The sequence below is a fragment of the Python bivittatus genome, unplaced genomic scaffold (genome assembly GCF_059951505.1).
Source record: "Python bivittatus isolate LINGU-HERP-01145 unplaced genomic scaffold, Pbiv_v1 ctg000610_np1212, whole genome shotgun sequence".
NCBI lineage: Eukaryota > Metazoa > Chordata > Lepidosauria > Squamata > Pythonidae > Python > Python bivittatus.
In genome coordinates this window covers 8,015,275-8,087,363 of record NW_028277088.1, presented here as the reverse complement: position 1 = coordinate 8,087,363, position 72,089 = coordinate 8,015,275, and the positions used below count along the sequence as shown (strand labels likewise).

The window sequence follows — 72,089 nt, the reverse complement described above, 5'->3', positions numbered from 1 at the left end:
ATTAAATTCTTTGAGTCATAAAACAAAACCAGGAACAATTATCAATGTGTATATATCAAAAGTGAGAGGTTTATACTTGACCCAAGATAATAGGACAAGAAAGCAAATGTTTGCCTGTCTTTAAGAATAGTCGTGTCATTTTGTGGATGTACTTTTTTTTTTTTAAAGTATGACTAATAGAAACAATACAACCGATATTTAGTAATATATCAGGGCGGGATCTGTGTTCACAGACTTCAAGTGAATTTTCAGATAAGAGCTGATAGTGCTGTAAAGCCTCCATAAATACCCTGCTCAGAATTCTGGGATTTTCAGTTATTTTAAGAATACACCACTGTTTGTTTTTCTGGGTTGGTACTAGAAATCAGATGAAGGAAGCCCATTTTAATCTGCTTCAGTTTTTAGTTCTCTGTGTTATATTCATATTCTACTTCTCCAGCGTTCTCAAGGGTAAATATGAGTTTCTCAAATCCTCTCTTCCTTAGGTACAATTCAAAGAATGCTTAGCTTTCAAAGCATTGCTTCATGATTAGTCTTCAGATCATACTACTTCCCTGTTCATCAAGAGAATATGTGGAATTGTGTGTTGCTGTTTTTTCAGAGTTCTCTATAATGCTTAGATAGTTTGAGCAAACATGTAGGGACTTTTTGTGAGCAGTTGCCCTGGGCCCTACATATAGAAGGGAGCAGGGTCTTCTGTAGGGGGATCAAAAAAGTCAAGATGGCAACCATAACTGCACATTTGAAGCCATACCCCTCTTTAGGTGTTGTAAAGTGGATCAATAAGAATATAATCTGAAAAGAGTTATTTTAGTACAGTGGTACCTCGGGTCACGAACGCTTCTGTTCATGACCAATTCGGGTCACGAACAGCACCATTCGCAGAATTTTGCTTCCATCCGTGAACTCCGCATCGGGTGACGAACAGGATCCGCGGCCATTTTCCCTGCCATGACACATGGTCGTGGCTTCCTGTAGGGAGGGGGACTCTCCCTCCAAGCAATAACCACCTCCCCACCCGCCTTCCTGTCCTCCATGGCAGAAGTCGCCTCGAGGAAGGTTAGCGTTCTCTCTCTTCGTACTGCACTGTACTGTATTTTGTTTCATATTTTTGTGGTTTTAAAAAAAAATACATATGGTTCAGAACGGATTAACCGTAATTACATTGAACCTTATGGGAAAATTTGATTCGGGACGCGACCAAAATGGGTCGGCGACCACATTCGTAGGGGTCAGAATGGATTAACCGTATTTACATTGAACCTTATGGGAAAATTTGATTCGGGTCGCGACCAATTCGGGACGCGACCAGAGTTGCGGAACGAATTAAGTTCGTGACCCGAGGTACCACTGTATTTTAGGTTTCTGCACCTATTCCTTATTATTGGACCATTGGTTTCAATGGACAAGCAATGGGAAAAAACATCCCATGAACCTAAGTTGGAGTAGCAAGAAAGTTGGCTGCTCAAATGTGAGAATTTTCAAAAGGTGCTGAGAACAGCCAGTGTCAAGGTGTTAGCTAGGAGCAGGAAGACCTGGATTTCAATCCACCCTCAGCCAAAGAAGCTCACTTGGTGATTTAGAGCCAATTCATTCAGCCCAACCCACTTCACAAGGTTCTTATGGTGGGGGAAAAATAGGTGGAGGGAATGCTAAATACAAAGATCTGAGCTCCTGAATGAAAGATGAGATATTGTAATAGGAAGAAGGAATAACCTTGAGGAACAGGAGGAAGAGCTGCAACCAAGACAATGGTCAGATTAAAAAAACCTGAGTCCAGGGCAGAAATGTAATTTGAGAAAACATCTCAGTCATGACTCTCCCTAGTTCTCATGAAGATAAAGGCAGGGAAGGATTCAGACTTGCAAGATTCTGGTACTCTAACCTTATAATAGAAGTAGTATTAGCATTCATAACTCTGGTTTTCCTAATCTGGTATATCTTGAAGGGCTGATATAAATCTAATAACAAACAAGGCATATCAATGGACAAGGTAAACACTTGGTGAATGTCCACAGGGTTTAAACCATTCTTCTTTCAAGACTTAATCAGAATTGCTAATGATCAGGCATTGAGGGAATGGGATGTCCAAGGTTGCCCATCCTTGAACTAAAAGACTTCCCATAATCTTAAAACTCAAAACTAGTATCTCTCAACATGCTACACCCCGCAATCAGATTCATTTATTACTGAAATCCCCCCCCCCAAAATAAGACTTGGAATGGGTTCCGGATGCTTCATTTTACAAACTTAAAATTTTACAAGAAATATGTAGACTTTTCACTTCCATATTTCATTAGACCTTCAAACCATCCTCTCTCTTTAGAGCAATAAATAATATATAACTTGTAAGATGGATAAAGCTGCTTGGTTCTTCTTTGCAAATGTGCCTTGCATATTAAGCATTTCTATGGGCAGAAGCAGCTGAGTGACCCTTTTTTTTTAAACAACTTACTATTTATAGGGTTTGGGGACAGGATATCTGTTCTGCAGGCCCTTACCTAAACCAAACTAAGAAGACATTTGTACTATTGAACAAGCTACTTAGAATGATCAGTTTCTATAGTCAGTTACAGTTTATGATTCTGTCTGATTGCTGAGCCGTTAGAAGATCACAACCTGCTCTAATTCTTGGTTTCCAGTGAATTTTACGCCCCCTTCCTTCTGTGCCACATTTCTAATAGAAGGCTGAAATAGGAGCAAAAATACATTACTGGAAATTATGCTGTTTTATAGGAACAGTATTTTTAAACTACATTATATACACTGCATACAGCCCCAGACACATATCTCAGGTTAAATCTGCTATAATTTGAGAATGTTTTAATGGAGATAATGCAAATTTAGTTTGGTTAAAAGAGAAGAGCATTTGGTCTTGTATCTTTTTTTAAGGACACTTGAGCATAGCTCTTACCTATTCCAGTAACAGAAAGCTGCTCTCATTTGGCATTGCACATTGCAGTCTTCCTTCCTAATTTTAAAACAGGCACTTTTCTGTGGTTGAGTTTCCCAGCAGAAAATGGCTAGCAGAGACAATGTAGTATCATCTGCCAAACCAAGAGCTGAATTGCTAGGCAATTCAAACTACCCACAAATAAAGTAAAGTAAAGTAAAATAATAAAATAAAACGCAAGGTAAAGTAAAGTAATAAGAAAAAGAAAGAAAAGAAAGAAAAGAAAATGTACAATTGCTCAGAAGGGTATTCTGTTTTGCTTTTTAAAGAAGCTTGGTATCTCTCACTTTATTTTGGCTTTCTCCAATCTAGTGCCAGCTGCAGGTTTGGGGATGACATAGTTAATGGCTGGGGATTCTGGGACGTTTAGGGTCAATATATCTGGAGGGCACCAGGTTGGGATAGACTGTCTTATTTTGACAACTCTTTACAACATACATTTCTATGCCTCTGTTCATTCAAAACACTAAACAATTGCTTTTAAATTATGGTTTATTAAATAACCCACAACAATGGTGCTTGCCTAACATGTAAAGAGAAATCCAAACCAACCATATATTGGCATAAGTGGGTGAGCCTCACTTATGGATAACTATGCCTTAATCTGGTTTGTTATCAAAGGCTGCGGGGATAAGCATAGGATGATCATCAGCTTTAAATGCACATCAAAACATAAGACAAGCCTAGATGGCTTGGTGCTGAGTTACCTTCAGAACTGCCTCCTTCAACCAGAATTGACTTTCAGATACAAACAATTTGGGGGGAAAAATTGGGGTGATTCTCTACTCCATGAAATCAGAGAGAGCAAGACGTTTCTCCATTTGGGCCCATTTTGTGAAGAAGACTTCTGTTAGAGGTCACATTTACTTTGACCCTGTTGGCTTTCCAGAAACAGGCTAAAATGGAGCTCTTCCAGGGGGGCTTTTTAATTAGGAAGGATAGCCATGAGAACTGTTTCTAATTCTAATGGTTAATAGTGAGTTAGGGGGGGAATGAAAAGAAGGGGAAAATGCACTAGTGAATGCTTTTTACGATGTTTTTTTATTATACTATATCTTCTTGCACGTCTAGTTTTGATTTCTTACTTTTGCACAATGCTTATACAATAACAAAACTAATCAAATGCTTAAAAAAAACAAATCAAGATCTGTCTATTTCTGGTTTGTTAATCTACTTATAGAAGGAGCAAATGAGTTGCCTTTGTAATAAGCCAGGGCAGGCTTACTCTTTACTAAAAATGTTTAGGGTGGCTGTTATAAACAACAATCTCATGCTTACAGTTCTGGAAGTTAGTCCCAAGGCACATCATGCTTCTAGCTTTGTAGAGCAATGTCTTCAGCTGACTTTTGGCATGTTTTCCTCAAGCCTACAGAACAGCAGCAAATACAAAGCTGTGCCTTTAATCGTGAATTTCCTGATCTTTCACCTATTTGTATGGGCTCCTTCATGCTGAGGTCATAGTAGAATTCACTGGGTGTAACACTTGCTTTACTTAAACTTATCTACCGTAAAGTGTCTGGCAATGATCTACTACCTGAAGCCTATTTATTGTTGGACATTATCCAATCTTTTCCCCACCCCCTTTCTAACTAGAAGAAAAATAGCTGTCATTTCAGTATTTCGTGCAGAGGATCTGGAGTTGAGCTCAAGAACCAAACCTAGTTTTTGCCACAATTAGCAGCTTCCAGGGTCAAAACGAAAGCTTGCTAGCGGTATGACCAAACAATGCCTCTTCATTCAGGCTGTTAATTGGTCAAGGTTAAAGAACCACCAGTGTCCCTAGGGGTGCTTCAGGAAAGATGTTAATCATGCAATCAACTTCGCCTTTTTACAACATTTCACAGGAATGAATGGATATGTCCACTTAGACAGCGGCTTTCACTTGCAACCCTCTCCTATTTTTTATTTATTTATTTTTTATATTTTTATATTGTATTTTAATTGATTTTATCTCCTCTGTAAACCACCCAAAGTCACTTTTCAATGAGATGGGCGGTGACAAATTTGATATATTAAATAAATAAATAAATAAATAAATAAATATTTGTGTTTTTTTTAATGCAATTTCTATAGCCATCTTATTTTCCCAGCACCTGGTTTGGGTTTTGTTTGTTTGTTTGTTTTATTTTCTGTAAAAAAATCCACTGTGGAGGGAAATAATAGGATAGCTATGCAAAGTCTTCAGATTGGGTATACTAAAAGCCTTGCGTATCTGATCTCAAACACAGTACAAATGTGTAGCCGGTTCTGGGTGGATTTATTTCATTATTTTTTAATTCCAGGAAAGCAAAAGAAAAGGAAGGAAGGGAGGAAGGAAGGAAGGAAGTTAGTTTTATTATATACATGCACAAATAACAAGCAAACACGACTGTAATAACATAACAAAGAGGTATTAATGTGTGTTTGTGCACATAATCCAGGCAACGTCTGATGATAAGTTGCAGGCTTCAGTATAGGAAAACCTGCATACTTCAGTTTAACCATGACAATTGGCTGGGCTCATATCTGCTAACCATTTTCTGTAAATTCCATTCCACAATTGCCACACAGGGTCAATTCAACTTGCTGTCAATGTTTTATTACACAGGCACTTTAAGCAGTTCACATGTGTGTGTATGGGTGCAGGGGGCATCTTATAGGGCTGGTAGTGAATATACCTCACCTGGGGCAGGGGGGCATCTTATACCTCCATACAGGCTTGCCCAATCAGAACCCCTCCAGAAATGGCTCTGCTGGCTTGGAATTTTGGGAATTCTAGACCCAATGCATGCAGATGGCATCTGGTTGGGAAATACGTTTTTAGACAGGCTACCGTATTTGGGCTGCAAAAAATCTACCCACCATTAGATGGTATCAAAGATTTAAGAGTTTTCTGTTTCTTATCACTGCCATCTGGGGAAATCCAGATGTTTGGAGTCCTGATCTTGTAGTCCTTGTTTAAGAACATATGAACATCCATAAGTGTCAGTGAAATTTTAAGAACAAACACATCTGTATGATAGCATTAGGCAAGAAAGAGAACTACCAAAGAAATGATATTATTATAATCTATGCTGTGGCAGAAGTGATAGATTTAAAGAAGGATTCCAAGCCTTCTTCTTGAACTTCATGCAGTCAAATGCTATGCATGAACATTGGTAAAATCTCTTCAGGTCAAGCTTGACACCTAAGGACTATATGAGGCATCTCTGCTGTTTTCTAGGCAACAATGTGGAAGTGCCATGTTTACTACTAAATCCCACTGACATCAGCGGGGGTTATGACTGAGTAAATGTTTGTGACATTTCAGCCCTAATCAGCTCTGGATAGTGTCTGACAGCAAATGGATCTTTGTTTTCCAAGGTGCCTTTGTATATTTGAGTCTCCTTCTCCATTCCTGTCTATAATGGAAGAGACTGACCATATCTTTTTACCTGCATCAAAATCCCATTCCTTTGAAAGTGTGTTGATTACAAATCCATTAAGAGTATCTCTTTTGTCAGAATTCCAAGTGTTTTATATTGTGGTTTTGCTCTGAGATAAAAATCAATTTTGCCTTGTTTTTCATCTTGCTGGATGGTACTCTTCTACATACAATACAATTATTTCTTAATCTTTTTGTTTTTGATACCGCAAGGAGCTGTTTAAATGCCACAGGACTATGAGCTTTGCAAGCACACCTCCTATTTTTGGAGAACCATTTGAATCTGACAAGACAGCAGCAGGCTCTATTTCTGTCCAGTTATACCCAGATAAGTAAGAGTTGGGAGACCCAGGGGATCAAATAATGGTACCTTGATACCTGAGCAGGGCCAGCCCTATCATTACATAGGGTAAGACAGCAGCTCAGGAGGCAGATATGGGTGCATAGCAGCCATCTCTTGATTGCCTCTCCGGGGCAACTTAGGTATCCTATGATGATAGAAGGTGTTGCCCCACTGCTAACATTCAACTGAGAATTAACTGCCTGCTCAAGCCCTAGTAATAAAAGTCAAGGACACAGTGAAAAAAATGGGACTAAAATTAACTATAAAGAAGACCAAACTAATGACAAGTAGAACATCCAGCCTTAGAATTGACAATGAAGATATCAAAGTGATAGATAGTTTCTGCCTTTTAGGATCCACCAAAAGGAGCAAGCAGTCAACAAACATGCTGCAGACTAGTACATGGTAGAGCAGCCATGAAGGCCTTGGAAAAGATATTCGAAGTGTCTATACGTATAAAGATCAGAATCGTGCAAGCCAAGGTATTCCCTGTGACACTCTATGGAAGTGAAAGTTGGACCTTGAAGAAGCAAGATAGGAAGTGTTTTGACACCTTTGAACTTTGGTGTTGGAAAAGACTCCTTGAGAATATTTTGGGCTAAGATCAACCAAAAGCAAAGAGCTGGTAGCATTCATGTGTAATCCTTGCCACTGGCAAGAAGCACTATGGGAAACTCTTATCTGAAAATTGAGAGATACGAGCCTGTCTTGGGAGCAGAAAGCGTCCTCTCTTGTTAATTACATACTGCAGCAGAAGAAGGTAGAAGGAAAGTCTTGGAAAAAGATAACAGAGAAATCTAGAATGTTCTTCCATCTTCAGAACTTTCTTCTTCACTGGCCCACTTCCAATCTTAGCTGCTTTGTAGAACTACAGAGAAAGCACAGTCGCGGTTATGGGTGCCATAAATAGCTTCCTGCAACCTTAATGTTCATGATGTAGCTATCTGATATCTTTATTTAAATAAGATACAAACTGCAATGGGTTGATGCTTGGCCCTTCCCAGAAAACACAGTGTTCTCTTGCACAGCCTTATCACTGGTGAGTCTCATTTTCATAATTATAAAACTTCAATTCCCCAGGAGGTTTAGTAATGACAAAAGAAAATATTCTATCCCATCATCCACAGCTCCGGGGATTACTATAACAAGACGCATCGGTGGCAACTAGTTTTGAGAGCTATACAGGCAATATTGGTCCCTGACTGGAATCAGGTTTTCATTGTATTTCATTACTTGCCATCAAGTTTTCTTTAAAAAAAACCATATTATATTATATTATATTATATTATATTATATTATATTATATTATATTATATTATATTATATTATATTATATTATATTAATTGTCCAAGGGCAGAAGTAGGGATGCATTACCATTTGCAGGTTAAAAACTACATATGAAAGAACCCAACAGTGACTTCTATAACAGGATCAGAAATTATCTTTCTACTGAAAGGGTAGACTATGGAAAGAAGGGAACTGTGTTGTAACCTTAGAGACAGGGTAAAATATAAATGTACTTTACTGTTAAGACCAGAAGCCACTTCTTTATAATTTTTCCTTTCCTTTCCTTTCCTTTCCTTTCCTTTCCTTTCCTTTCCTTTCCTTTCCTTTCCTTTCCTTTCCTATTTTTTTCTTGCAATTTTTTTCACTTACTTATTACTTTTCTTTACTTTTTTCTTCCAAAATTTGTATTGTTTTATTCTTTTAAAAATTTATTTACTAAAAATTGCACATGTGTGTGTATACACACAGACACACACACATACCTATGTATATTACATATACATATGCATTATATATATATATAATCTTTCTACCCACTACAGTGATGGCCCTTTAATTAAATATTCATCTGAACTCTTTTTAACATAATCTAAGAGTTTGCTCTCTAGCTCCCTCTGGTGAATAGCCACAACACTCTGCTAATTACAGCCACAGGATAATTATAAATAACTAGCAACAAAATTCTAAACCAGTGTTTCTTAACCTTAGCACCTTTAAGATGTGTGGACTTCAACTCCCAGACTATAGTGGAACACCCACCCAGAATTCTGGGAGTTGAAGTCCACACATCTTAAAGTTGCCAAGGTTGAGAAACACTATTCTAAGCCATCCAGAGTGGTCATGATGGAGAATTAGAATTTCAAGAATTTGAGATTTAATACCAAGTAGCTAGTCCTTATGGTAGTACTTCAAAATATGAAAACAGACTGAAATAAAGGTTTCAGAATAAACTGAATAAGTTTATATTCCGATATTCTGAATATTCCAATCATTGTACTGTTATCCAGATGTACTGTTATCCAGACTCATGGATGTCAATTTCTTAACCCCAATCCACCAAATTAGTTACTTTTAAATCAGGTTTTTGTTCAGTTATTAAATTCCAACCTGATGATTAGAGGTTTTCTCAACTATAAAATTTGACTACCAGGTGCTCCAATAATAACCAGTAATATTTTCGTTTATGATTAAAACCTCAAAGCAAAGGTGTTCCTATTTTTTTATGGGGAGTTTGAGGGATCAGTCTCAGAAATGTGTTGCAATGAATCAGGTGGGGAGCTGACGTTCAAGTTCATGAAGTTCACACAGCCACTTAGCTTCGGGCAAGTCAGTTATCGCTCAACCTAACAAGATTGGAAGGATAAAAACCGTATTAAAAATGTGCCGCTCTTAGCAATTTGGAAGAAAATATGATAATTTTAATTAATTTAAAGGTGCCAGGATGGAAGCGATTGGAAAAGTTTGAAAAACCATTGCAAAGCTTCTCACTTAAAAAAAAAAAAAAAAAAGTCAAGAATATGTTTACTTTTTTTAGGCAGGCAGGCAAGAATTGAATGGAAAAATAAAAGAAAAAGAACCTCCATAATTCAACTCAAGATTGTGAAGACTTAAAATTCCATTACTCCAACTAGGAATGCTGGAGAAACTCTGACTGTCTTTCTTAAAGGGCCCTTTTATATAGCAGTACATCTTGGAAGGGGAAACAGTTGGAAAAAAGTCCATTATCTGACATGAGGGCCATTTTAGACAGGCCCATAAGCTGCCTTCCCACAGCCTGGCTGATCAGCCAGGCAGGCCTGTATCCAGAAGACACAGAAGCCTAAGGGAGCAAGAATTCATTGAAGAGAAGCCAGAAAATAAACAGAAAATAAACTTAATAGGCTTTGCGTTATTTAACTGAATCGTGTCTTTGTGAGCAATTGGTCCAAATGCAACCCACTGCTTTTGCCTTGCATCTAAAGAGGATCGAGTTTGGTTTTGTTTTTCAATGAAATTCAGAGCCCCCAAACATCTGGCTACCCTTCTCTTAGAATTAGACAACCTTGCTAGAGAATGGCTCCTTTCAATAATTCTTCATTTGTCCTTGCTGGATTCAGACCTTCCAGCTTATGAATGTGATTTTGCCAAGCTGATTCTGTTGAGAAATCAGAGATTTCATCAGTCTGCTTATCAAGCCCATCAAAAAGGAATAAAAAGACTTCTGAAGGCCTCCATTTGTTCTGCTGCATTCACAGGAGAGCGAGAGAGGGTGCACACATATTTCTGGCTTTGTATTTGTACTGTTTTCTTAAGAAGGAAGTAAGGGGAGGGGGAAAGGTCTCAAAATTATACTTTTTCCTATTGGCCTGGAAGGTATTTGGAACATTAATCAGCAGGAGAGCACGGAACACCTAGAAAGTTATTGTTTAACCCAGATAGTCAACAAGACCAGCACAATCATGCCTGGACATATCAGACTCCTTAACTTTTGGATATAGCCTCACCAAAGAATAGCCTGTCAGTCATAAGCCTTGTAAAGGTGGAGGAGAAGCCATTTTCTGGGAACCAAACCAGGGTCATTCCTAACAGATCGAGTAGCACGGCTAGAAGAGAGATGGGGCTGACCATGAGCTAAGGCCATCCGGTTTTCCAGCTACCTCTTTTCTGCTGCATCCCCCAAGATCACTCTGTTGAAATGCGATGGCAAATCAATCAAAAATCAATCATGCAACTCATGCCAATTTCTTGGGACAAACTAAAAAGAATGCCCCCCCAAAGGAGTAGACCACCTCCAGAGGTAGTGCCCACAAGGTCACTCCCTTTATTTTATCTATGTGTTTATTAATTTATTAGCATGTTTACATCCTGCTTATTGTTTTATACATGGCATGTTTCCTGTGTGTTCCTATTTCCTGTGTTCAGGTATGCAAGCATTGCTCATGGAATCCAAGTACCTCCATTCATGCATAATTGCGATAGAATCAAGGCAATGCAAACATTTGCAGGAACACCTTTAAGGGAAAAACTGCATAGAAGACACACACACACACACACAAACACACACACAAAAGCTGGCTGTGGGTTAGGTAGTTTGGTGAGCAGGGAAGTTGTGTGGACTCTCATAGAGGAGGAGGAAATAGCTGGCTGGCTGGTACAGTGAACAGGAACACTGTCTTGCATCAGTGCAAGGCTCCATCAGTCTGTTGGACGACTCATCTTTGTAGTGGTCTAATCTTGGAATCATGATGCAACATCAGTCATGACACATCAGTGGCTAAGCCTGAATAAATCAGTGCAACTTACTGAAAGTAAACCGGAATACTGAATACAGAGCGGCTTATTTTTGAGTCAGGATTTGTAAGAACAGACTTTTAAAAAGACATTTTGAACAGGCAGGTTTTCATTTCAGTTTCATCTCAGGTTGACCTCATTGGGTATGCTCAGTCCAAAGTTTATTGGAGAAATTTTACATTTCTATTTTCACTACAGAGATAATAACATCAACTTACATTGCAAGCCTGCGGCTTTTGAGATGGATTTTGAAACTTGAAAAAGTTCTTTCTCCAGAGGGTCTATGGGATATAGGGATCAACTAAAAATCCACTTTCTTTAATAGTGCTGCGTTTGGGGGTTTTTTTGGGGGGGGGAATGCTGTTTTCCAGTCTGCTATTTTTTTCCTATGACTTTTTATTTAAAAAAAAATTAGCTGAACTAGACCATTTGGGGAATTGTGTTACAGTTACATTATCCTCTGTATGAACACACCAGCGGGTCTTCTTTTTTTCCACTTTCACTTGTAAAATACTGCAAGATGATCTCTCTTGTGGTGCTTCCTGGCAGGACCATGGGATCACACTAACCAACGTTAAAGGACAGAAAGCCTTCTTGGTCATCTTGTGTTATAGATCAGTGTTTCTCAACCTTGGCAATGTTACGATGTGTGGACTTTAACTCCCAGAATTCCCCAGACAGCATGCTGGCTGGGGAATTTTGGGAGTTGAAGTCCATACATGCTGACTGGGAGATTCTGGGGTTGAAGTCCACACATGTTGGCTGGGGGATTCTGGGGATCAAAGTCCACACATCTTAATGTTGCCAAGGTTGAGAAACACTGATCTATAGATAACGTAAGTTGAATTCCCCTGCACTCTCACAGAAACTTATTGTGGCTAGCATTCATACCACCATGGGTCTGCTGGGCCAAATTCCCTACTACCAAGATCCATAATGCAATTCCTTTCAAACCTACCCAGCACACCATGAATCCTTCTTCTAATTTCAACTTTCTACAAAACAACTGTCTCCCTCCCAAGCAGGGGTGCCCACAAGGCATGGTCAAAAAAGTCAAAATGACAGCTGTGATGCACATAAAAACAGACAGATCTTCCATCACACCATTGTGGCCACTGCCTTGATTTTTGACCCCTCCCGCTCCCAAACAACAGAATGCCTGGAAAGTCTTTGACTCAAAAGATCCTCTGCCAAGGCACCACGTTACGAGGCCTCCTTCTGCTGGTGCTTCTTCCTTAGTTTTTCAGAACAGACTCCTCTTGTGCATCACGGCATGAACCCTGCCTTATAAACTCCAGCAGCTAAAAGATTTTGAAAAAGCTGGATCTATCTGGGCAAACAGCTGTAAATGAACTTTATCAAAGGCTCAAGCCTTCAGGTAAATAGGAGGCTTTGCCAAGTGGAAATCCCAGCCCTTTGTATATTTAGTAATGAGTGAAGATAAGATTTCATTTTTTGACAGCATGACGGATACAGTCATAAAAGCAGGCCCACTGTTACAGCATCCATAGACACAAAGGGAGAATGTGAAGGTTATAGCTTTGTGCCTGAAACATGGCTTACCTTTCATTTAAGCACATGAAAGCCATTTCTTTCTGGCATGTGGATTTTTTAGAGATTACAAGGTCTTTTTTTTTTTTTTAAGAAGAAAAGTTATGCATCGAAGACAGGCCTGACACCAGATGCAAAAAAGGGATGCCCATGTAGCAGTCATGAAAGAAGATGTTATTCTTAGAGTCTCTGGGAGTCAGACAGCATATAACATTAATAAATAATTCTTCTCCTTCTGCAGATTCTAGCACTCAGGTGCCAATGAACTGCTGGTTCTTGGAAGGTTAAAATGTCATCTACTGTGATCATTATTTTGTAAATGTGCAATTTAAACCAGAAACAGGAGACAGAATGTTAGCAAAAACAGCTAAGGCCTGCTCAAGGGGGCTCAAGAAGTGGTTTAATCCAAAAGTACACTTTTTGGCAGGAAGCATTTCTGCAGAGTCAGGCTGCACAAAATCTTCTCCACGGTTTCAGGGTGTATACTGCAGGATATGGTCAAAAATATCAAGATGGCACCCACAATGGCGCAACCAGAGCTCCACCTGTTTTGTGTGTGTGTCACATTGTCAGCCCTCCAAGATAGACCAGACTAAGAAACCAGTGCCTTGTAGGTCAAGACTACTTTTATTGCAACAACTATAGTTACAGAATCTTGCAAGTCTGAATGTGCTTCCCCCTCCCTCCCTTTACTTCCGTGTTGAAATAAGGATATTTCCTCAAATTACCTTCTTGGGCAGGGCTCAGGCCCCACTTATGTGACCACTGCCTTGGTAGCGGCTCTTCCTCCTGTCCTTCAAGGCAGACCTCTACAGACATAATGTAGACACCCCTACACAGATCAAAAATGCTCTGTCCATCTTACTTAAATCACTTCTATTCTGAATTGACATCATGCAGCAAAATCAGATTGGCTACATATTGTATTGATGTCATCCCTATTTATTGGGTGTATGCCAATTAGCTAGGATCACATGTTACTAATCCTGGAAATTTGATGTCAGCCTGATGGTCTAAGCCATTCTGCCCAAATTTATATTCTGCCAAGGATGCAGCTGGTTGAGGAAAAGTTGCTGAAATCATTCAATCACAATGTCTTTTTCTTCTGTCATTTTCTCTCCTACACTTTTTATTTTGCTCTGCTGCTCTGGCATCTTTTCTTTTCTTTCTTTCTTTTTTTTGAAAAAAAAAAAGCTTGAATATTACCCCCCATCCATCCCTTACTAAGGTTGGAAAACGATTTATATTCAAGCCAAAAGAATATGCAAAAGCTTTCTCAAAATCTGCTGGAAGAAATTCAGCAGCCAGACATCTGAATACAGATCTGGTCAGTTTTCAAAATCCTTCATCGTTTGGGAGATCCGCAAATTTTAAGAGAAAGCTTTCTTGCAGTACGTCCCTTGCCCATTTTGATCTTCCTTACTGATCTTCTGATAGAAATGTGAAGCCTATCTATTGATAAGGGACAGGATGGACAAAAAGATTGGGCTTTGAGACTTTGGTCTTACTTTCTGTGATGTATCCTTTCACTGTTTTTAGCTTCATGGTTTCTCCTATGAAAATGTTCCTCCATTTATTGGTAACTGGTTGTTATATAAGCTATTTCTCCATTTCCATGAATTCACCATAGCTTGTTATACTGGCATTTATTTTAATTATTCTTTATGGCCATCATCTGCTAATCATCCTAATTCTCTAGAGCAGTGTTTTTCAAACTTGGCAACCTGAAGATGTGTGGACTTCAACTCCCAGAATTCCCCAGCCAGCATGTGTGGACTTCAACTCCCAGAATCCCCCACCCAGCATGCTAGCTGGAGAATTCTGGGAGTTCAAGTCCACACATCTTCAAGTTGCCAAGTTTGACAAACACTCTAGAGAAATATAGACTCTTTTGATAACTACATCCACACAGTTTTCTTGGCAACAGCATGGAACTGGTTTGTGTCAGCTCCACAGTTTGTCACTGTCATCTTCTAGAAGATCTTTTTTATCTTCCAGACCACCCTACAGCCCTGAAATTCCATGATGGTCTCCCATCCAAGTGCTAACCAGATCTGACCCAGCATAGTTTTGTCTTCTTTTCTTTAGACCAGTCAAGTTCAACTAGGTAATGTACAAACAAATAAAAATACTCTAATATAAACAATGCAAAATATAATGAAGCACCATATGACTAAAAGTGATCAAAGCATTCATGGAAAATCACAGCATCCATTTGAGTAAAATAATCATCAAATGATATCCAAACTTACCTGGATGTAAAAGTTTAATACAAGTAATTGGCCTTTTCACAAAAAATACAACAGACATGTAAAGATATTAAATCCTGTTCAAAGATCTTTAGATCTTGGTGAATCAGAAGAAGTTTGCCTGCATTCAACAAAACATTTGGCAGTAGAGGAAGCCCCAAATAAACTAACCTTCTCTCTTTTGTTGTCACTTCTAAATTCTCTCTTTAGTCCAATCTCCTTGGGCTATTTATGACTTTACAAAGAGGAGAATTAGTACAAGGTTACACTGAGACATGTCCTCATGTCCAATTTCTCCACAGGAGGGATTCCTTTAGGTGAAGATCTCTCTAATGACCTGGAACTGAGTCGCACCTCCTATTCAAATCTTAGATGTGAACTTTGTCCTGGCTTCTAACCTGCTGTGAATTTCTGGCTTTATGCAATCCTAACCTGACTATCACCTTCTTCAGCTATACCCTAGACCAGTGTTTCTCAACCTTGGCAACTTTAAGCTGTATGGACTTCAATTCCCAGAATTCCCCAGCTAGCATGCTGACTGGGAAATTCTGGGAGTTGATACAGCTTAAAGTTGCCAAGGTTGAGAAACACTGCCCTAGACAAAGTATTGGTAGTCATTTTTCCTTGCCAAGTATGTTTTGCGTATCTTTATCATGCCTGTGTCTTCACAATTTTAAAAAGTCCAATGACTGTATTAAATAAAAAAGGTCTCCAGCATGGAGCTACCATACCTTGGCTGCAAAAGTCCAAAACAGCTGCTAGAAGTCAGCAAAGAATTAAGTTTTTCTATATCTCTCTGCAGCCATCTAAGAGTTATCCAGATTTTTTGTAGCTTTCTTCCAGCACTGAGTTATTTTCAAGACCTCTGAGATCTCCATGTCAATGAAAGGTACAAGCAAATTGGATGGTCTTCAATCTACCCTTGACATGAGAAAACAGCATCAGGGCTTTGATGGTAAATATATTAGCTTTCCCCAACCTGGCGCCCAACAGATGGGTGGAGTGCAACTGTCATAATTCCTAGCCAATATGGTTTTTGATCATGCTGGCTGGGAAATGTGAGAATTTTGATCGAACATATCTCAGGACACTGTGCTGGAGAAGTCCTTATGACACTAAATGAAACTGATGAACTTGTATCATTGAGGAAAATAGCAATAGAGGACCTTGGGAGACTGACTAGTTAGACTATCATTTCCTTTTGCAAATATACTGTGAAGCAGATATTTGTTAAATAGACTATGAATGTGCCAGATTTAGAGCATCACTTTTCATAATTACAGGAATGAGACATTAAAGATGACTTGATTACAACAGTGAATTAGCTAAATGCGCATTGTCAGTATACACAAAAAATATATCTCATAGCTGAGACTTTTTTTGCAGCTGTAAACAAAAGATACATACTGCAGGCAAGCAAGATCACAGAGCTTGGAAAATAACAGCCAGCTTTTTTTTTCCAGATTTTTTCCAGCTCTATTCCAGAAGTTCAAGTTGGGTTACAATAAACCCAAACAACTCTCCTGGATCAGAGCAAATGCTGATTTAGTTTCACATTTGTCTTTCCAGATATAAATGAAGCCACTGAATTTAGAGTTCCCATATAGACATTAAGACTCATGCCCACTGGTAGATCTGTCTTTCATAGATTTGCCTGAACTCTGATTTCTTTTAATTAAACCAACAAAAATCTTGGATAATGGCAAGGGTAGAAATAATACTTTGCCAAACACATGAAAGTGATGAGATAGTGACTTGGGTTTCCTAGGCCAAAAATGAAAATTCTAGTAGACAGTGGGATAAATTAAATGGTTGAACAGAGAATGATGCCAAAATATTGGAGGATAAAGCTGTATATGCCATAGGGCTCATGTAGTGCCCTGTAAGCTACCTCATATAGTAGAAGACACTATCCAGGATTCATCCTGAAATTCAGCTCTTAGCCTAATTGGCCTTTATACATAATAGGCTTTTTCAGCCTAGGTGACTCCAGATTTATGAAGTTCAACTCTCAGAATTCTTAGCAATATCCATATTAGTTGAGGAATTCTGGAAGTTGAAGTCCACATTGTGGAGAATATCCAGTTTGGGAAAAGTGCTTGGACAAGAATATAAAATAGAAGCTTTCATTAGAAAGTGTAATATTCCAAAAACATGATGTTGTTTAATTTTTGAAGTCTTACAAAACTTCTATCAAGCTGAAATGAATTTGCTTGTTCATAAATGTTTCCACTAAAAAGAAGAACGTTTCAGTTTTAAGAATCTGAGTTGTCATGAAAGTTTCATGAGTTTCTTGGAAGTATTGTAGTGCTCTGGTGATCCAGGGTAGTCTCAGATAGATGGTTTGAGAGAAAGAGATGAGAGAAATGAGTTATAATCAGCTCTAAAACTTGCAGTGATGAGCTGCCTTGGCTTGGTTTTTGTATGTCACAAATTGACAGCCAATCTTTATTGGATCAGGATTCATTGCAGAACTAAAAATGAATTCCTATGCCTGCTGGCAAAATTTTCTTTCTGAGGTGTTCCCAGAGCAATAGAATAGACTGTGACCTATTCAGACTGAACTTCCAGACTGCAACTTAATCTTTTTAGCAAAGGAATTCTAAGCCCCTGTGCCAAGATAGTGTCAGCCCTTCAAGGTGGTCCAGACAAGAAGCACCAACCATGAGTACTAACACCACCTTTATTGTAAGGTTGCAGTAACAGAATCTTGCAGGTCTGAAGGTACATCTCTCCCCCCTTGCCTTTACAGCCCAAGAAACTAGGGATGGTCCCTTCTGAGACGATTGCCACTCCCCCATTCCTTCTGCAGGCTCAGCTGCCTCTTATCTAACCATTGCCTAATCTGTGACTCCTCCTCCTCCTGCTGTCTCTCAAGGACATTCTCACAGACCATTACAGATAGTTGCATGTTACCTCCTCGGGTAGAGTTCATAGATTTAGGGATACATTTAATGTTCCCTGCAGAAAGGATAGCTTGAGAGAGAAACCATCTTGGCCTCTGAGTTACATAGTGGAGTCCTTGGGGTTTTCTGAGGAAGGACTCCACAGTTCAACCCTGAGCTACATATATTCTCTTCTACTGGATTACATAGTGTTTGGAAAGATCCAGTAAGAGGGAAAAGCCCCAAGTGATATAGGAATCTGAGATAAATTACATTCATCCCCTTAAAAGAGACTATTATTTTGTCCAGTAGCACACAACACTCCATTTCTGATGTCAGAGGATGAGCTAATAATTTAGCAACTACATTCACCTTCTTAATCATGAGAAGCCCATTGTTTGAATTTTCAATATATATTGGGGAAGAAAGTTATGGAGTGGCCGGCTTAGGCATCCTGGAATGGGGCCAATTTATTACACACTCTAGGGGGCATTGTTGTGCTATAACAGAACAGATGGATCTGCTGAGCAAAAGAAGCTTTGCATAGATGGGCTACATTAATACTTCATAAAAGTGCCAGGAAAGATCAGGCGTGTACATTTTATTATAAGACTTGACATTCTCCCCACCTTTCCAAACGCAATATATTGCTTTAAACGATACTTTGTCTCATCATTTTCACAGAGAAGTGGTGTTTTGATCCTCTTAGGCATATATATGACATGTTTTTTCATCAAGGTAATGAATTATAATCAAGCTTTTACTGCAGATATACACCTGAGAGGAAATAAAAAATGTAAAATGAAAGGAATCAGGAATCCTTGCTTTTGAACTTGAGGTGGGAAGGCGTTGGTCTTGCAAGTACTATTGGCTTAGAGAATTCTTCCTGGGAAAACATGGAGATTTCTGCTATACTTTAAAAAAAAAGTGTATTGTGGCAGACTTCTCTTTTTCATATAATTTTATTAAGAAATTTTAAAAGAAGATAAAACTAAGAAGAACTAATATAAAGTAAAGAAAAGAAAGAAAGGAAAAAAGAAAACAGAGAAAAAGCCAAAAGTGCAAAAAAAAAAAAAAACGAATGAAAAGAAATAGAAAGTAGCTTCCGATTTTCTTTACCGCAATTTTAAGTACACATGCAAAATTACCTCTTACTCTATGGTTACAAAAAAAAAAGAACCTCTCTTTTTTATTATCTATTTTTTCTAATCATCAAAAGTAGCAGGCTTCTCAAAGCAGCTGTCAGAATCATTTAAGAAACAGAAACTGAAAGAAATATGGCCCAAATGCCCATTTTGCTAAAACTTGTCCCAGACAGTTGTCATCGTTTTTGCTCGCCTCTGAAGTCCCATGTCTTAATCCAGTGTTTCTCAACCTTGGCAACTTTAAGACCTGTGGACTTCAACTCCCAGAATTCCCCAGCCAGCAAGGAGACATCAGGAGGTGCAGATAACAGTGATCCTTAGCTTGTCAAAAGATGAACCTGCTGGTGTCTACAGGGCAAGCTACTTTGGAGAGGACAAGTGTAAGTGAGGGCACATTTTTTTTCTCTCCCCCACCACACAGTTCACATATGAAATCAGAGAAGTGCTGGTATTGCACTGGACTAAAAAGTGTGATAAATGTTTTCTAAAACAAATATAAGAAGGGATAAAGCAACTATCGCACTATTAATATCCTTACATTTCAATGGTAGCAGAATAATGCTTAGGGACGTCCAATGAGATGACAGCCCTACATGGAAAGGAAGATGCAGGTGTTCAAACTGGCTTGAGGAGAGGATGAGGAATAAGGGATATTATGGCTGATGTGTGCCATAGTAAAGCTAAAGAGTACTAAAAAGTAGTCAATATGTGCTTCACTGATTATAGAAAGGCCTTTGATTGTGCTGACCATCTCAAGCTTGGAATGTCCTTAGGAAAATGGGAATCCCAGAACATTTGATTTCCTCCTGAGAAACCTACGTACCAACAGGAAGCCACAGTCCAGACAGAACATGGCAAAACAGATTGTCTCCAAGTCAACAAAGGAGTGAGATAAGGCTGTATACTTATTTATTCAACCTGTATGCTGAATATATATTGAGGGAGGCATGGTTTTAAAATTGGAGAAAAAAACAGCTGTAACCTGTGCTATGTTGATGCTCTGATGGCTGCAAATGGAAGCTCTAGTAATCAAAACATTTTCATTCGTATAGTGAAAAAATAGGACTATGATTAAATATAAAGAAGACCAAATTAATAAGAACAGGTACAGCAACTAGCCTTAGAACTGAAAATGAAGACATTTAGTGGTAGATAGTCTCTGTCTTTCAGAATTGACCATCAACATTAAAGGAGCCAACACTCAAGAAATATATTGCAGACTAGCACTTGGCAAAGTAGCAATGAAGGCTTTGGAAAATCATTGCCTGCACAGTTCTGATCTTTATAAATATTAACATCTCTATGGAAGTGGAAGCTGGGCTTTGAAGAAGGAGGATAGAAAGTATTGATACTTCTGAACTTTGATGGAGGTGAAGACTCCTGAAAATACCATGGGTAGCCAAGAAATAAAACAAAAACAAAAATGGATCATGGCACAAATAAATCCAGAGTTATTACTCAAGGTACAAATGATCAGACTCAAATTATCAAATTTTGGACAGTTTATAGAAAGGCCCAGTTCTCTGGAAAAGGCTCTAATGCTGGGAAAAGTGGAAGGAACAAGAAGAAAGAGACAACCAGCAGCAAAGTGGATGGACTCAATTACAGTGGCAATGATGCATCATTGGGAGACCTGAACAGCTACAATGAAGACAGATCATCCTGGAGAAGATCTATCTGTGTGATCACTAAGATTCAACATTAACCTGATGGCATATAATCAATCAATCAATGAAACTAGGTCTGTATATACAATCCAACATGTTTTAAGAGACTATTTTTAAAAGTCTGTTATGCAATTATAAAATTAAATAAAAAAAGAAAGTCAAAGAAAGAAAAGTATTGTTCCTCCTTCCTTTTCTCCTTATTGGAGGGCACCTTACAAGAGCATGGGTGAAGGCAGTTCCTCTGCCTTCATATTTCATGGAAATGCAGGTAAGATCACACTCCCATCACAACAGGCAGTTTCCATCATTGGCTTTAGCAGATTAAGAGCTGCTTAGCTTTGAAGCAATTAAGATTCCCTAACGATGTGAGAAAAGGAAAAGGACCATGTTAAAGATTATCTTTCCTCAGGCTATAAATTGTTTATGATCTCCTGCCTTACATAAACTCCTTTGGATAGTTCTTGTAATGAAAAGTGGCAAACAAATCTTACGAATAAGTAATTAATGTAGAAATATAGAATGACCATGCATGATTTCCCATAATCTCAAATGGTCCTTCTGTTATGCCATTTTATTTAAATGATTGACTGATTGTTTCAAGGTGCACAATTAACTTTTTTTTCCTATCAATTAACACACCTTAAATTTTGAAGGCCAGGCTTCAGGGATTCTCCAAGTTTGCTCAGCTGCCCCCATCCCCACTTTTGTAAAGAATGTTGGGTATTAAAAATCCAAAATGTATATGTGAAGGACTGGTTAAATTACACTGGCATGAGCTTGGTTTGCAACATGTAATCTGTTGGTTAGATTGAGATGTCATAACACATCTCAGAAGAAGGCAAAGGAGTTGGATAAATTCATGGACAGGTCTATCAAGGGTGATTAATCTTAAAGACACCATATAGTATTACCTCCAGCTGGGGTGAGCACACTTCCAAATGTCAGTTGCAAGGAAGCAGCATCAAGAGAGGCCTACGTCTCCATCTTCTGCTTGCGAGCACTCCAGAGGCATCTGGTTGGCCACTGAGAAGAAGAAATGCTGGGCTAAAATGGTCTTTAGCTTGATCCAGCAGGGTTGATCCACCTCCATATATAGTTACGAAGAAAACTGCACAGACGGGATCATGAAGCCACCAAATGTCTGGCTTGATTCAAAGGAGATCTTACTTGTCTTCTGTTTAAGAGAGGTGGGGAAAACAAGAAAGATAAGAAAAAAGATGGAACAGAAGAAAAAGAAAATTGTGGAGAAGTGCTTTGTGTGTTGTTTCTTGAGGCTAAGAGGAATAAGTAATAGAACTCCTGAAATGTAGGTTGGCCTGTGGCTTTAAACAAGAGCACAGGTTCTGTTTTTGCAGCTTCAGGGGCATTTAAAAAAAGAGGAACCTGGCAATTAAAGACCGTAAGGTGTGTGACAATATGAAGCCAAGCTCATCATCTGGGCTTTTGATTAGGCTTTTCCAACGCTTTTGTGAACTTTGGAAAAGGTTTTAAATCAAGGAAATACCATAAGCCTTGCAGAGGCTATATACCTGCTTTATTGATTATTTCTGTGAAAAATTGCACCACTAAATTTCTTCAAAGACTGCTGCCCCTCTGGTGCAGAAGAAGCCTAGGCTTTATTGCTTCCACATGTGTTCACTGTTCAGCACAACAATGCTTATCTTTATTGGTGTCCTCTTTTTTTCTTTTTTCTTTTTGCCACATATAGGATGGGAAAACTCTGGCCTGATCTCAGAAACTGGCTATGACTCACAGAATTCTTCCATTATTTACGCATTTTTGGGTATGGGGCTTTGGATTCAAATAACAAGACCCCTTTTGCAGGGTTGGGAATTGTTTTAAAAATGGGGAAGCATCAAGGGCAATGTGTTATTCTGTGGGAGGGCAGGCGGAAGAGTGCTGTTCAAAGAGAAAAAAATGTGTGTGTGTGTGTGTGTGTATGAGAATCTCTGGGCATATCTAAGGTAGCTTTGGCTGTTGTAAAGCATCAGTATGCAAACAAAGCAAATGGAAACGTGACAGTCCAGCAAGGGAGATCAGCACATAGAAAGAAACATCAGTGTGTGATTTCCTTTCTGGTTCAGGAGTCAGACATGCAGATTAGATGCAAATGTATATTTGCATCCGTTTTCTCAGATTGTAACACACAATTAGATGGAGAGCATCCTGAGGGACCTTTTTTCTGCAGTGCTATGGTTGGCCAAGGGATGTCTTCAAATCAGCCCTGCAGGGGGAATTTGCCACCAGCCATGCATTCTTGGGCAACCAAATACACACTTCACATATTCCTGTGTAACAGAAAGAGTTGCATGCAATTAAGTCTCACAGATTAGGATTAAGGCTGGCAGTAAGAAATCACAGTTTGACAATACGAGGTGTATGAGCCCCTCTTACATGGATAAAATAATGTGAGAGCTGAGGAATGTAAATGTCTATATGCACGTGCAGTTGCTTAGTGAGTTGGTGGCCATATAAAATGAATGAATGAGCGAACAAACGAGCATGCATACACTGGAGCTCATAACTGTTCTGTTTTTTTAAAAAAGGGTGGAATCAGGTATATAAACCACTCAATCTTGCATGAGTGGAATAGATCTATGTATAACAATTATAATGTTGCATTGGGAATAAGGACATTTTCCTCTCCCTGTTATAATATAAACTAGGTCTTAGTTCAGCTGCAAATAGAGAAAAAAAACCCAATAAATAAATGTCCAGTTAGACAAATATCTATCAATCATCTATCTATCACCTCTATGTAATCTCAAATCAAAGTGTGCTTTCAGCAATATCCACCCCAATGGTTGGATGGCTGAAATTTGTTCACACATGGAAACATCCTTCTTAAGTTCTTTCCATTCATTACACACACACACACACAGTTCTCGGGTTAAGAACGCCCGGTTTACGGACAACCCATAGTTAAGAACAGAGCCTATTGTAGCAAAAACTGAGTTAAGTACACAATGATTCAAGTTAAATACACAATGGTTTGAGTTAATTACACAATAATACTTATACATTATTATACAATAATACTGTTCCAGCTTACATACAAATTGGACTTAAGGACAGACCTTGGGAATGGAATTCATTCTTAAACTGGGGAATACCTGTACACAAAAAGGCGGGGGGGGGGGAGAATATGCAAGCAGGTTGCTAACCTCACAAATGTCTTCAGCAAAGTATCTTGAAATGCAGGGATGTAAATATGTCAAGAGGTGAAAGAAAACATGGAAAGGACCAGATTCAGAAATGGTCTGCAAAAGTCAAGGAACGAGACAATTCTAAGACAGTGTTCCACATACCTCGCCTGCTACCATGGACCACCTAATATTGTGGTTTCCATGGTTGGCTGGTGGACTGCTGCAGGCAGGCTTTGTTCCTCCTCCATACCCAAACAGTGATTCTTGATCCAATCGGTCTGTTTGTGTACTTTAGACAAGCCAACTTCATCCTGTTAGAACTAAGGGATATTGTTTCTGTCTGAACATAACTCATGCTTTCAGGTTTCTCTTAGCATCTCTCTTTAGAGCGATTGTGTGCGAAAGACATGGTAATAGGTCATCTTTTCAAAAATCCAAAATGTGGCCCTAAACACATTTTGTTCAGTAAAATGCAATGGGAGCTCATTTTTGCTTCCTTTACTAAAAAGCCAAGAAACTGAGATTTTGGTAATCAAGAATAGATTGCTGACAGTGTTTCACTGTCCAATGTGTACCTGGATAATGGATTTTGTGACAAACTTGTCTTGTTCTCTACCAAAATACCTTCACTTGAGAACATCCCTGTTGGAAGTGGAATTGTCTAATTATATACTATCTTAGATAGGAGCAGAGTCTTTAGAGGTCCTTGGAGAAAAGATTGTGGGCCTCTTTGGACACACAGAGCCATCCTGGATCTGTTTTCCTCTACCTCTCCTCTATCCTTGTCCATTTATAACCTGCTTTGTGTATTTAGATCAGTGTTTCTCAAGCTTGGCAACTTTAAGACGTGTGGACTTCAACTCCCAGAATTCCCCAGCCAGATCCATAATTTCCCCCTCTTTCCAGTCGAACCTGTGCTTATGTAGGAGAACGAAAGATTCTTAGGTTCAAAATACTAAGATGTTCATTGTTGTGAAATTTCTCAACCAATCCTCGGGCCCTTTGAATCTTTCGCCCACCTAACCACCCAAACCTTCCACAACCAGTTATGATTCCCAGCAAACACTTGCTTTTTCAAACCTAACATAGAGGCAGAGTCATCCATCATGCTACTTTAAGGTTTGCTTTAGCAACTATCTGTTGAGTAATGATTTAGGATTTACACTTCAAAAATCATGAGTTTACATTTCACACTAAGCTAAAATCAAGCAAATAATATTATGGGTTAACACTCCCAACTTCCAATAGAAGAGAATATCTGTAGCTCAGGGTTGAACAGTGGAGTCCTTGGTGCTCTCTGAGCTTGGATGTTCGCTTGCAGACATTTCATCACCCAACTAGGTAACATCATCCTTGCATTTTGAATCAGTGCATGCGTGCACTGATGATGTTACCTACGTGGGTAATGAAACGTCTGCAAGCAAACGAACATGCAGAACTCCACTGCTGATTTCAGCCACTTTCAGAAGCATGGACTTCAACTGTCAGAATTCTCCTTTGCTGAAAAGTTACCAAGGTTGAGAAACATTGATTTAGCGTAATGTGTGAACCCAGCTGGTAACATGCCTGTCCTTTCTCATCTCACACCCTCTCCCAATATCCCTGAAGAGTTTCGGATTTGGCTCACCTAGCGACTCTTATGTGTGGAGCTTAACATACGAGTTATCCTTCTTCATGCAAAATATAGTTGAGTGCTCTCAATCTCATCTTTAGTCAGTCAGGTCTACATCTGACTCAACAATCCCTTCAGTCATATATATTGGATTTTCCTGTTGTCATTTTAATCTTCGAGATTCTAGTACACAGTTAAGGATTTAATCATAAGCATACTTATCTGGAAATAAACCCCATTAAACTTAATAGAGGTAGTCCCCAATTTAAGAACACGTTCCGTGCCCAAGGTCTGTCCTTAAGTTGAATTTGTATGTAAGTTGGAACAGTATTATTGTATTATACTGTATAAGTAGTATTATGTAATGAACTCAAACCATTGTGTATCTAACTCGAATTTTGCTACAGTAGGCTCCATTCTTAACTATGGGTCATCCTTAAACCGGGTGTTCTTAACCTGGGGACTACCTGTACAGCATATTTGCAACAAGGTGGGTGTATAATCAAGTCTTGGTTGCATGTCACCCTTGATTCATAATTATGCTTCTGTGTTATTGATCCAGAAGAGGGCAGCGCATGTGTTTTTAAAGGCCATGGGATGTCTTAGGGAACACCTCTCTCACTATATGAATGTAAAAGGTAAAAGGCCCTGTGAATCCAGCTTGATTCCTGATGACTACCTAGATACAATATGGAAGTGGTTTTGCCACATCCTTTTTCCAGAATGTTTGTTCAGTTTTCCAGGGCAATTCTGGGATCTCCTGTTGGTCTCCCATCTAAGTACTAATTAAGTCTGAATCATTTCTAGATCAGCTGACATTGACTAGGTGGTGCCACCTATCAGTTCATTAATGTCTCTGGTTGATAGAAACATCTTGCTATAAAATCTTGGTTCAGCCTTAGTCAGCCAATTACTTTTTGAAGCATTGCCATCGGGGTTGCAACGGTGTTTGGAAGATCATTTTTTGCTATGAAATTAATCACATTTCAGGCAAGGGACCTCTTTTTTAAATTACATTTTTGTCATTTCTGGGCAGGATTAACTGGCATTGGAAACCAAGTTTAGTTGCTGAGGAGGGAAAGGCTGGCCTGTCCCTTTCTCAAGACCTTCCCTCGGAAACAAGGCCTGCTCAGCCATGAAGCTTTGCGAGAGGATTATATCAGGGTAGGGGTATCCACAGAATGTAGTCAAAAAAGTCAAGATGGTGGCAATGGTGGTGCTATCAAAGTTCCACCTGGTTTTTATAGTTGTCATGTATGCAATGCCAGTTGGAGCTTTGAATGTACCATTGCGGCTGCCATCTTGACTTTTTTGACCATACTGTACATAGACCCCTCCATCAGTGTGTACCATCCGTTTCCCAACTTTCCCCTGGATATGAAAAGGTTCTCCTTTTTCCACATGGATCTGATCATACTTGGGATTATTGCCAATATTCTTATTTTCTGAATTGAGGCACAAGACATTGAATGATTGGGGGTCAATCGGTGGATATAGCAGATCAACCATCACTCATTTTCCACAAGGAAGCTTCTCTGAAATCGAACTCTGTATCTATTGGATGTCAGGATGACACACACATACATATCATCCAGATATTTTAAAATATTGACTGAATTTGATTTTCTTTTTCTTCTTTGGTATCCATTGTGTTGTTCCTCCACTGACCTTATTGATGATTTTTTAAAGAAAACTTAATGGCTGGCAGCTTTTTCTCCCCTCTAAACAGTGTTAACTTTTTAAACAATTATATACATACATACATATATGTCTCAGTAGTGGCAGCAGTGGTCAACCTTGTCTGGACGTGGAAGCTAAGCTACTTGCATGGGAGACCCTCAGAAAATCCCAGGGTTGTAGGCAAGACTGGGAAATTGAAAACTTCCCACAAGAAAGCAGTGATAAAGCACTTTTGGCTGGGGAATTCTGGGAGTTGAAGTCCATCCATCTGAAAGTTGCCAAATTTGAAAAACACTGATTTAGAGAGACTAATTCTCCACGATATTGATGAATTCTTTAAAAAAAAAAAAAAAAGGATTCTAATGGTTATAGGCATCATGCTTTGAAGTAGTGGTTAAATATATGCATGTTGGTGAAATGTAGTGTTTTCTCCGTTCAGAATCTAATGCTGGACAATTTCATCAAGGAAATTTGCATCCTCATTTCTGAACGTGGGAAGGAAATGCAGCAGTGCAGAGGAATGCCCCTGCTGTTAGAATGCTCTGTAGCCAGCTATCCCCAGTATGACGCCTCTCAAAGTTGTTTGCATATTTGCTTGCTGGCAAGGGTGTTTATGGGATAGGGTCAAAAAAGTCAAGATGGCAGCCATGACCCCACAATCAAAGCCCTGCCCTGCTTTGCAACACATTTTTCTGTATATAGGCCCCACTCAGGCCCTGCTTTACACTAACATCCGAATCATGTCACTTAACTTAAAGTGTGATTTAAGACAAATCAAAATTGTAGTCCAACTCATGTCCATTCAGAAATGCAATAGTTGAGCCTTACTGAGTTCAATGGAAAAGATAGCTAACAGATTAAGATTTGAATGCTCTAAATGCACATTTGTCAGAGACAAAACCCACTGAATGCATCTGCCCATTTATGAGCAAGCCTCCGTCTACTCAAGCTGCCTAAAGATGACAAAAACTAAAAACTGGAAAAATCCAACTAATTGTCAATCTACAGATTTTATTGAAGCAAATGAATTTGGCTCACACACTTCTCCTGGCCCCTTCGCTCGGAGAGGGAAGAAGAAGAAGAGGAGGTACTTGTGTGTGATCTTGCACAAGTCCCATTCATTGCCAATGGGGACAGGAAAGAGAAGGGCTCATAGATTTCTCCCCATGTTAAGATGCTCCTCTCACACTGAAGAAAAGAAATGAGTGGCCCACTTTTCCTTGATAAATATCACAGATCCTTAAAAGGTTCCAAAAATCCAGTTTTAACACTCACTAAAGTGATAATTATTAACTAAAGGAGGTGAGTGCAAAAGTCTGCTTGTTAGAAGCATAATTATACTACCGTTTGAAAACTACTTAAGTATAACATCTGGGGTTTCCCCCTCCCTGTGCCAGGGAATGTGTTGCCACTGCATTCATAAAAGCAAATTACACCCAGGCGTTGAAACTTGGAAAATGTTAAAGGAAGAGCTTCACCAGCCCCACTTTGGAGAAAATGCTCCTGAACTTTGAATAATGCAGAATGATGGGCTGCAAGTTTGGTTATATTTAGCATTAGAAACAACAGAAATAGATTAGAGCTCTCATCTTTTATATTACTGACTCATGATGTGGAATAATGAAGGCAACATAGAACTGCTGAGGTCTCTCATATTTGGCCTTACCTTGGGGTGGGGTAGAGAAAAGGAGGTAGGGAATCTTGCAATAGCATTGCCAGGCTGGTTGCAGAAATTCACTGGGATAATAAATGCTATGATTTGGTGGGACCATTGGCATCCAGGAAAGCTACCAGCTTTAAGACAAATCCTTTTATGGCCACAAACTATGGTTGATTAACTACACTGGCTGGGTCCACATAATGCAGTAAAGCATAAACAAGCAGGCGGTGTGATCCCAGCCTTTGCAATACGCCCATTTTAAACCATCTCGAGGCAGAAGGAATGGCTGAAAAAGGCAACAGGAACCCAATTTTCCAGAAGGTAATGCATTTCAAAGACATTTTCCATTTCTTTCAGAGGATATATGTGCCTTCCTTGGTGTACTTTAAATGTAGAAGGTATCTTCGGTCGACCTCAATTGGGTTTGCAAGTTGAAGAATATTGGTGAGAACTTTTGTTTCATTGTTTTTTCACCCCCTGAAAGATGCTGGGCCATTCTATCAGGGATCCTATAGAGCAGTTTTTTTCAAAATTGGCAACTTCAAGATATGTGGATTTCAGCTCCCAGAATTCGCTAGCCAGCGTGCTTCATGCCAAATCTTGATGCCCAGTGAAAGAAATGCGGTAGATGTTGTCTACCATCTACAGATGTTGATTTGCAGAACAGCTGGTAACACAAAACCTTGCTATATTGTTCATGGAGCCTGGCTACTTTTATTTTTAGTATGATAAAAATCTATTGTCCTAAATGGCACACAGATTCTTTGATCTGAAAGAGTCACTCATGATACAGTGTTGAACCATAAAGCACAGCCATAAGGCACAGAGATGCTCTGAGGATATACACTGGCAGGAAAGAATGAGTATACCATGTTAAGATCCTTGGAAGAAAGGAAGAGGGGAAATTGAATAAATACAGACACAATAGAAAACCTGAAATTCTTTATTGAGTATATGAAAACACTGGCAAATACATTGAGGGCTAGTTAATACACAGAAGAATTAGCATGCAGAAGATACCGCACTAGCAAAACACAGGGGAAACAGATAATAGGGTAAAGGTAAGCAGCCCACTGGCTTCCTGTAGACACATCCACAACCTTGGGGGCCCACAGAGCCCCTTCCTTAATTTGCTACCAAATTGCAATCGAACATGGGGATGAACTACCATTGTAAGCACTGCAAAATGTTAGAAGGGGTTGGGATATTTCAAAGTATGTAAATGTTTCTTAGTTTTATCATTATTTTTCATTTTCCTTGCCATTAGGGGAATTTGATTCAATTGTTTATGATGAAAAATTGAGAGAATTAGTGAAGGATATAAGGATGATGAGTGGTTCTGAAGGTGGGGAAAGAACATTTTTTGGTTGTCAAGAATGAGTCTTGGAGAAAAAATGGACGAAAAAATGGAAGAAAAGGAAAGAAGAAACAAGAGTGAAAATAGATTGACTATGAAAGAGCAAGAACAAGTCACGTTTTTTAAAAATATATTAACACCCCAACAGAATGAATAAAAGTGGGTGTAAGAAAAGAGGATATGAAAGCTATTTAAAACAGAGTGAAAAGAATTATGTTACACAGAAATGTCTAGAGTTTTGCTAATGGAGAGTATGAAAAAGAATGGCTGGTGGAATGATGGATTAAATGAGGCTGTGGGTGAGAAAAATGCAGCAATCATTCTCATAAAAAATTATAAGAATGATTCTGCAAAAATGATGGAAGAAAAATATAATTATTATATATTTAATTATAAAGTATTAAAATGTTATAATATTTATTATAATTAATATTATATTAAGTATTAAACTATTAAACATAATATTTAAAGTAGTAAATATTTATAATATTTAATAAATATTTAAATATATACTATTTAATACATTTAATCTATTTAATTTATTAATTTAAATATTTAATAAATATCTAGTATATATAAATAAAAATAGTTGTAAAGAATGTGGCCACCAAGAGCACAGAATGGTCAAATTCAAAAGAAGTAGAGAAATGTGGATCAGTTATGATACAAATAAAAAATTGCTTTAGAAGCGTGTGAAAAGGGCTAAACAAGCAGCCTCCAGGAGAGTGATTAGAATTAAAAATAAATATGAATAAATGATTTGGAATGAAATTGAAGTGAGGCAATGCTAAAAGGGATTGTTTATTTATTTATTTGGTAAATTTATATAGCCCCTCATCTCACATATGTGAATCTGGGTGGCAAACAATGTTAAAAAAAGAAGAGTACAACAAATAAGGAAAAGGCATAATAAAAAGCATTAAAAACATTAAAATCAGCAAAACCATTAAAACCATAAAACATAAATTTGTGGAAGAGTGCAGTCAGTTTCCCTAACAATATAATGATCTTACAGACTCCATACCCATGCTACTGGTTCCCCAGGCCAGATGCTAAGGCCATGTTTTCAGGCCCTTCCCGAAGACCAATAAGGTCGAGGCCAATCTGATCTCAGGTGGGATGATGTTCCAAAGGGCAGGTGCTATGGCAGAAAACGGTCTCCTCCTGGTCCCATCAGATGACATTCCCTCGTGGACAGGACCCATAACATGCCCTTCCTGGTGGACCTAATAGGACAGGTAGATGTGATTGGGCTGAGGAGGTCCCTCAAATAACCCACCCCCATGCCAAGTATGTCTTTATAGGTCATTACTAGCACCTTGAATTGAACCTGGAAGCAAACTGGTAACCAATGTAGCTCTTGGAGCACAGGTATAAAATGCACTGATCTAGGTGCACACATAACTGCCCAGACTGACATTCTGCACCCACTGAAGCTTTCAGTCTTGCCATTTTACAGACTTGCTTAAGAAAAAAAATGATGAGAAGGAATTCATAAATGCTCTGAAAATGTTGAAACATGGTAAGGTTACAGGAGTTGACAGTATAACTGGAGAAATGTTACAAGATGGCTGTGTGGTTTCTTTATGGACTGGCTGTGCAACCTGTTTAACAAGGGTGCAAAGACTGCATCAGTGCCTGACTATTAGAGGAATACTGTTCTGTTTCCTCACACAAAGGAAAGGGTCAAGAGTGGATGCAAAAATTGTAGGGAGAGTAGTCTGGGAAGGGTGTTTGGCAGAATTCGGAGTCAAAGCATATGAGAAAAATTTGGGAAGTGCACTGTGGCTTATGCAAGGTAGAGGCAGTGCAGACAAGATTATTGTTCTCCAGCAGTTCATTGAAAAATATATAGAAAAAGAAAGTAAACTGTATAGCTGTTGATTTGGAAAAAGCATCTGATAGAATGGATAGACTTGAAGTCTGGATTGTTTTGTATAAATATAAAGTTGAAGATTGATTGCTGAATGCAGTTAAGATCAGTGTATGACAGAAGTAAAAAATGATAAGAGTCAATGGAATCCTTAGCAAAAGGTTTAACATTGGGCAGGGAGTAAGACAAGAATGTGTTTTGTGTAATTCATTGCTTAATGTATTTATGGATAAATGTATAAGAAATGCTTGTGGCACTCTTGGAGGGGTGTTGGCTGGGGACATGAATGTGTTTATACATTTGTATGCAGATGAGGCAATGTTGTTGGCTGAGAACCTGAGTGATTTGCAATGAATCATGTTAGATACATTGTACAATATTATAAGGAGCCTGGATCCAAAAATTAATGTACCAAAGGCCAATGTGGTTGTCTTTGATATGGAAAAGGGAGGGAATGATTGCAAGTTATAAATAAAATGGCAAAAGAAAAGCAAAGAAAAGAAATGGAGCAAATAGGTGACTTTGCTGTATCTTGACAGAATGTTTACTAAAAATGAAAACGTGTGTGGAGAAATTTTAAGAAGTGCAAATGCTGATAGAAAGGTTGGAGATTTAGCCACCAAGGGAGGGAGGGAGGGAGGGAGGGAGGAAGGAAGGAAGGAAGGAAGGAAGGAAGGAAGGAAGGAAGGAAGGAAGGAAGGAAGGAAGGAAGGAAGGAAGGAAGGAAGGAAGGAAGGTTTCTCTGAAGAAGAGAAAATGATTGTGTATAAGAACATTTTTCTGCCCGTTTCGCTATATGAGCAATTAAAGCTGAGTATAACAGAAATATATCAAAGAAAGTTGAATGTAATGAAAAGTGGACACTTAGACTGTTGTAAAGCAAGAAGAGATAGGGTCAAGAGTGAATTAGTACTCAATGTGAAAGTGAATACTCTGGTACAAAAGTACATTGAAGTGCTTTGGTCATACAGAGAGAATAAATGAAGACTGAATTATAAAACAAATATATGAAAGAAGACTAAATAGGTTGGGAGGAAAGAAAAGACTGAGAAACTTGTTCTTCTGTGGAGGTGATGAGATCCTCAAAAAGAGAAACGTGGAAACTTTGAAGAGCAAACTGCCAAGGTATGAAGCAGTGTGTGGACAGGACAGAGGTAGTGAAAGCAAGGATGGCCATCATCCACATTCTTGAGTGAACCTCCTCCCAAATCTCATGAAAGGGTTAGGAGTTGAGGACAATGATGTTCCCAAATCTAAGGGAGATGCTGCAGGCCAGGAGAAAGGCTCTGAAGAACTGGCAGTTGAAGGAGAAGAAGCCAACTTAGAAGGTAGGCTCAACTCTTCTCCTTGGAGAGCTCTGCTCCGGAGTAGGGGAACTTGGACCTGCTACTGTATTGCTCAACTGCGGATCCAGATTCATGGGGGAGCCTCAAGGGAGCCTAGGAATCAGGAAAGGAGATGAGGAGCGAGAGGGTTGGAAAGATGCTGTATAGTCAATCAGCTGGGAAGAGCAGCCCTGACTTGGAGGGAAGGCTGGGGTGTTAAAGACCTCCAGTGGGGAAGCAGCCTAAACCTAAATGGGGCTGGGGTTTCAGCACAGGAGGAGGCCCTCTTCTAACCCAAGGCCACAGAGACAGCTGTCAGGAAAGAGGGAAAGCAGAGGCCTTAATGAGCCGGCTGAGCTGAAAGCCCTTCATTCGGTGAGGGTGAAAGGCTGCCGCAGGATGCTGACTGCTGCTCCCACCCACCCCCCACCTTGCCCCATATTCAGGCCCAGCTGGCAGTGCGATGCAGCATCCCTTCCCCAGCGGAAACCAAGGGGGATGGAAGGCGGCATCAGCCACTACCTTTCCCTCTGCTCTCCCGGGAGGGGATGCAAAGTGGGGGGGGGGGCAGCAAACAAGCTGAAAGGATGGATAGCCAAGGTCCCTGACTGGGAGCATGGAGGAGCCTCACCGTTTGCGCTCCTTCTCTAGAGTTTCTGAGCCCCCCCCCCCCGCCTGCTCCCTCTCTCCAAAAGGTTCCTTGACTTCCAGGACCCGGGAACTCAGGGCATTTAGGGAAGGCTACCAGAGCTGGCTTGCAAGATGGGCAGGAAAGAGGCAACACAGAAAACTTGTCCGGATTTTTGCAGCCCACGTCTGGTAGCCTAAAGTTAGGGTAACTCAGTAGGGAGACAAAGGCACTCGGCACATGTCCCAAAGTGTGCCCGTCTTTATTCTCCTCTGCCCCAAATTTGGTCCTGTGGGGTTTGGCCAGGGGTGCCTGGCCATGTGGCCCACTGGCGAGAGGATACTGGTCAATGTGGGTAAGGTCTCCGGGCCAGAGGGCCTCCCCAAGAGACATGCAGCTCCAGTCCCAGAGGAAGGCACTGGGAACAGGCGGTTGCCCGGCATGACAAGCGAGAAAGGAGGAAGTGAAAAGGGGGAAGCTTCGGGCCCCCTCCACTGGCCCTTGTCCCCGAGAGGGAGAACTCCGCAGCAGCAAGGCTGAGGCTTTTGCACGGGGGGGGGGGAGGGGGGGAGAAGGCGGCTGGCTGGCTGGCAGGCGAAAGCCTCTGGGCCAGCCCTGCCACCTCCCGGAAGGGCTTGGGACCCTTGGAGAGCTGCTCGCCCAGAAAGCAACTTGAGCTCCAGGCAGGCGAGGCTTAGCCAGGCGGCACAACCTGGCCTTGCAGGGTCTCTCCTACAAGGGCAGGCGAGCTGTTCTCGGGGAAGCGCGACCCGGCGTTCAGCTTTGGCGCAGTGGCGGGGCAGTTGCAGGGCGGGCACAGCTGCTGGGAAGGAAGAAAACTGAAAATTGCGTTCCTTCTGGCCCCACCGCGAAGCCTCTTGGCCTTGTGCAACGGCCGTCTCGAGGAGCACCAAGTTCGTCCTTGCTAGAGACCAGGCAGCTGAGAAGACGGCGGCGTCAGCCAAAGCAAAATACCGAGGAAGAAGGTGGCTGAGCTGGAAAGTCGGAGAAGCGAGTCACCTGCCCTCTTGCTGATTTAGGTACGCATATTCAGGCCGCATCCAGGCAGGTGCCCAGCTGGCGGGCTGCCTGCCTGCCTGCCTCTCCAGTGGCAGGAAGGCGGAGAAAGTTGAAAAGACCCTCCTTTGGGATCCTCCTTGCAAAGAAAGGCAGTTCTTCAGCTTCATCTGCCCTGAAGAGGACCAAGACGAATTCAGTTCTGGTGGGCAGGAAATCAGCTGCAGGGCACCTCCCCAGCTGATCAGTCAGCACCACTAAGCTCCACCAGGCTTTCTTCTCAATACCTGGACCAGCCTGAGGAAGTCCCCCTGCCTTTCCCAGCAAAAAGTTGAACGTGGCTTTTTATGACAGCAGTGGATGAGGATGTTGGAATAGTTGCCCCCGTGGCTTCCTTGGGTGACCCTCTCTTGTACCTCCTGTGAATAAATTAACTTCCTTTGCAACACTCAGTGTTTCTCCACCTTGGCAGCTTGAAGATGTGTGGACGTCAACTCTGGGGGTTGAAGTCCACACATCTTCAGGTGGCCAAGGTTGGGAAACACTGGCCACACTCTTTCAGAGAGGGAGGAGAGGGGTGCTTCTCAGTCTCAGCAACTTTAAGGTGTGCGGATGTCCACATATCTTAAAGTCGCTGAGATTGAGAAATTCAGGTGACACCGACTAGAGCCAGCCCTGGCAACCATGAGCAATGCTTTCCTTCATCTTTTGCATTGCTAGAGGACTGCCCCAGCTTCTCTCTTCTTAGACTTTTTCTCCCTCCCTCATTTTCTCACCTATAGTAATTATTATTGTAATATTTTTTATCTGGTGTGTGTGTGGGGGGGGCGATGTATAACTCAAGGCAGCAAACATACCTAATACTCCTTCCTCCTCCTTTTTTTCCCAACACCAACCCTGCGAGGTGGGTTGGGTTGAGGGAGAGGGACTGGCCCAAAGTCACCCAACCACTTTCATGCCTAAGGCAGGACTAGAACTCCCCGTCTCCTGCTTTCTAGGCCAACCCCTTAGCCACTACACCAAACTGACTCTCACATTAGCCCTTTTTGGCATTTTTCCTTTCCTGCTAAGCTTGGGGTCCCTGGCCTTCACATCTGGCTGATAATGAAAGGAAGTGGGTCGCGCGGGGGGGGAGGGGAGGGAACAGAGAGGTTTTCTTGCTCCCTCCGCTTTTTAGATGCGCGCAACCTCCATGCGCACTTTTCCTGCTCTCCTCTCTCTCCGCTTCCTCCCTCCTGGTGAATTGAAGCCCTTTTACCTCGAAGGGAAAAGAGCACTGGGGAGGCCAGTGATCAGCAGCTTTTATTCCTTGGCCCAAGCCCCATCGATGAGCAGAAAAAGCTGAATCCAAAAATCAGCTCTCTAAAGCATGAATCAGATCGCTCAGATTTCTTTACACATGGAGATCCCAGAGAGCATCTGGAGGTGCAGTTGGGGAGAGAGAGAGAATGGAAGAGAGATTTGATTGTCAGCTCTCAGTCTCTATTTGGAGCAGTTTTCTCTTTGAAAAGAAAGGGTCTCCAACTTTTCCAACCTGCTTTCTATCACCCAGAGAAGCCCAAGTGAGCCGTAAACCTCCAAACCCGGTGGCCAAAAACCTCCAAACTTGATCCATTTGCTTGCAACAGGTCACTTCCTACTCCTTGTCGATTTCCCACTGGAAATCCAGAGTTTCGATCAATCTCCCATCGCTGAACTCGGGTTCATGAGTTCGAGGCGGTTCCTTTTTTCCCACCCTTTAGTGGGATTAATGTCCCCAGGGGCACTGGTTCTGTTGGCCTCGAGTCTGCCTTGATGACTGACCAGAGTTATGGCGCTTAATTTCTGTGGGCGTCCCAAGACAGTGGAATTCAGAGCGCTTGGTGCTAATTTGGAATAAGTCCCTGAAAATTAGGATGATTGTATCTGGAGTTCAAAAATCCGGACAGCCACTGATGGCAGCAGATAGATACACAATGCTCATAACTCTTTGCAAACATCTAGGGGTTCTCCAGATTTGTGCAGCAAAGTGGTAGCCCCCTTGGAAATGAATAAGCATTAACTCGAAACTGATGACTCTGGATATGGGATGGGAAAGGAAACTGCCTCCCAGGCATAACACATTTCAAATGGGATGACTCTAGAACAAGTGGATGCAAAACTTCTTACTCGCACAAACTTTTTTTAAAGTTTTGAAAAGCATTAACTGAGTGCAAGTATTTGGAACTAAGCACCCTCAAAATCTTGGATCTTAGATGGAAAGATGTTTTAAGAGAGAAAACTTGGATATTTCACAATGGGAATTTTCTTTAAACCTGCTAGAGATTGCCTGCTTGCTTATTCTACTTTGCTAGATAACTAGATCATCAGTATGCCCTCATTTATATAGGCCAGTGTTTTTCAAACTTGGCAACTTTAAGGCATGCAGACTTCAACTCCCAGAATTCCCCAGCCAGCACGTGTGGACTTCAACTCCCAGAATTCTGAATGTTGAAGTCCACACATCTTAAAGTGGCCAGGTTTGAGAAACACTGATATAGGCCGTCAATATATCTTCATTCGCATGGGGCTTATTCTTCCTGAATCCTTGAAAGCACCTTGGTCCTTTCGCTTCTGAAGCAAAGCAAGACCAACCTCAGTCTCACACACACTCAAAAAAATTAATCCTAGGCAGAATCCCACATCTGCATCCAAGTCTACTTTATCAGTCCCTTGATGCCTTTGTCTATTCAGGAGCTTCTGCGGCTTGGGAGAAAGTCCTCAACTGCCAGCCAGCAAGAAATAACAATTAAGCCAATATTAAAGACAGTTCTGCCTCCTCTACCATCTCACACACACACGGACTCCACACCATACACCGGATGTTCAGTGATGATGTGGGGGATTCTTCAGCAGCTGTGTGAAGGTAGAGAAACCAACAGCCGGCCTTTTCCAAAATAAGTGCCACTGAGTTCTGTGTAATTCCCAGCAGGATATCTCGCTGTGGGGTTGATAGAATACATCCTGAACTAAATATGGGAGTAACCCTCGAGTCAATTGCAACCTAGCTCGCCTTAATTCAGTGCGATTGGATGGTTGGGCTATGAAAGAACAGACACTTCCATCCACCCCTGAAGGCCCGACCCCTCTATTTCATACCCCTGGGTTGTGAACAGGAGCTATGCTGCATGTCAGAAAGTTATTACGAGATCGCCACCTTGGTACAGCCCCAGGGGATAAAAATGTTCCCTTCGAAATAAATATTTCCTTGTCTTGGAGGCTAGGAGGACTCGCGTGGGTCAGCCTGCTTCAAGAAACGCCTATTTGATTATTTTCCCGAAGGGGCATCCTGCCCCTTCGTAGGTTTTCCTCAGTTCCTCAAGCAAAAATGGAGGCCCTTATTCCTCGCATTTCTCCCCCCACCCCCGTGACATATTTCATTTGGTCCCTTACATTTTCCAGACCATCTTCAACTTCCAGGTGGACAGATAACGTGTGAGCGTTCCAGGGCCCTAACCTCTGCTCGCCCCATCTCTTCCTCTTGCTGACAAACATTAACCCTCTGCCCATTTTTTTTAAGTCGAAGAGGAGGCGAAGGAAGGGAAAAAAGAAAGAAGAGAAAGATGTAATTGATGTTATCCCGAGAAAGCGCTGTCTCCACCCCTTTCACTTCCCAGCCCTTCAGGTACAAGGAGGGAGCGACCGAGAATCTCCCAAGACCTTTTTTTTTTCCATCTCTCGCCCTGTTGTTGTTGCTGCTTTTCCCCCCCTTCTATTTTGCCTTCTTCAGGGTTAATACATCGGAAGGCGAGCTTGTCTCGCCTCGACCAATCAGAACTCAGCGCTGGCAGCTATAATATAGAACTAGAGCCAAGCTTCACTCACAGGCGTTTCAGCTCCCATTAGATCCCGGGGACCCGTCTTTATTATTTCATTTCGTTTCCACCGTCGCCCCCCCTTCCCGCCCCGCGGTCCCCTCCTGCCTTCTACGCGCCACGATCCAGAACTCCGATGAGTCCCGTTATCGCAAGCGCCCTCCAAGATGCACCTGCCTTGCTAGAAATCGGGGGCTAAGTCACCGAGAGGAAAGCAGAGGAGAGCGAAGGAGAGGAGGAGGCAGGCGGGCAGGCAGGCAGGCGGGCGGACGGGCAGGCAGGCAGGCAGGCGGGCGGGCGGGCGGGCGGGCAGGCAGCAAAAGGCAAGGAAGGGCGAAGCAAGGAGCCGAGGGAAGAGGGCAGCTCCCGGGCGAGAGAGGCAGCGGCGGGCGCGCTCTCTGCCACTCAGCCGCGCCACGAGCCCAGCCGAGCGCAGGGGGCGGCGAGGGGGGAAGCCGGGGGGCCGCTCGCTCCGCAGACGGCATGCTGCTCCGGAGAAGATCTGGGCTCCTCCCGCTCTGCCTAGGCGCGCTTTTCCTCTCCGCCGGGCTGGCGTGCGGGCCGGGCCGGGGCTTCGGCAAGAGGCGGCACCCGAAGAAGCTGACCCCTTTAGCCTACAAGCAGTTCATCCCCAACGTGGCCGAGAAGACGCTGGGCGCCAGCGGCAGATACGAGGGCAAGATCAGCCGGAACTCGGAGCGCTTTAAAGAGCTGACCCCCAATTATAATCCGGACATTATTTTTAAGGACGAGGAGAACACGGGAGCCGACCGGCTGATGACCCAGGTCAGAGACGCGCCCTTCGCCTCTTGCCGACTTGCTCGCCTTCCGGCCTGGGGAGGGGACGCGGACTTTAATCCGGCGGCATCTCCTCCCTCCGGGGCTCTCAGCTTCCCCTGAGCCGCCGGGAGCGTCTTCCCAGAAGCTGTCGGGGGAAGGGGTGCGCCGGGGAGGGGGACCCTGTGGGATGGCATCGGTAGGTCTGTTGATGCGACCCTCCGCCTCGGAGGGAGGAGGCTCCGCGTGCGGATAGCGCGATAGTTGCCGGCGTAGCTACGCTCGGCCGCTCCGTGCCACGGAGTTGGTTAGCCGGCTCCGACCGCGGGTCGTGTCAGTCTCCCACCACCACCGGGCTCCCCGCCGGGACTCCCCCCTTCCCTTCGCAGGCAAGAAATCGCCTGGGCCCCCTTCTCTGTCTTCCTAATCATTTCTTTAGATTAACCGTCTTTCCCCGTCGCCCCGCGCAAGCCCCGAGGGTGAGGTCGGCACCTCCCCAAGGCCATTCTGAAGTCGGAGGAGGAGGAGGAGGAGAGCACAAGGCGGCTTCCGCAAGGCCCTCTTCGGCAACCGTGTCTGAGAGCGCATTGATCGCCTTTAAAGATGCTCACGCCGCCCCCCCCCCGCCCCAGACCAGTGATACCACCCGAGGGGGAAGGACGGGGAACTGAATCAGCGCAGGACCGCTTCTGTTCGCGAGACGGAAGGTCGCGGGTTGGCGCGTCCAGCTCCCCCGATCCCACCCTCAGTAAATGGGGACTAAACACACGCGCCCCAGACTCGCGCCCATGAACCACCACCCTCCGTCCCTCGACCAGCTTTCCAAGCGAATAGGGACCGAAAGCTGACTCGTCTGCGGGGAACTCTGCGAATCAGCCTCCGCTCCACCTCCCGAGTTCGGGCGGGCCTTCAAACTCTCCACCACGCCGCCGGCCTCGGGCGGCTGCCGTCGGTTGCGTCCCCTTCCAAAAATAGGTCAGCTGCCTTTCTTTCCCCCCGACCCCTCCCGCTATTCTGAGGTTTAAGCCCCACCTTCAGCTCCGCAGAACGATCTCAATGCCGCTGGAGTCGCCCCTAGAAGGGTGGAGGGGCGGCGGCGGCACTCTTCTCGTCTCTCTGCTCGTCTCTCTGCTCGCGTCGCGTCCCGCCCCGCCGGTCGGCGCGGAGTTCGCTTGGGGCGACGGGAAGCGCGCCCGCGATCTCCATCTGACCACCTTAAATCTCACGGGACCTGGGAGGGTTGGAGGCGCGCGCGACGCCAAGGCGCGCGACGCGAGTCTCGAGCAGCTGCCGAGGCCGCGGCAGCGCTGCCTCTGGGAAGGCAGACGCCCCCGAGCGCCGGAGGCACTTGTCAGGAGGCGAGGCGAGGCGGCGGCGGGGCCAGGGCCGCTGGGGATCCTTCAAGCTCCCGGGTGGCGTTCGTGCCCTCTTCGCTTCCCTGTGGCTGCGCCGTGTCCCCGCCCCCCCCCCCCGCTCCTCATCTGCAAAGACGCGCGAGCCGGGTTAGCTGTGCGGCTGCAAGTCGACCGCACCTCGCGTTTTCAGCTCCACTTACTCCTCTCTGATCGATCGCAGCGGTTCGGATTTCAGCCTGGAGCCTGGCTAAAGGCGGCCGGAGAGGCTGCGAGCTCCTCGCGGGGCTCGCAGCGGCGCGGAAGCCCCAGGAAAAGCCTTGCCCCCGCCGCTGCGCGCGGCGAAGGGTCCTGCGCGTGCGCGCGCGCCCGCCTGCCTCCGTCGGCGCAGCTCGGTTCGGCCCGGTTTCCTTCGCGCTCCTCCGACACCCTGAGAAGAGCAAAGGAAACCCTGGGTCCTATTCCCAGGGAACCCGTCTGGAAGCGCCTCCAGATGTGTTGGACTCTCGCGCCCATGCTAGTGAGCTGGGGATGATGAGAGTATAATCCAAGCGGCCTGGGAAGGGAAGGAGAAGGCAGGTCTGGAAGGGAGGCAGTTTTGGAACGCGTCGCCTGGGCTTGGGGGTGGAGGGGAAGAGAAGCGACGGGGAGGACCGGGGAGCGTAGCTCCCTCTGCCCGCCGCCTTCTCTGTTCTTCCTCGCGCGCTTCCCACGTGCCTTGGAGCTCCCTTGTTTGGTGGGACGGGGCACCTGCAAGGCGAGACTCTCCACGTCCCTCCTCCTTCATGGCCGGCCTCCTTGGCAGCGTTCGCTGGCAGCCTCTGAACTTCTGACCTCTCGCCAACTTCCCTCAGACGCAACAACCACCGCGCCCCCGCCACGCCAGACACACTCCCGGGAGCGTCGAGTCGCGTCGCATCGCGTCTCGCTCCTTCCCGGGTTCCTCGGCCGCCGAGGGTGCGTCCAGGGCGGCCTCGGCCCCCCAAAACGCTCAGGAGCAAAGGGCGGGTTCCGGGGGGGCGGGGGCCACAGGACGCCTGCGGGGCCTGGTTGGCCCTGGGGCGTGCAGGCGGAAAAGGAGGCGAGCGTGCTGCCCTCCGCGGCGGTCCCAGCGCCTGAGGTAGGGAGAGATTCGCTGACAGAGAGCGCGGCGGGGTGGCGGAAATGCACCCGAGCAGCCCTCGCCCCCTCCGTCTCCGCCTTGACCCTCATCTCGGGCAGCGGCCGGGCAGCCTCGGCAAGGCGGTCTCCCTCCTGGGGCGGGGCGGGGCCGGGAAGGGAAGGGAGGGGAAGCCTTCTCTGCAGGGAAGTGTTCACTTTTCCAACCAGCCGCCGCCGCCGCCGCTGGTTAATATTAACTGGATGAGGGGAGGAGAAAGGCAAAGCCTGGGAGAGCCCGGCAGAGCGGGAGGGGGATTCCTCCTGGCAGGTGACAGCGGCCTTCCATCCGCTCCCGCCCCCGACTCTGGCTAGATCGGCGGGGGAGATAAGGGTGCCAGGCCGGAGCTGGAATTCGTCTGAAAGAACGAGCCCTGCCTTAGCCCGCCGGGGATAGAAGGGAGGAAGGCGACCCAGTCCGGAATGTTCCTTAGCGCGTTTCGGGGGGGGGGGGGTCCCGCTGAAACAAGGGGACCGAGGCTGTAGTCCGATGGGATTTACTCCTGGAGAGGCCAGCCCACGAGTGCAGCCTCGCTTCTCAGGCAAAGCGGGAGAGAAAGGGGACGGCGCCGCCGCAGAACGCAGAAGGGCGCCCTGGCGAAGGCAGCAGGTAGCCTGTGTTATCCTGGAGTTGGTAGGATGCCAACTGACCTTGGCAGTTAAGCCCCCGTAATTCGGCCCTTTTCTGCCCGAGCCGGCCTGCAGAGGATCGGGCAGATAAGTTGCCTTGGTGAAGCCGAAGGAGCGCTTTCCGTGCCGCCTTTGCGGGCGCGGGTTTTCATCCCGACCAGCCGGGCTCTGCAGGTCTTTGCTTCCTTTCTCCTCGCCGGCGAAGGTCCCTCCGTGAGCCCGGGCATCCTAAAACGGCTGCGCTCCCCTTAACCGTCCCCCCGGTCCAGCCGCGCGCCTTGGGCAGCCGGCGTCGGGTTCCTCGTGGCCCCAGACATTTGGGATCTTTGGGCGCTCACGGAAGAGGCGCGGACATCGGCGAAGAGTTTCTGCTGTCTGGTTCCACCCGGTCGGCAGAGATCCGGTGTCTGTCGTTGGTGCGGCAGAAGGGTAGGGAAACCCTTCGCGTTTCCGCTGGACGGCGCACCAGGTTGGTGCGCTTTTTAGGCATTCGCTCTCCCAGCAGCAGCATTCTTACATAAACGACGATGATTATGGTTTAAACTCCCCACCCCCCAAGATGTCACTCTCAAAACAGCTGGAGGTGACAGTGATTTCTAAAAATACTTAGATATATCTATCTTTGCCAGCCTTCATTCAATAAGACGGGGACTACAAGTTCCAGAATGCCCAGACATTTGGGAGTTGTAGAACCCATACTTCTAGAGAACAGCAAGGTAGGGTGAGGCTGACCTATGCATGGACCAGGCAATTCCTCCTCTTTTACAGTGCCATCCCACTTGTGTCTATTCCAAAGTAAATCCGATTGAGTTGCCTGGGACTAAAATTCATCCTGAAGAAAATACATAAAAGGCAGCAAAATTCACCCTGAGCTGCTCTCTTGGGTCTTAAAAAGCAGCATTAGAACAAGGAGAATACCAATATTTCCCCTCTCCTCCTATTTCTTTAATTTTTTAAAAAAGCAATTCTGAAAATGTCCCTTGGTGTCTTCTACTTCTTGCTGGAAAGGTGAAACACCAACAGGCGTTCCTAGTGTCCAAGAAATGGCCAGTGTAAAGCCTCTGGAAAGATTTGTTCCATCCTAACTGCAATCTTAGAGACATGACCAGGCTTCCTTGGGAGCAAAACTGCCCAGGATTCTAAAACTCCTCTTTCTCTGTAAACCTCACCTGACGATCAGCCTGCAGGAATTTTAACTAGATGGGAAGATTCCGTTTCTTTTTTCTCCCAGAAATAGTTTTTTGTATAATGTAACAGAAAGTTGACCTGCATTTTGTTTGCCTTTTGTGTGTACTTCCAAAAGATGTTGCCCCTCGCTTTTAAAATGGGATGAGACCAATTCATGGAGCTTGAAATAAATGAGCATTGGCTAGGAATGGATTATTTACTTTCAGTAGCAGAGGCCACTTGCTTAGCCATCTGTCTTGCTTAAAGATTTGAAGGCATCAGGCTGGCGTTTGTGGAGAAAATGCTAGAACATTACTAGTTGGATCTACCAGGGTCCTCCTTTGTGTTTTCTGAATCAGCTTCCTTCCCCATCCAATCCACATCCTGTGGGAGCCTGTGGCCCAGTTGCTAATGACTTTAGTTTCTAGGGGCACAGAATCCCAGTGGGATCCCTAGCTACAGATTGCAGGAGCCCAAACAAGCAGAACAGGGCCAGGCAGAAGAAGAAGTGAAGCAGCCCCTGTCTAAAGGATCTACTCTCAATCAATCAATCGATCAATCAATCAATAAGGGGAAAGTCTATCCTGGATGAGACCCACAAGGACATATTAGCAGTATTGGGTTGATGCAAAATCAGAGGTGATTGTAAGGCCCTCAACATTTTAAGTAGTCAAACTGTTCCTGAATTATATTTTCTCAGATTGCAAATGGGGTGGTAGAGTTGTGTGCATGTTTACTTCCTCAAGTGAGAGAAACAAAGTTTAGCCTAGTCTTATTTTACTGTATATACAAAGAGCACGTGTTTATATAGATTCATATACACTTTCATAGCTTGAAGCAATGGAGTCGAGTTAAAGCTTTTGCAATCCCCAAATTTGGCCAATTTTTCCCCTTCTGGGTTCTTATGAAGCAAAAGGGATGCCTTGAGCTGTTGCAAGACTTAAGACATCTTAGGTTTTCTTCCCTTTCATTCATTGTGAGATGACTTCTGGATAGAAGTCATTCAAGAATAGAAAGTGTGAAGCTAAAGCTGGAAACCTAAACTCTAGGTAGTAAGCCTCCGTTAGTCGCACAGGTGAATTTGCTTCTGACACTTGGAAAGTTTTATATTACTAAATTGTAACTTTTCATAGAAAGTTGAGTTTGGCTGTATTTGTTAATTACATTAAATGAAATAGAATCTATTTATTTATCATTAAGCCCAACTCCCAAAGATTCAAGTTTATTGAATTAACCCACTTTGGGGGTTCAAACAACATGCTCAACCATAAACTAATCAAGTTGTCTGATTTAGCACAATGGTTTAACCCATCCACCCCACAAAATCAAGCTAAAACTAATCAAGTTAAGCATACTTGTTAATGTAACTACTGAATCTTTAACTAACCTGGTTAAAGGTGTTTGGCAAACCCAGTCAGTGCCAACAGTCTTTCAGTTTATCTGGGAAGGAAACTGACTCAGAGTGAATGCACTTCCATTCAGTAGTCTTTTCCTACAGGGAAAGACTTGATTCTAACCAGCCTTTGAAGAAGCTCACCGAAATCAATGAGACAAGTATAGTAAACCATAGGTAACTGAGGTCCCCTAGATATCAGTGGCTCTACTCTAATTCTATCAGGATCCAACCAACCCTCTGTTTCCTAAAAATGTTTGTTTGTTTGTTTGTTTCTTTAAATTTATTGGCCGTCCAACTCCACTAGACTCTGGGTGGCATATAAAACTATTTAAATACTTTCCAGTTCATTTAGAGGTTCTGTTGCTGCCAAAGGAGAAATGATGACCTTGCATTATTTTCTGGCCTCTTCTCAGCTAAATTGGGCAGAGGATTTGCAACCTGGGGAAGTTGAACTTCTGTCAAAGTGGCTTCAGAGTGTGCCTTGGGCCAGAGATGCTTGTGGGCTCCTGCATCCAGTTCTTGACTGGAATGACTCTGGAGGAGCACCTTGAGAGGTCAATCCTGGAGCTGTGTCTCCTTCTGCTCTCCTTCTTCTACCCTGAATGGCAGGAGTTTCTCCAAGGTCCAGCTTTGGGTCTGGGGATGAGGGTCCACTCCAGGACAACAGGTGTGGTAGAGAATCAGGATTGAGCAATTTGATGGAACCAGATATTTCAGATCTGGCTTCCCTTGTGAGGGCACACAAGTACAACCTATACAAGAGCCTCCATCATCTCAGCCAGCAAAGTTGTGGTGTCTGGGATGGTGGTTTTTGTAGAACAGACCTCAGAAGGTGCCCGTGGGGAGATGGTTGCTTTGGCCTATAGGACTCCTCCATCAATGGATCAGGGGGCAAAAGCATCACAGCAATCAGAGGCTGCATGGGTGGAAAGGACGGGACTCTGGTTTGGGGTTCTGGCGGATCATGGCCTTCCACTTTGGGGGACTTGGACTGAAAAGGGTGAAGGGGAGCAAGTGCTGCTCAGAGCTAAGTGCCCTCAGCAACAGCGGCACTGGTGGAAAGGTGGCAGCAACAGTCTGCAGTCATCACCCCCGGCTCTTGAGTGCTTGATTTGGGGTGTTCCAACTTTATGGCTGAGTTTTAGCAGAAATGAATCCCTTCCAACTTCCTATCCATTGTCACCGGATCTTTCCAGAGTTTGTCTTTCTCATCCCTGGTGAGCTGCGCTCTTCCTCTCATCCCCATCCAGCCCACTTTCTTCTGACTATCCTTAGCAATAGGACAAAATGCACAGGAAGTCCTAATCAAACCTCCTCATGAGTAAGCAAATGATCTAAAGCACTGTTTTTCAACCTTGGCAACTAAGATGGGTGGACTTCAACTCCCAGAATTCCCCAGCCAGCTTGGAGTTGAAGTCCACCCATCTTAAAGTTGCCAAGGTTGAAAAACAGTGCTCTAAAGGAACAGCTATTCTTGACTCCTGTGTCTGTGGCAACTTACCAGCCATAGGATGCTCAGACCTTGGGCAAAAGCTCAGCTGCCAGCCAGGCTTCCAAGTTCTGCCCTTAAAGGAGGGAGGCGCTCCCCTGCGGCTCGCTTAAGAACCTCTTAAAGGGGAAATAAATCATTCAATCAGCAACACTCAGGTCACCCAGTGGGGCCACCAAAGTTAGGGCCACAGATCTGGGCTGCAAAACTGAATGACCTGTCTTCTGGTTGTCATCCAGATTTTTGCTGCCCAAAGCTGGCAGCCCTCCACAAGTGTCTTCTGTCCCAGCTTTGGGTCCACTCGACTATCCCAGCTGGAGGGGGGGGGAGCTTGGGTGTTCCCGCCGCGCGATCCTGCGCCCCCCGCCGGAGATCGCTTGGCCCCAGGGAGATCTGCGGACGGGCGGAAGCTTCGCGAGCTTGGCTCCCGTTGTGGGACTTCGCTTCCCGCCGCCCGGCCATGCTCCCCCCCCCCACCTCACCGCCAGCTGCTCTGACTCTCCCCGCCACGCTCGCCTCTCCTCTGCTTGCTCCCCGGCAGCGCTGCAAGGACAAGCTGAACGCGCTGGCCATCTCCGTCATGAACCAGTGGCCCGGCGTCAAGCTGCGCGTCACCGAGGGCTGGGACGAGGACGGCCACCACTCCGAGGAGTCGCTGCACTACGAGGGCCGCGCCGTGGACATCACCACCTCGGACCGGGATCGCAGCAAGTACGGCATGTTGGCGCGCCTGGCCGTCGAGGCCGGCTTCGACTGGGTCTACTACGAATCCAAGGCGCACATTCACTGCTCCGTCAAGGCCGGTAAGCAGCGCGCGAGGAGGGGCGATCCTGCCAGGCGCGGCGGGCCTGCTAGCCTTGGCCAGGGCGCCGGGGCCCCCGGGGCATCGTGAAAAACTCAAGACGGCGGCCGCGGCGGACATAACGGGTGGATTTTCGATCGCCCCGTTGTGGCCGCCATCTTGACTTTTTTGACCCCACCCTGCAGACCCCCCTACCAGGGTGAGACCCATCTGGGCGCCTCCTCAGCTCCCTCCCTCCATTCTCGGGGGAGAAACTGAGGTGAGTCTTAGAAGCATCTCCCTCTGCAGAAGGGGCAAGTACTGTAGTAAAGTGGTAGTAACACCTGCTATGAAAGGGAAGGGTATTACGGTTTACCCTAAAGGAATCTCAGGGAGCTGCCAGAGATTTGTTGTTGCGAGTTGGAAGCAGCAGAACGACTTGGCTGAGTTTCCCGTTTATTCTGCATCCTTGAGGTGTCAGTAGTGACGTAAGAAGTGAGGCTGCTGTGTCTCGCGGAGGCAAATACACCCACTCGCACGCGTGAATATGCTGGACTAGGAAGAAGAAGAGATTCAAGTCCATCCTCCTCCACAGATGCTCCCAGTGACCTTGGCCAGGCTCCCGCCTGCTCTCTCTCCCTTCCTCCCCTCCCCCTCCCTCTCTGGCCAATCTACCTCACAGGATTGTTGTAGGGAAAAATAGGAGAAGGATGGAATACTCCGTACGCCACCTTGAGTTCTTGTATGAAAGAAGGGATGTAAATCAAATAAATCAGTGTTTTTCAAACTTGGCCACTTTAAGAGGGGTGGACTTCAACTCCCAGAATTCCCCAGCCAGCTGGCTGGGGAATTCTGGGAGTTGAAGTCCACCCCTCTTAAAGAGGCCAAGTTTGAAAAACACTGAAATAAATGAATGGCCTTTTCTTTCGTTACTCCTTTACATGCTATTAATTATAAGCTATTATCCAGAAATCTCCAGTTAGACAAGAAGGGCCGGAAAGTGGGAGGGAGGTGGGAAATGTCGGGGACCTCGACCAGGTTATTGGGTGCCTGCTGACCTTAAGAGGCAAAGACCTTTATCCGAAGGGGGCTATCAAAAGTGTCGGTGCCCGAAAAGGCCTTGAGGAAGGCGCGAGATTAAGGCGAAGGGACCCGCCGCTTCTAACCTTTTCGCCCAGTCCAGGCACCCTCAAGCGAGGGGGCCCTGCGGCGTTGCGGATCCCTCCTTTCGCTAAGCGCGAGGCTCTGGCGAAGGAAGCCCCGCCCACTGGAACAGGGCTAAAGCGGCTCTCTTCTCGAGCCAATGATAACGTGAGAAACGGTCTCGCGGATCCAGGGCAGGGCGGTTCCGCGACCAGGGTTTTGTCTCCAGCGGCGGCCGGATCGCGCCTCCTCTGCCCGAGGCTGGGCGTTTCGATTCCTTCTTCCTGCGGGCGAATCCTAGGTTGTGATAGACCCGTGCTCAAGCTTGTCTCGCCACTGCCCCGGCCGCGTCTTCGCAATCGGGTGGGAAGCAGGCCAGCTGCTGGCTCTGCGCGGGTCGCGCGCGCGGGGCTGAGGCAAGACGCGTGGGCGCTTCGCGGCGGAGAGCTAAACCCCACTCAGCAAAGGAGCGGGCCCGTCCATGCAACAGAGCCGTCGGGCGCCGGAACATCCCTTCCCATGCCATTTCCACGCCTCTCCAGGGGGGAGCTGAGAGTCCTCAAGGTGGCCTGCCTGGGCTCTTAACTAACTAGCCACAGCCCAGCTTGTCAGAGCCAAGCCATCCCCAGCTACAATCCCAGGCAGACGGGGTGTGTGGCTCCGCCGGAGTCCACTCCGGAGTCCCCATTCAAGAGCGATCCTGGGAGCTCCCGTCCTGGTTCCTTTTAGAATCGCGTTTTCTTCCTTCCAACCACAGACCGCGTTCGCGTGGAACAGGCAGAGATCAGGCCGGGGGCTGCCTCCCCCTTTCCTCCCCCCTCCCCCGTGCGCTCTACCCTCCTGAGCTAGAGGCCCGATCCCCGGAGGAGCTCGCCCGTCCTGAAGGAGCTCTTCGCGTTGATGTCCTTCAGTTAAGCCCTGGACCACAGCCGCTCAGGGCGCAGAGGCCAGAGGAGGAAGAGGGCAGAGGGCTCCCCCTTCCGCAGCCTGAACGCCAAGTCAGGCGGGGACAGGTTAGGTCAGGATGAGCTCGGCCCCAGCCCGGGCGAGCGCGGAAGGCGGCCTGGGGCGATTTTGGTGGCTCTAGTGCCCGTGCGGTAGTGGGGACGGGGAAAGAGGGGCTGAAGCGACTCGAATTCGTTCATCCGGAGTAAGGGCGTGCGCGCTCGCTGAAGCCACGCGAGGAAACGGGTGTGGATTCCGGTCCCCGCTTTGGAGACCGCTCCCCCGTCGGAGTTTGACCGCGCAGGCGCTCGATCGTCCGCCACTTCCAGCGATCCCGACTGCGGGGTCAAACGAAGTCAACTGTGATGCGTCGCCCGTAAAAAGCAAAGCCTGGATCGCATCGTGGCGGTCGCTAAATTGACCTTTTGGGTCATACCTGCGGAACCCCCTGGATCCAGGGCGTGCAGGTGACCGCGAGGGAACTTGGCTCGTCTGTGCCCCGCCACGGATTGGGATCTCTACCGAACTTTAGAAAGCCGCCACCTCCGGCTCGCCCCAGGGCGCCAGCTTGGGGAAGGGCGAAGGGAAGCAAGGCGCGCCTCTCGCCTCTCCGCAGGCCCTGCGGCCTCCGGACCGCTTGAGCCAGCGTCGATATTTCAGTGGGGCACTGGAGAAACCTCCTGAAACTCGTCCCTCCCGTCGCTCTCGCCTGCAGTTTCTTTCCGCGCTCCGCTGCCGTTTTTTGAAATTCGGGCTCAGCTGTCAGTATTCGCTCGTGCTAAGAGCGCCCCTTGCTGGCGCGGCTGAGAGGTGCAGCCTCGGGGCGCGTCTTCCTCGCCCGCCCCGCGCATAAATTGTCGCTTTCAAGCAAAACAGTTAGCAGTAAATGTTTTTTTTTTGGCGGAGACGCGCTGCTTGTTTTGCTACCTCTCCTCCTTTGTTGACAGGCGCTTAAAGAAAACACCATAGAAGTGCCAAGAAACACGCAGTCGAGAAGAAAAATAATTAACTTTCTCTAAATATATCGACTGACGTGAGAAGGTAGGAAGGATTAAGAAACCAAGCGTGATCAGGGAAGAAGGCCATTCAAGACAGTGGGTAAGATTTCATGGCCACCAGATCTCCAAGCAGAGCCCCCTAAAAAGCAAGTTTTTTTCCTCAGTCTAGAAGGCCCTTTATAATTATTTTTCAATGGAGACAAGGTTCCCCCTCAATCAGAAACCCGATTTTTAAAAATTTTAAACAAGGCACAGGTTAACATCCCTGATATACGTTTTAAAATAATGAGAACTATAATTCTGGGCTCAGGAGGACTGTGGATAGCATAGATTTTATATTTTCAGTTTGAAAAATGTAATGTCCCAGGTGGTTGGGCTTGCAATGGGGTAGAAAATGTGCTTCTCCCCACCCAAAGTCCAATGTAACTCTTAGTGACAATCGTAATTATTTCTGTCACTAGCGAGACAGAGCGCTGGGCGAAAAGACCATTGGGCTGATCAACCAGGTCCTTTTCATAAAATAGTTTAAAAAAAGTAAAGCTGTCTTGGTGTCAAGCTTGGCTCCTGACAAGGATACATCCATATGGTTTTCTCGGAAACAGTGCTCTTCCCTAACTTCTGGTATATTATTTTGACTTCCCTGTCTTGCCTACAGTCCTGGAATTCCAAGTGGTCTCCCATCCAAATACTAACCAGGCTGAACCTTGCTTAGCTTTCTAGGTCACTCAAGATCAGTTAGATGCCCACTATTGCTCTATCGCCTGTTTCCTCAGAGAAAGAAACAGTTGCTGGGAGTCAGGCAGCATGTGTATGTATGTTGTTGTTGTTATGTAACAGACCTATATAAGAGAAGGCAAAGTTGGGGGTAGAGAATGTTGAGACTGGGAGAACTGGAGAAATTGGAGATATTTGTCCTTTCCCCTTTTCTCTTCTTGTGAATCATATGCTCCTCCGTTCCCTCATTTTCAACAAGAATAGAAGGTGATTTGAGTAGTTTTTAACTGGGATGTATATACAAATGAGCCATGTGCATTAATATATAGGAGACATGGAATCCAATACTCTTGCACCATAAAGGCAGACCCTGGGCAACGGGCAGGTTCCAAAATCAAGGGTTAATCTCAGGTAGCACCTTTTTTCCTGCCTCTTGGAGATCCGAGCACTGATGTGTGCTGTTCAGCTTGTCCTGTCCTGTCCTATCTAAACCAGGTTGCTGTCACCCTATTGTGGACAATGTTGCCTTATCAAGATTAAGATTCAATTGCTGCCCTGCTGGCTCATGGATCCAGATTCGGTCCTGTTGCACTACTTGTGGTGTAATGAGATTTTTATTTTTATTGATTGATTTTGGGCCTTTGAGTCAGTGTTGACTCCTGGCGACTGCCCAGACAAGTCCCTGAAGTTTTCTTGGCAAGGTTTTTGAGAAGTGGTTTGCCATTGCCTTCTTCCTAGGGCTGAGAGAGAGGGACTGGCCCAAGGTCACCCAGCTGGTTTTGTGAGGCAGAACTAGAAACTCACGATCTCACAGTTTCTAGCCTGGTGTCTTAACCCCTACACCAAACTGGCTCTCCTGACTTTGATCCAAACCACAAAGTGAGGGGTGGAGGCACCATCTCAGCTTTGATCCAGGGAGCTACTGTTGATGCTTGGACAAGTGTGAGCTCTGCAGGCAGAAGTTGAGCCACATTCGTGTGGATGCATGTGTAAGGGTTTTTTGCAAACCGAGATCTAGAACATAGGCTAGGAGGCATACTCTCGCTTCTGTCTGGCTTCCTTTTCATGTCTGTTCTGGAGGGTAGTCCTAGACAGAGGTGTTCCTCACCTACTTTGTAGTGTTCTATTGGTAATGCTTCAGATAGTACACCCCCTTCCCCAAAATCAGTGTATAAACTTGGGAAACCAGGGTAGTAGCAGTTAAAACAATCATCACTGCAATATTACAAGTGAGGGCTGAACAGAGTATTTCCTAGCTCCTAGTTTATTTGTCACAGCAGTTCCTGGTTTAGAACAGCTTTCTGCAATGTGTGGCCCTCCAGAAGCATTGGATTACAAATCCCATGCTGGCTGAAGATGTTAGGAGGTGTAGGCCAAAACCTCTGGAGATGCAGAGAGAATAGCCTTGACGAACACCTAGACAATAGCCAGATAAAAGGAGGGAAGGGGAAGCACATTCAGACTTGCAAGATTCTGTTACTATTGCTTTATAATAAAAGTCATCCTGACCTACGTGATGTTGGATTCCTAGTCTGGTGTACCTTGAAGGGCTGATAAGAGGACATCAGCTTGGTGACTGTGACTTTAATATATCATAGTACCCTTCCCATGTGCACGCACTCACCTTCATGCCACGCACATGGATTCCATTCCCACCCCCCTCCAGATTCATCAAATGCCATTTGATAGATTCTGAAGGGAGAGGACCATTCTCTAGGGCCAAATCTGGGCATTAGCAGGCAATGCACACTGGTGTTTGGGAAGGAAGGGAGCAAGTCACTCGAGGTCGTGTGACTGTACAAGATAGATTTCCTGAGAGGGTGCCTTGAAAGTGCCTCTTCCAGCTGGTTTTGAAGGGCCAGGCTCTGGGTTCATGACTGAGACTCTGATGAGAAGATTAAAAAGCAAAGAGTTCCAGGCAGAGACCATTTCTATTTGCAAAAAGTATCATCCTGGAGACTGGAATGCAGAGGAGGCAGGCCCCGAATGGCAGTCGGGGGAGGAGGGCAGGACCTGTAAAAGGGACGAGGATAATGGGGTGGGGGCGGGGTGCTAGGAGGTCTATTGAGAGTCAGCCCCTCTGTTTCAAATTCAAATACACATCTCGAGTGTTTTGGAAAAGTGTCCTGGTCTGTGCAAATAGGCCTTGGAGGATTTGGTGGGCGGGTTGTTTTCTTGTGTGGAGTGTATGTGTGTGTGAATGGGTCTAGAAAGTCCCCCTGCACCTGAACAAATAGGGGTGGGTGGGGGTAGGGTGAAGAATTGGAAGTGTCTCCTCTCTTTTAAGAGTGCCTCCCTTTATGGCCCAGATTGGAATGACAGTGCCGATTCTTTATTAGATTTTAATTAGAGAAGGGGCTGCTCAAAGCAGCAAGATTTTCACACCTCCGCCAGTTTGCTGGCATGTTTACCGAGCTGCTACACAACTAGACCTATTCATCAACCCCTCCAAGTGTGCAAACAGAGCCCAGCCTGGGGCTGACGCTAGTGCTTGGGGTGGGAGAGAGGTTGCATAAAGGTGTTGCTTGCTTCATCAGAAGGCGCATCATCATTGTTCATTGAAGGCCCCGCTCTTTTCTTTTTCTCCAAGGTTTCTGGTCAGTTCGTTCCTCACCCACCCCATCCTGCTCCCGAAGTGTAGTGATAAAGTGGTTGGTCAGTCAAACCTATCTTGTTCCCTTCGCTTTTCCTGAGAAACACATTAGAAGGCCCTTTCTGCACCTTTGAAAGGGGTGGGGCAAGCATGACATTCTTAAGGCTGGTTTCAAGATGTAAGCCACAGGTGGGTATGGGAGGAATCAAATCTCTAGGACAGTATTTCTCAACCTTAGCAACTTTAAGAGTCTGGACTGCAACTCCCAGAATTCCCCAGCCAGCAAGGTTGAGAAACACTGCTCTAGGACCTCCTGTCCATCCTGCTTTTAGGAGGAAATGGGATCTGGAAATAGTCCACCAAGAAATTAAGAAGGAACTGTGAAGGGAGGAAAGATATGTTGTGACACAACAACCTTTGTTGTCCAGAAATAGAGAGGGGAACATCCTGGTTCATTTACAATCAAATGAAGAACTTGGCAGCACGTTGGCCATAGTGATTTATCTTTTTTAAGATTTCTTGCTGGGAGGGTGTGGTGACCATGCAAGCATAGCAGAAAAATTCAGTTCTGATCCCATCATATCACTCTTGAAAGAAACGCCAAGGGAAAATGAAGACTCCGTGGCTGTGTTTGCAGAATGCCCTGAACTCACAAACCAGCCAGCTGTTTGTTAAATTAGGGTGTTATATGAGACTAGCTATAGGCTTAGTTTATGGTTCAGTGTAAACAGGAGTGTTATGATGCACATAAAAATTAGGCAGAATTTCAAGTGCACTGTTGTGACTTTTTTTTTTAACCATACTCTGTAGGCACTCCTGACTATATCACTTAAAATCATGTTGAGCAAACCTTGGTGCATTTATCCATGGGTAAGCAGGTCTTGCAGACACAACCACTTCCAAGATTTCAGTGCCCTCATGGCTAGCCACAATTTAACTCTAAGGTTTGTTGGTTTGTGACTTTGAGTTAGTGTTGACTCCTGGTGACTGCCTGGACTAGTCCCTGCAGTTTTCTTGGCAAGGTTTTTCAGAAGGGGTTTGCCATTGCCTCCTTTCTAGGGTGGAGAGAGAAGGACTGGCCCAAGGTCACCCAGCTGGCTTTGTGCCTAAGTGGGTCTAAAACTCACCGTCTCCTGGTTTCTAGCCTGGTGCCTTAATTGTAAATGATGTGTCTTTGTATATTATAGATTAGGACTAGGAATGAGTTAGATATCTCCTAGATGGGCTTCCCCAACTAATATCTTATACCTCCTCCAGAAGATTCTCAAGTTAGAAGAGACCATAAAAGTAACCCAGTTCAAACCCCTGCTTAGTGTGAAGCACCCCAGATAGATAGTCTTTGCCTAAACACAACCAGTGAAAGACAACCCAGCATTTCTCTGGGCCATTGATTCTACTGCCAAACCGCTCTTACCGTGAAGTAGTCAGAAACTGCCTTCCTGTGATTTAAACCCATTATTCTGTGTCTTCCATTATTTTTTAATTAATTGACAGCACACACAATTCCATGTGTGTGAATTCAGAGCTTCCAGTAGATTCAGGCAGCTTACTTGCAGATTGGAATAACATGTCTACAAATTAAAAGTTAAATATTAACAACAACCACAATAATAATAGTATATTAAATTTACCGCATATACCGGCCAACTCCCAGTGACTGTGGCAGTTCACATATTCTTAAAACATTTAAAAACACGGAAGCAATAACAAACAAACAAACAAAAAAAACAAGAAAGAATTGAGATGGCAGAAATGGCAAAAACGGATGGGAAAACAAAAAAGGAACTTCAAGCACCCTTTTTATAGGCCTATATTATATTATCCTCATGAAAGGTATTTATAGATGGTTTTCCAACCCTCTGGAGCCCTCAAAGTAACTTCCCCCCCAAAATGCATTGCAATTGCATCACAACAAAAGAAAGGATGGTCTCTCCCAGCAACATCCACTCTTTAAAGCAAGCCAAAACAACATTAAAATCCATCAGTGGTCACCAAAGGCTTAACAAAACAGTATTGCTGGGTTGACACAAAAGTGGGATTGGATAGTTTGTGTTCCAGTGTGTTGTGGAAACCCTGGTGATTGTCTTAGCATAGTGTATGAATGAGAGGCCATCACATTAAGCCATCATATAATATGGTTTATGTCTTTGGGTTATCATGTTAGGTGGACAAAGCAAATGTGTTAATCTGAGTAGAGTTGTGTTTTTTCTGCATGTCTAAAACTTAGTGGGGATGGAACCAATCTGGGAGCAGTTCCTAACTTAAGATGCTACTACAGAAAAGTCTCTGCACAGTTTATATTCAGCCTCTTTCTTGGTGATGAGATATACAGCAGGGTTTCTGAAGAAGGTGGTAGACTAAGACCAGGGAAACCTAGATTCAAGTTGACCTTCAGCAGTCAAAATTTACTGGGTGGCTTTGGCTCAATCACTGTCTCTCAATCCAACCTACCTTCCAGCTTTGTTGCTATTGGGATAAAAGAAACAAAGAAGAGGAACACTGGGAAACACATAATAAATATAGTAGATTACAGGTATGCGCACACTGGAAGATGCAGTCTTTCAAAAATCCTGGTCTGAAGCAATTAGAGCTAAAGAAGTCAAAAGAAGCATCTTAAGTTGGGTTAAGTAACAGATAGGAAGCCTCAGCAATTCAACAGCAGCTCCAGCCCCATCTGGTATCTGTAGTACCGGCCAACTATCGCAGGTACCAAATTTGGGCCAGATGACCACCAGATGGAAGCAAAGAAATATAGAAACCTTCTTTGATGGCATCTAGTGGCTGGTGAAATTTTTGCGATGAGAGGTAGTCCTACACAGTATTCTGAAGGAGATATGCATTTCTGTGAACAAATCTACCTTGCCCAGTAGGGTGGAGCTGGTCTCACAGAAGGACTATTGAGCAAAGATACCGCTGGCCACAAGCAGTTGTTGGATTGCCAGGGCCAGTGCTGAATCTAAAAACACTCGCAAACTCAGAATCTCCTTCTCCAAATTTCTCTACAACAGGCTGTCTTTCTTATCCTACACCGGCATGCTTTCTGACCAATAGAGCTCATCTTATCTGAAGTGGGCCTTATCCAATCCCTCTTTGCACCCCATCACAGTACATAACCATTAGGATCAGTGACGGCCATAAAAACAACAATTATATCATTTAAACCCAACTAAGCCATAAAGCCATTACAGCACCATTTAGCTGTCAGTAAAACCATGTAAATAGCAGGAGTAAAATCAATAGGATCATAAAACATCTTTCGAAAACACATCTACCTCTTTATGCCTGCCCAAAAACTTACAAAGAAGGAATTGCATACATCCTGCGCAGAAGAGAAATTGACACACTGGATACTAATGGTTAAATCCTATTTTTTCCATTCATCTTTTTGATTGACCTCACTAGTGGGTTAGGAAAGAATCTCCCAGATCTTAAAGTACGGAGAAGGCAGAATAATCTTGTTTTAAATCATCCTTGAGTCTAATTGAGTATGTCTATTCATAAGTAAACCCTACTGAGTTCTGTGAGGCTTACTCTAAAGGAAATGTACTGTAAACGGGATATAGGTAGATACAGTTAGCAAGATCAGCAAGAAAGGCTGAAATGCTTTACAGATTAAAATCCCCACAGAACACAATAGGATTTACATTTAAGCAAGCATATGCAAGATTAGATTATTATAGATAAATGTCAACAGTTCTGTGTAACTCTAGGGCTAGTGGCGTTCATGCATGGGGGGGGGGGCTGTCAAAATTGGCAAGATGGCAGACAGAACATTGTCATGCATACCCCACCCTTTTCAAAGGTGCAGAAAGGACAGGGCTTGTATTGCAATGCCCTGTCCGCCATTTTGCTGTTTTTGACACACGCACCCGGCAGATGTTGCTACCAAGTGCACATTATACTACACATTAGTATAATACACAAGCAGGATTAGCTGATCTCTGGGGCTATGCCAGTTGTTGAATTACATCTCCCAGCATCTGGCACCACTGGTCATTCTTCCTAGGAGCGTCACACGTTGTGGTTGAATGGTATCCCAAGTGCTACTGGTTGCTGGTTCGGTCTCAAAGACACCAAGCGAACTCCAGCAAATTGCTCACCACAAAATCAAATTGTTTTAGGGTGCACACAAATTACGAGAACAGCAGGCTTTTGCGACAGTTAACTCATCCAGAAATTGGTTTTTTTAAGTCACCTGTTACTGGAACTAATACACAGCCTTATTTTCTTCCATGAATTAGTCTAATCCTCATTTAAAACCATCCGTGTTGCTGGCCATTACTGCCTTGTGTGACCATGAATCCACAGGTTGACTCTGCATTGTAGGAAGAATTACTTTGGGTTGTTCATCTGAATCTTGGACCACTCAGCTTCATTGCATGTCCCTTTGGGGTCCTAGTATTAGAGGTGCTGGGGTGGGGGGATTTTCTCTTTATACAAATGACATTCCTTTGGATTCTGCCTGACAGAACCTGTGTTTCTAAAGTCCAGCCTTGCCGCATTCATGCACAACTAGCCATACACTTAAAACATGTTCTGTATACACTTGCATACGTTTTGTGAAACGGACCTTAGGTGTGATTATTTTAAAGATCAGAAGCGGTGGCTTCTCTGAACCCGTTTTCAAAGAGGGAGCAGCAGTGCTTCTTACGCACCCACCCTGCAGCTAAAGGCATCGGGTTTTTTCATCTTCTTTTTAACGCCACAAATGAGCTTGACCATCGGAGAAGCTGAATAGAAAGCAGATGAATTGCTATCCGAGAGAAATCCTTGCAGTGTCTCACTGAAGATGGATTTTTGTGCACATGTCATGTCCTGTTTGTATCCTTCCCAGGAACATCTGTGGGAATCTCTGGGACTAGATTGGTCTTTGGTTTGATGCAGCTGAACTTGTCTTATATCCTGAGAACTTAAAAATACAAGTCTGAACAAACAGAATGATGAAAAAATAACGATTTGAGGCTATATATTGCTCTGGAATGATAGAGAGGGGAAGAAAGCATTGCCTCTTTCTCTCTCCAGGTTATATATATCCTCACATGACAGTTATGAATAAACCCATGTTGTCTTCGGTGATGATATATATTGAGCAAAGAGATTAGCACAGCCATCATGAGTTCCTTTCAAGAGTCAGGCAGTCAAGGCTTTCTATGTTGAGATAAAGATGTAGGTTCACATGTCACACTAAGCCATAATGTGGTTTGCTTGCTTTTTGCTTAGCATGTTGTGTGAGGCCAGCTAATTATGGTTTGCCAATCATGATTTATGGCTTAGCACAGTTGTGGGTTAGTCAACAAGCTAGGGTTAAACAAACCACACCTTGGTGCAAAATGCGAACCCGGTCAGCAAACCACAGTTCATCTGGTCTGAGAGCAGAAATGGTATTTTCCTAGCAGAGTTTTGCATTAGCTTCAGCTTGATTGGCAACGATCACTGTCCTCTTTCTAATATTTTAAATTTCCTGATTAGGATCTTTGGAAGGTGTTGGTGAGGACCATAGTGCAGTTGGGTTGGGTTGACAAACCACCTTTGCACGGGCAGAACATCAAAGTCAGGGATCACGTAAGAGCAGACATGCACAATTGTGAACCACTAAGCCAAGAAGAGAACATCATGAAAGGAGCCCTCGCTTATTCATCAAGCTTTTGATCTTAGGGCAGATTGCAAACTAAAAATCATAGCAGAGTTTCCAAACCCACGTTGGCTGCAAGCTCACACGGCTAATTTGTTTCCACTGAAAGCCATCAGGTCTGTTTCTACAGGGAGCACTGTCTTGACTGAGAGGTAATGAGAATGGAAGGACCAGAAGCTGGAATCACAACCAAATTCAGGCTGATGCTAAAGCAGTCTGCGTGGCCACTCGGATGAACAAACTGGTCTAGTAACCAGAGTTTTTGTTAAGACCTAGCCTGTGCCAATTGCTTGTGGAGTCAACTGACAAGAGGAAAGCAGAGTGGGTGTGTGAGTCAGCTGATCCCTTTGAAGCTGGAAAGGCAACCTTTTCCCTAGAAGGCCTTCGAGCCACCTGGGGCTTGTTGGGGCAGGAAGTAAGCCTTTGGCTCCAAACCTGCTCCAATACCTTATTCCACAGCAGATCTTTGATCCCTCTAGTTTGCTATCATCTGACTGGCAGCAGTTGTCCAAACGCCTTTCAACTGGAGCTGGCAAGGATTGGACCTAGGTGCAAAACCCTGAGCTCTGTACACCCGATTCTCATGCCTTCCATCATGTGTCCTTACTTGCTCAACCCGTGCACAATTTGAGGCCCGAGGGCCCCCCCAGCCAAAAGGTGTGGGCTCAAGAGCTCCTACAACAATGGTTTCTGCCTAGCTACCTTTAATGTGGGGCAAAGGGAAATGGTTAAATACAGGAGGGTGTTATGTTAACAGCATTCAACTGACTGAGTTTAAATTTAAAATTAAATCACATTTCACGTTTCTCCCGGCACTGTGCACTTTGTCCTGGAGACACAGACTTGCTGAAGGTCAATATGAGAGTCAAAGGTCAAGTGAGGCCCTTGGTCAGAAACAGAATACACATTCCTGCTCTCCAGTGAAAACACTGCCAAGCAAACAAACAAAATAAGTGTGTGCCCTATGGAATATAAGGAATCAATGTGTATTTCTGTTGTACCAAAGTTGGACAGATGACGCAGTCCACCAGCTATATGAGGCACACCAAAGTAGTGTATCAGTGAAGGATGCACTATTTAAGAGGACCCGTTTCTTTGATCCTTGAGTAATGGATTCAGATTACAGGAAGGCAGATTCCAACTGAATATTTCAAAAACCCATCTATAACAGTAAGAGCAATCCATCGCCAAGGGAGATGATGGTGAGCTCCATTTTGCTGGAGGTGTTCAAGCAGAGGCTGGAAAGTCATGTATTGGGATCCTGTAATATGGATTTCTGCACCAAACATCAGGTTGGACTCAGTGCCGTACATGGCTCCATTCAACTCTGGGATTTTACAATTCTCACAGCGGCATCCATGCCCAGGTTTTATATTTGATTAACAAGACATAGAAGACCATGTGAACATATGATCAAACTGTCTTGGGGTACAGCATTTATCAACCTGGAACTTTCAAGACTCCTGGCCTCAACTTCTCTATCTCCCAGCCTAGAGTATGGAGATGAAGTTTCCGTAGCAGACTGAGATGGCTGTTACACAACCATCATCTTTATCATCATTATCATCGTTGATATCAGGCCAACAGAAACAACAATAATATTCAAGTATGCTTATATTATTAAATAATGATATAATATTATTAACCGTGTTACAAAAATCAGGCCAACGCTTCTAGTCCTTGGTAAGGTTCTGTGCACATAAAGATTAAGTACCTGGTACAAGTTGTGTAAGGAACGGTTATTATCTATCACAGTAGCACTCCACGGCTAGCTGTTCTGCCTTTGGTGAGCACAAGGAGTCCTCAAAGGGTTTTGAAGTAAATACGTATTCGGGCAAGAAGGAAAACATCAAATTTTAATGTGCATTTGAAAAGTGCTCCTTGTTTGAGCTTGAAAAGCATTTCTTGTCTGAGCTCTGATGTTTAATTTCCTGGGGTGAGTTAGGGTTCCACCCATTATGTTCCACTCTTTGGAAAAAGTGTTAGAGTTTCACACAATAAATATGTCCAAGAAAGTTGGCGTATTAATCACGCTGATATTTAAGGAGGTATCTGGGGAAAGGAAACGAGTCCCACCAGATTCTGAGAGGGGGAAGAAATGGCTTTGCTTCTTCATTATCCATTTCTGTCTTTTTTGGGGGGGGGGGAACCTCCAGACTTTCACACAGAAGACCTTATTTCCAGGCACCATGGAAGAAAATTTAGTTATACAGTTGGAAGCATCTCTCTATATATGTATGTATGCATATTAGATTTTTTTATCCTGCCTTTATTATTTTTATAAATAACTCAAGGTGGCGAGCATACCAATACTCCTTCCTCCTCCTATTTTCCCCGCAACAACCACCCTGTGAGGTTAGTTGGGCAGAGAGAGAGAGACTGGCCCAGAGTCACCCAGCCGGCTTTCATGCCTAAGGCAGGACTAGAACTCACAGATTCCTGCTTTCTAGCCTGGTGCCTTCACCACTAGACCCAACTGGCTCTCTCTCAGGGAATTCTGGGAGTTGATGTCCAGACATCTTAACGTTGCCAAGGTTGAGAAACACTGCTCTAGACAACATAACGGAACTATGGAAATCCCCTCCATAGAGAAAAACCCATCTGGTCTTTTATTTTGTAACTTCTGGAAGCTCAGCTGAGCAGTTAAAATGGTGGTAAAAATGGCAGTCCTTTTATAAATAGTAGTTCTTGCTCATAAGTTTTATTTTTATTTAATCGTCTCTGAATTGCTTGTTGGGGATGTGGGTATTGGATCAGGCCTGATCTGTATGCAGGCTGTCTGCTTCAGCCATAATGCAGATTATTAGATAGATAGATAGATAGATAGATAGATAGATAGATAGATAGATAGATAGATAGATAGATAGATAGATAGATAGAATTTTACTGTGGATATTTCAACACCATGATAGAAAACACAGATGGAAGACCAAGTCTGAAGCTAACAGACTGCTACTTTAATTATGTTTGGGAAGAGATGTTTGGGACACTTTTTAGAAGTTTATAACCTTCTCTCAGTTCATATGTTGAAAAACTAGGCCAATAATAAATTAAAAATGTACTGAGTAATGGGAAGCCATGGGCAGGACTACAGTTTTTGTCTGAAGTGAAGCACATTTGAGGATGCATGTTCTCCTTTCACCCTAGCAACAGCGTTTCCATAGTAACCAGGTTTCCATGGCCACAGAGATGCACAGCTCTATAGTTAAATGCTGCCTTTGCCTCATATGAGCAAAAGTTGCCCAGAGTTCTTTGCCTTGACCTCAAACAGCGGACTTGCCTCCTTAGGCAGAAGTTGGGCTCCTGGGTTGACTTGTTCTGGGGCAAGTATGCCTCCCTGGAGTACTGGTGAATTATTGCTTTATCACCTCTCCATGCAGGTTCACTTGTGATGTGGTGAAATCATTGTTGGTAGATAGGAACCAGTGTGTTTGCCTTCTGAAAGAAGGTGGATAGAACTTGAAGCCTGATGAAGGCTTCTCAAGGAAGGATTGAAGGATGCTCCACAAGCTATCTTTGGCCACAGAGAATAGCAGACCGGGCATGTATCTTTATTTTTGCAAAAGACTTGCCCAAATTCTGAGCCCCAGAGTTCAGTGGCTGTTTGCAAAGCTGGTCCAAGTTGTGTTGATGGCAGGCCATTCAAACAGGACCATCAACCAGAGAGATCCAAGAGAGACTGTAACCCCACTTACAGTAGTTGTGTTCATGAGATGCTGCTGACCCAGTTTGCTACTGTGGTGGATTCCACACCAGGCAGGTGATTTCATTTCATTTCCAAGTTCCCTAAATATGCTGGCACTAGTATTGGGCATTCCTTGGGTCTGGTCTTCTCAGCTAGCCTTTCACATAAGAATGGGCAGATACGTTTGTTTTGTTTACAGCAGCCAGTGGAGGCTATTTGGGGAAAAAAACCTTATTTGTTTATAATCAAGAAATTGCATTAACAACATTCAGCAATATCCCATTAGATTTTTGCAGCATTATTCTGGGTTACAGCAGAGTTGTTTCCTTCTGTCTCGATAAACAAGAATTTGCTTTTAGCATTGAAACATGTTGCCCGTCTAAAATGGATGCTCTAAGCACCATCATTCAGATGGACCAAATTCAGCTTATTTTGCTTTCTCTCCGGCGCAGATTCCAGCATTTTTCATCTCCTGTTTGCTACAATGTTTGTGTGCGTGCTAAGCTGATAATGGGGTAAAGGTGTTATGTTAAGAAGTTGTTCTTTATTTGGATTGCAAAACTTCGCCTACTGACTGTCTGACTGAAATGAGTAGACAGATACAGGATTGTACTGTTAAAGAGAACGTTAATCGCAAGTAGCTATCGTCGTGTGCGTTTCAAAAAGAACTATCCTGTTCATCATGGAGATTTAAACCACCCCTGCCAAACCTGACCCCTTCCAGATGTGCAACTACCACTCCCTGAATTCCTTTCCAGCATGAGCAATTTGGGGATCCAAACTATTTGATCCTCACCAAGTTGTAGAATGCTGCTTAAGAGAATGCGTAAACCCTGAGAGCAAGGGTTAAGTATTCTATATCGCCCCACATTTTTAATCAATCTCCCCCCCCTTTTTTTAATTGAAAGTGGATGATTGAAACATCTGGAAACTGTTTAGGTTGTTCTTCTCTGTTTCTGCTAGTTTGATCAGTCCATCATGGCATGTGGCTTTTAAATCCCTGATAAGGGACTACTAAACCTCCATAAGGACAGCGGGCTGATCACAGCCTGTCTCTGCCCGTTGCACCTTAAGCTGGCAGCCCGGCCGAGGGGGTATCAAATGCTCCAACTTAGAAAAGTTGTGGCATGTTGTAATTACTAACGAGCAGCATCTGGGCAGCTGAGAAGGAGACATTAGCACTTTCCCAACCCTCTTTGATTCCGTTTTAATTCTACTGTGATGCGTGCTAACTTCATAAGTAAGGAAGCAGGTGTACAAATATGCAAGTGGGGGGGGGAGGGAGATTAGATTTCAAAGGCTCCTAGCCTGCCCTCAGAAGCAGCAGGCATGTTTTGCTACTCATCTGGCATTTTTATCATGCACTTATGCTTTAGCCCAGCACTGTTGCCAGGAGTTAGGGATTTTCCCAGCATTTAATCTTGAAAAAGTAGCTTCAGAACTCAACCTTGCACCCTTGAAGACCCTCCTGACTTTAGATGCACAGTGGGGCAGTAGATGGCAGCTATTTTATCCTGGTCAGTGTTTTGGTGCTCTGCCTTTTCAGATACCACTGATGAAAGCTGGTAAGAAAATGGAGTGTAGAGCAAAGCAAAAAAAAAAAAAAACAGCCGTGCAGCAGCTACAAATTGCTAACATGGCCACAGCTGAGTCTCCTTCAGTCCAACACCAGCTGAACATGGTGTGCTTTGAATGCTCCAGCCTTGCCCTGCTGGGCTGGGAATTCTGGGAGTTGAAGTCCAATTCGTCTTTGAAGGGCACCAGATTGGCAAAAGGTGATCTACCATCAGCATCGTGAGCTGCAAGATATTGTATGCTTGTTCGGAGCACTCCCTTCTAGCTTTAATTATTTCTCTGGCATTTAAAAACAAGCTTTTGAGCTGATTCCTACTCAGATTAAGCCCTGGGTTTTCCCTTCCCACAGAAGAATGTATGATAATGATAATGATAATTACAAGAGGAGAAATCTAGGAGCAGACCTGGAGACGAGCCAGCAGTAGATTGTATTTTCCATGAGCAACTCCTCTTTCACTCAGGATTAACCATGAGATAGGTGCACAGTAGCAGAATGTCTTGGTTAAGCTAACCATCAATTTATATACAAGCTTCTTGAAATGGGGAAATCTCTGTGGTGATCACAGGAATATAATACTGTCATAGCATGAGAACAGCCCTGCTGAATTTTAGCAGGAATTGTGAAGGATCCAGCAGTCGCTCCTCACAATGACCAGCTGGATGCCTCGGAGGTCTTCACAGGCAGAGATAGAGACCTCTCGCACCCTTGTTGCTCTGCAGTTGATATTTGGTTGCATAGTGCTCACAACCCAGAAGTAATACTGAGTCTTCGTGATGATGGGGTTATCCTCCATGTATTTATCCACTTTCTTTTTAAAGCCATCCATGGCACCCATTCCCATATCTTGTAATGAATTCCATAGGTTATTTACCTGCTGTTGGAAACAGTACTTCCATTTGTCTGTTTTTAATCTCCTTGTACTCAGCTTCATTGGGCGGCCCAATTTTGAGTGAGGGAGATGTTTGAGAACTTCTCCTAGTCAATTGTCTCCACACCATGCATGGTTTTATTCACTTCAGTCATGTCCTCCTGAACCAAAGAATCCCCAACGTTTTAGCCTTTTCTCATAGGGAAGGTGTTTTTGAGCCTCCTGATCATTTTGGTTACCCTGTTGTATACTTTTCTTTTTTTAGCTCTATTATATATTTTTTTCAAGCGTGGCTATCAGAACCATGTACATACTCTAGATGTAGAAATACCACTGCATGTGGAGCTGCTATCTTTCGCTATCCACTGTGACCCAAGATATTTTTCTTGGTTACTTTCAGACAGCTCAGAGCTCGTCATAAAGTTAAGGGAAGGTTACCCCAATATGCATCATTTTACGCTTAAACCAAACCTCCTTTGCTGTTTGGCTGAACATCCACCTAGTTTAAAGAGATCCTTCTGGAGCTGTTTGCATCACTTTTGTCTTTTTACCACCCTGAATACTTCAGTATCATCTCCTGACTTGGCCAGCTCACTTCTGATCCTAAGTTTCTGAACAACTTATAACTAGCCCTAACACCTATCCTTGAGGGACTCCATGTCCTACTTCCCCCCATTAAAAAAAAAAAAAAAAAAAGTCCATTTCTTCATCCTCTTAGCTTTCTGTTTTTTAACCTCATTAGCAATCCATAAAAGGCCAAATCCTGTCATCCCATAGTTGACAAGTTTTCTCGGGAGCTTTTGATGAGCAGATTTTCCAAAGGCTTTTTGAAAACCCAAGCAAGGTCACAAGGTCACTTCCACCCATGGCCTGCTGACATTCTCAAAACTCTCCAGGAGGCTGGTGAGACAGGAGTTACCTTTGTGGACCCCGTGCTGATTTCTTTCCAGCTAAGCTTGTTCCTCTGTGTGCTTAGTCATTTTTGCTTGGATTACTCTTCCTACCAATTTGTTTGGAGCCTGCCTACAATTTCCTGGATCTCCTCTGGGTCCCTTTTTAAATCATACTGGCTACCTTCCAGTCCTCTGGCACTGAGCCTGATTTGAGTGACAAATTACAGCAATTTCTCTTCTGAGTTTTTAAAGAACTCTTGGATGGATGCCATCAGGACTCAGGGATCCGTTACAGCAGAGTCTCTCAACTTTGGCGGCCTTAAGATGGGTGGACTTCAATTCCCAGAATTCCCCAGCCAGCATGAGAAACACTGTGTTACAGCATAGTGTCTCGAGATGTCCTAGAATATCTTCTGTTGTTACCTCAATTGCTTTAGTTATTCCAGTTTTCTCCCTGCGAAGTCAGTAAAAAATCAGGTCTCTGTCCTATAGTGTATCTTCTGTAGTAAAGACAGAGGCAAAGAATTCATTCATTTCCTCTGCAATCTCCATATTCCTTTGTCAATTAATGGCACAACAGCTTTCCTGGCTGGTTTTCTGTTTCGAGAATATTTTTTAAAATTCTTATTGTTCACTTCATGTTTTTAGCTATACATTCCTCAGATTCTTTTTTTTTTTAATTCTTTATACTTTTTAAATAAAAAATTGTGCACCATTTTGTTCTCTTCATTAGGACAGATTTCCACGTCCTGAACACAAGCACAAAGATATGGCCAGTTTTTGTATGACTGATGGAGGGGCTGTCTGGTAATCAGTCAGTTGATCAATCCAGCAATAGCAGTTCTGCCCTTTATCAAAAATCAGTTTTGTATATGACTGTTTCCAGAATAGAGAATAATGGATAAACAGTTAATCTTTTACTAATTTGCCATTGCACACATCTGCCTGCCTGCCTGCCTGCCTGCCTGCCTGCCTGCCTGCCTGCCTATCTATCATCCATCCATCCATCCATCCATCCATCCATCCATCCATCCATCCATCCATCCATCCATCCATCATCTATCTATCTATCTATCTATCTATCTATCTATCTATCTATCTATCAATCAATCAACATCTATCTTATCTATCTATCATCTCTCCCTCCCTCCCTCCCTCCCTCTCTCTCTCTCTCTCTCTCTCTCTATATATATATATATTTATCTCCTGCCTCCCTTGCTCTAAATTGAAAGCTGGGAATTAGATGACTCTTCCCAGAGGAAGGTTGGAGAATTCCAGTTGTCACTAAATTCTCTGGTGCCATTGCTAGAGAAAGTATTGGTATCCTGGTGGAGAAATGTATAATAGGGCCTGTGAAGCAAAACTAAGCAAAGCAGGGCATAGAAGCCCAAACGTGGATGGGAGATGAAGGCCTTCTCCTGAGCTGAATTTTCATATGAATTAATTTTAGGCTGAAGAAAAGGGCTATGATAGTTGTGGATGTTAAACCATTTTAAGCAGACCTGTCCTGGCCCTGACCAACTCAGCAACTTTCAAGAACAACATCTACATGGACGTAATGCTGTCCTGCTTCTGTTTCTACTACGGGTGGTTCTTCTAGTGTGATTCAGCGTGTAGGGTATAGTTTCATGTGTGGATAGTCTTCTGGGGATGCACAAACACATGCTTTCACATTCACACACAAGTGTACTCACAGAACATTTGACTGTTTAAGAAGTAAAAAAAAACAACACCTGGTAATATTTTGGCTTGGAATCAGAAGAGTGTGGCCCTTGATACATTCATCTTTACCAACCTTCTGATGAGAGAATGAGTTCCCTTCCTATTCAGTAGGAGAAAGTGAACCAGTTTCACTCTGAGAACTGAAATTTTCCCCAGTGCAAAAAACACACACCCCACCCCCCACAAAAAACCTGGGAACATGTCTGAGTGGAGAAAGAACTGCCACATGAAATGGGTGAAATGGGCTTTAGGCAAAAGGCTTCCACGCATCAACAACTGAGAGGAATAGCTTATGCCAGATTCATTTTTCATCACAGTGTACACAATATATGATGTCATTTGGCTGTACAGTTGCAAGATGGATGGCTATATAAATCAGTTAGAGAGATAGGTAGATGGACAGACAGAATGGAACGTCTTCTCAGTCATGGCTGGGATAGGGGTACAGCAGGCAACCAGAAGGTTATGTCATGTCATATAATGTGATATGGATGAGGAAAAAGTCGGTAAGATACGGAGCCTGGTGTCCTCACCATAATTTCACATTCTTTGCTTCTGTCACTAGAAAACTGATCATTGCCTAACTAGGTTTTTCCTTATTCCCTTCCTGGCTCTGCTCTAATGCTACTTCCTGTCTCCCTCACTCAGAAAACTCAGTGGCTGCCAAATCGGGGGGCTGCTTCCCGGGATCTGCCTGGGTGAATTTGGAAGAAGGTGGCACAAAGCTGGTGAAAGACCTTCGTCCCGGCGACCGAGTGCTGGCGGCCGATGTGCACGGACAGCTGTTCTACAGCGAATTCCTAGCCTTCCTGGACCGAGAGGACCCCCCTGTTCACAAACTCTTCTACGTGATTGAGACCCAGAGACCGCAGACCCGCCTCTTGCTCACCGCTGCCCACCTGCTCTTTGTGGCCCCGCCTCAGAACCATTCCCATTCCCAACCCCAGCCCATCTTTGCCAGCCGTGTGCAGCCTGGTCAACAAGTCTACGTGCTGGGCCAAGGGGGTCAGACACTGTTACAAGCAGCAGTGCACAGCGTGTCCCTGCAGGAGGAAGCCTCGGGGGCTTACGCCCCACTCACCGCGCAGGGCACGATTCTCATCAACCAGGTGCTGGCTTCCTGTTATGCTGTCATTGAGGAACACAGCTGGGCCCACTGGGCGTTTGCGCCTTTCCGCATGGCTCATGCGGTCCTGGCGATGCTGGATCCTGAGGGTCTCTCCTCTCCTCTCCTCTTTCCAGCTGCTGCACCCGAAGAGAGTTCCTCTTTGGCTGGGGTCCACTGGTACTCCCGCCTCCTGTACCACATTGGCCGCTGGATTTTGGATTCTGAGACGATGCACCCATTGGGCATGGCCAGCTGAGAGTGACAGCTGGCAAGCTCCACTTATTCCCATCTGAAGATTAAAATAACAAAATGGGGCGGGGGAACTAAGATGAAGAAAGAAAGAAAGAAAGAAAGAAAGAAAGAAAGAAAGAAAGAAAGAAAGAAAGAAAGAAAGAAAGAAAGAAAGAAAGAAAGAGAAAGGACATTTAAACAATATTAGTAGGACAGTCCAAAGTAGACTTCAAGGAGCAGGAAGAACCCAGGAAGTTTTTGTTTTAGTTTATAAATATAAATATAAATATATATATAAATATATATTATATTTTTATTTGATTTATATTTTTTGTCTGTCTGTTTCGTTGTCCTCATCTCCTGGATATTTATTTGTTTGGTATTTTGAAATAGATGTTTTAAGGAATATGAACCCAACTTCAAGAGCCTTAAATAGTTTCTTTGATAATTTATTATCATGTGAATTGTACACTCACAGGGAAAAGCAAATTATTTTGCGTGGCCTAGCAAAACTGCACAGAGTTCTATTTTTCTATGTATCATGTATGTCCAGACTTTCGAAAAGTGAAATGCCTGTCCTTCCCACTATCCATGGATTTGCTCAGGGGTGTCCGCAGTATGTAGTCAAAACAAGTCAAGATGGCAGACATGAGGATGTGATCAAAGTTCCACCTACTTTTGATGTGCATCGCACTTGCACATGCAGTGTGCAAAAAAACTAGATGGAGCTTTGATCACCCCATCATGGCCGCCATCTTGACTTTTTTGCAGACACCCCTGGATTTGATCTTTCCCAACAGCCAGTCTCCAAACAAAAGACACATCAAAGGGGGGGGGGGATCCGTAAATTATATTTTTATACACAGAATTGTAAATTCATTTTTTGAGAGAGAACGAGAGAAAGAGAGATCAAAACTTAACAGTCACATTTCATTTTTTTGAAATAATGTAAGATATGAGAATATATTATTTTAATTTAAATAATATCAAATGTAATGCCATCTTCTATATTGTTTCTGTTGTCTCTGAAATATTTTGTTTTGTATAAAAATAATAGCACGCTTTCATCCACATTCTTCGAACCCAAGACTGTTACACATCTTTATTCAGTGGGGAGGTGGGAAGAAACTCTTATTTTTATCTTCAAAATCAAGAAGAAGAAATTATGAGAAAATATTTTTTAAAAAGTGCACAGGTTGGCTATTATGGTGAGAATGGAGAATAGTTTGTACAGGGAGGAAAAGGATGTTTTGCATTAATAAACTGATAAATAACTGCTGTCAATTTACTAAAATGTATTTTTGAATATTTTGTAATAGTTTTATAGAAATAAAATGTGCCATGCACAGTCTGGTTAGTATATAATAACAAAGCTTTTCTGGTTCATCACATTTTTTTTTCTTTTTAAAAGCTATTCAGATAGGAAATGTGAATATCCAATCTCAGATTATGTTAAGTTTTGTTATATGGCCAAAGCTGTCAGGATGTTACATATTTAGAAAAATTAAAGCAAGAATTTTTAAAGGAACCAGGACACTCATATTAGCTCAGTATCGCAATTTAATAAATGAAGCCTGAGATTCTTGGGTTGTTAAACCTCTCGAATTTCCCTCTCTGAGCTCAGAGACAATAAGTCTGTGTCCCTAAGGGGGGTCAAAAAAGTCAAGATGGCAGCCATGACTGCATAACCGAAGTCCAGCCCATTTTTCCATGCATTGTGTGCATGATGCACATTGAAAAAGAATAGAACTTCAGTGGTTGTGAATGGATCTAAAGAAACTAAAGCCATGGTTCTCAATCTTGGGAACTTGAAGATGTGTGGACTTCAAGGCTGGCTGGGGAATTCTGGGAGTTGAAGTCCATACATCTTCAAGTTCCCAAGATTGAGAAACACTGATCTAAAGAATCTAAAGCCTTTGAAGTTGAAAAGCAAGCAAATTTCTTGATTCTCTTAAACGTTTGTTTGAATTGTTTTCCATTGATGCAATCAATGGTGAAGCTGGGAGGGATATTTTAATATAATTTCCTCTACAGGTATTATGAAATAAGTGATAGCAGCAAACTCAGGAAGAGCTTGAGGACTTCCTTGTGTATTCTACCTTGTGGTATGATTGAAAACCTTGGAACTTATCTGTTTGGCACTGACCAGGATTCCATTCAAATTTAGTCATGCTTAGTGGCGACCCAGTGAAATGAATGGGACTGGAGATGGTTAAGATGACTTTAAGCTGCATTGACTGCAGTCAATCTACTACAAATATTACCAAGCTAAATCCATCCCAAGTTCCTTGCCAGTCTCACGAAATATTCATAAAATATTCTAACAAATTATTTGTTACTCTTAAG

The 72,089-nt window shown here is 43.9% G+C and overlaps 1 protein-coding gene across 1 annotated transcript; it reads left to right on the top strand.

Moving 5' to 3' along the window:
- Positions 1–39,353: 39,353 nt before the first annotated feature.
- On the top strand, positions 39,354–71,085 carry SHH (sonic hedgehog signaling molecule). The gene is made up of 3 exons (XM_007433194.3): positions 39,354–39,671; positions 47,396–47,657; positions 69,053–71,085. The coding sequence occupies exons 1-3, from the start codon at positions 39,369–39,371 to the stop codon at positions 69,766–69,768; spliced, it is 1,281 nt and encodes a 426-aa protein (XP_007433256.1). The 5' UTR covers positions 39,354–39,368; the 3' UTR covers positions 69,769–71,085.
- Positions 71,086–72,089: the final 1,004 nt, after the last annotated feature.

What these genes read in the sequence shown, in the direction of transcription:
- SHH (XM_007433194.3), top strand. Translation starts at nt 39,369, where the DNA reads ATGCTGCTCCGGAGAAGATCTGGGCTCCTCCCGCTCTGCCTAGGCGCG. An exon ending in CCGACCGGCTGATGACCCAG is followed by an intron (nt 39,672 to 47,395) that starts GTCAGAGACGCG and finishes GCTCCCCGGCAG; the next exon opens with CGCTGCAAGGACAAGCTGAA. An exon ending in TCACTGCTCCGTCAAGGCCG is followed by an intron (nt 47,658 to 69,052) that starts GTAAGCAGCGCG and finishes TCCCTCACTCAG; the next exon opens with AAAACTCAGTGGCTGCCAAA.